We start from the raw sequence: 72,089 nt of genomic DNA, 5'->3' as shown, positions 1-72,089 counted from the left end.
GAATGAATATATGGTATAGGATGGAAATGAAACTTTTAGTTATGAATCCAATGTGATGTTCATACATGTTGATTTATATTGCTATGTAATTGAAACCTATATAATGTTCTAAACCAATGTCACTTCAATAAAATTTTTATACTTGATCTTAGCCAAAAGGCAGAGAAGTGATTCTTCAATAAAATTTTTAAAAAGACAAATCAATAGGGCCTCCCCTGGGGGCGCAGCGGTTGAGCCCTGGGCTGCAAAGCTGCCCACAGCCTCTGCAGCGCCGGTTCTATCCCTGGCCACTGGCGAGGGTCCCACAGGGTGCGCAGACCTCTCCTGCCGTGCCCGCTTCTCCCCTCAGCAGTGTATTTCGTCAGTCGGCCTGTTCTGTTCCCCGCTCTGGCTCAGGTGAATTCTCTCACCCTCCCGTGCTTCTGACTGTACCCAGTGCTTGTATAAATAAATAAATAAATAAATAAATAAATCTTACAAACAAACAAACAAAAAAGACAAATCAATAATAAAATTAAGTTACGGTTGTCTTAGATCACCTTTATTTGAACCGGAACCCAGTCCTGATATGATGATTATTGCTTGTTAATTTTTCATGCACTCCAGTAATCCCTTTAATTCATGTGCTCCAGCTTCTTAAATTTTAATGCTGGTATAAATCAATCACCTGGGTATCTAGTTAGAGGACAAATTCTGATACTGTGTGTCGGGGTAGGGCGATTCTAACAAACTCACATCACCATATGAATAGCCAGATATTTATGACACCACATTTATTGCTTTCTATTCTTGGGTGAGGAAGAGGTCTTTTGACGTAGTCTTTGGTATAAAGAAGTAGATCATCAACAGATTTCTTTAGGTCTTTGAGAAAGATATAATCGTTGTCTCTCCATACCAATTAGAAGCCTTTAGAGATTGTTTCTCAAAGTGTAATCTATTGTTACTTGAAGTGTCATCAAATCAAATGCAAACGAAACATAGAAAACATGACTGTTTGAAAGTGGAAATAAAGTAAAAATCAAAATCAACAAGCAGTTATAAACTAGAGACACACTGAGGGGGAAAGAGGGGAGGAGGGAGTAGGATCAAAACAAGGAGGGTGGGAATTGTATGGGGACTATAGCCAAGATGAAAATACATACATTGTGCAAAAAATGCAAAAATGATGTAAAAATATATAAATTAAAAAAAATAAATTAAAATAATGATTTAACCTCTTAAGACAGCTATCAAATCAGAGAACCTGAGGATCAGAGAAACTGAGGATCAGAGAACCTGAGGATCAGATCTGTAGCCTTTATGAAAATAATATTTATAATGAAATATAATTTTTATGCACAAAAATGTTAACTATTTTAAGAGGCATTAAAGCCAGGTAAACTAAGGGGCCTCCCTGATGGTGCAAGGGTTAAGATGCAATCTATGAAGCTATCTGCAGCCACTGCAAGAGTTTGATTCCCGGCCAGCCAGGGAGCAACCCATATGGCGCAGCAGACCTCTCTTGACTTGCCTGCTGCTCCCCTCAGCAGTGTACTTTGGTCAATCTGCCTGTTCTGTTCCCCACTCTATCTCTGGTGAATCCTTTCACTGCCCCCTCACCCGCCCCCCTGTGCCTCTGGCCTGTACCCCCAGCTCTTGTATGCATAAATAAATCAATCCTAAAAAAAAAAAAAGACAGGTAAACTAAGCTGTAAGAGGGTTTGCCAGCAAGACTTCTAGACACATCTTGCTTCAATGAATACGTGAAAAAAAGCTGGAGAATGGAAAATAAATGCAGGCTAGAGGTGAGAGAGATAATATGCACCTATGTAGCTCATTGATACAAAGTCATCATAGGCAAATCTCAAAGGAATTTTGACCTGTTGCTACTGTTGAAAGTAAAAGCTTTCAGAGAGAAACCATTATTTTGCCACTGAGGAAAGAGGAGACCATGGCTAGGCAGACATGTTTACTATATTTGACATCTTGGGAAAATGCAAGTTCAAATAAAAATGCTTGAACCGCAAATTTAAGTCTGAAGGGCAGATTTATTTTACAATTTGTAGTCAGGCATTTACTTAATTATATTTGAACAATTATTGCTGGAATGCTTAATGAATACACATTTCCCACAACTTCAATAAAAAGATCTTACAGAGCAGCATTAGAAAGAGGAAATATTTTGAGGGGGGTGGAGCAACATGGCGGCGAGGAGACGCTGCGAGTAAGATCTCCCATTAAAAAAAAGTTAATAGGGAGGAAAAGCGGCAGGTCCCAGTGAGAACTGGGACACGGAAGATAAACGGACGACTCCAGTAAACTGCCCAAAGAAGAAAGTGGCCATAAAAGAGGACCAGAAGGGAGGGAAGCGCAGAACCCTGCTCCCCTCCCCCGCCCACAGAGGCGGCACTCTCCGACCGGCAGAGAGGAGGGAAACAACAAACCAAAACGGCCAACAAGAAAAACGGACGCAGCAAGTGGGACTGTGAGTGGAAAGGAGCTATTTCAGCCACCACACCCCGTGAACGGGAGCTGTGGAGAACCCTGCAGGATCCACCGCGGAGGTGAGCTCCAGGCGCCATTAAAGAGAGCCCCACCCCCCAGGAGGAGACCAGCACCAGCACACAGCCCCGGCTGCCCGGTAAGCTTGCACAGAAAGATGCGCTCTGATCCAGATCGGATCGGATTGCAGCTGCCTGGTCCCCGCACCTGAGACCTAGGCTTGCGGGGAGACCACGGAGGCCCTCCCTGAGTGAGCAGGGACAAGGCGCCCAGGCAGGGAAGCGGGATTCAAAAGGCGCCATTCCCGCGCCACTGATCTGGGCTACAGCCCGTGTCCTGGAACTGAGGGCTTTGGAACTGAGACCCGGGGCACGAAATTAGGGGCGTGGGTTCCCCACGACAGTGGGGCACAAGGCAGACACAGCACCCCAAAGCCGTTGAGGTGTACCCTACCATCCCCGCTCTGCTCCCTGTCCCACGGGGTGGAAAATCAGCTCCCCAAGGGCTCTAGGAGAGATCTCTGGCGCCACCTAGCGACTTGAAGCCAGCAGAGGCTCCTGAAGGAGCTAGTGGCCAGCTGGGAGTTAGCCCACACCGGGCCCCTTCCGAACAAGTAGTCTGAGCCCACAGGGAGAGCGAGCACCCACAGCCGGGGCAGACCAGGCGCGCAGAAGAGTGTGCCTGAGACCAGACACGCAGGGAGTGTGTCCTACATCACCATTTTAGAACAGGGACACTTCTTTAGTAAAGACTACCTGCAGAAGGCTTCCTCAGGAGCCAGAGGTGAGCGGGGGAAGTTCGCCCACGCCAGACCCCCTCTGGCCTGCAGTCCAAGCCCAGAGGGGACCAGGAACCCACCGCTGGGGCAGACCAGGTGCACAGGGGAGTGTGTCCCCACATCGGCATTTTAGAACAGGGACCTTTCTCCAGTAAAGACTGCTTGAAACTGACAGATGACTCCTGGAGGAACCAGAGGGGTACAGAGAAGCCCACCCAAGATGCCGGCCAGTCCCATCAACACAGTGTCCCAATGCATACGGCAAATTAGAAAACAGACAGTAGGGAGGAGAAGAACCACACGCAACCTAGCAACTCTCCAGAGAAAAAGCACACCACAAAAAGAAAACCAGCCCCCAGATTGCAACGACAATAATTTGGAAGAATTTCTGAGCCTTCCAGAAAGAGAATTTAAAATTGCCGTGATTAAAAAACTGACAGAAGTCATAAAGGAAAACAATGATAAGGGAAAAATAATCAACGATCAGAAGAATGCAATTGAGTCCATAGAGAGGGAAAACAATGGTCAGAAGAAAGAAATTAAGTCCCTAAAGAGGGAAGTAAAAGAAATGCAGGAGATCAAAGAATTAATGGAAGAACTAAAGAATTCTGGGAAAAGCAATGAAAGCAGAATAGATGAAATGGAAGAACGAATAAGTAATCTTGAAGACACAGAAATAAAAAGAACCAAAACAGAAAAGGAAAGAGAAGTACGAAGGAAAAAGAACGAAGAAAGACTTCGGGAACTATCTGACTCCATGAGGAAAGGAAATATAAGAGTTATAGGAATACCAGAAGGAGAGGAGAGAGATGTAGGAACAGAGAAAATATTCAAAGAGATAATTGAAGAGAACTTCCCAAATGTGAAGAAGGAGCTGAAAATTGATATACAAGAACCAAGAAGAACACCAAACTTCCACGACGAAAGGAAAAATACAGCAAGACACATAATAGTAAAGCTCCCAAGAATCCAGGACAAGGAAAAAATAATGAAGCTGGCAAGAGGGAAGAAACAGATAACATTCAAAGGAAAACCAATCAGGCTGACATCAGACTTCTCCGAAGAAACACTACGGGCAAGGAGAGAGTGGAGGGACATAGTCAACAGACTCCAAGAAAACAGATGCCAACCAAGAATACTCTATCCCGCAAAGCTCTCCTTCCTCTTTGAAGAAAGAATATGGACCTTCCCAGACAAACAGAAACTCCGGAATTTCATTGCAACTAAACCCCCACTCCAAAAAATACTACAAGGAGTCCTAAAGCCAGAACCTCAGAGGGACGAATAACAATGAAAGAAGGCCAAAAAAAATAAAAAAGTTATTAAAAGAATAAATAAATAAAATCAAAGGAAAGACAAACACAATGGCAAATACAGATGTTAACATATCAATATTAACTCTAAATGTAAATGGACTAAACTCTTCAATAAAAAGACACAGAGTTGCAGCCTGGATTAAGAAACAAAACCCAACCTTTTGCTGTCTCCAGGAAACACATTTAGCTACAAAAGATAAAAATAGGTTCAAAGTTAAAGGATGGAAAACAATCCTACAAGCAAATGGACCAAAAAAGAAAGCAGGAACAGCTATACTTATATCAGATAAAACAGATTTCAAACTCGATAAAAAGAGACCCCAATGGTCACTACATTATGATCAAGGGGACAATACTTCAAGAAGAAATAACACTCATTAACATATACTTACCAAACGAAGGAGCACCAAAATATATCAGACAACTGTTGTCCTCTCTGAAAACAGACATCAGAGAAAACACATACGTAGTGGGAGACTTCAACACACCACTATCAACAATGGATAGATCAACAAGACAAAAAATAAGTAAAGAAACCAAAGCTCTAAATAAGGACCTAGAGCAATTGGGCTTAACAGACATCTATAGAACACTAAACCCCAAAAAAACGGAGTACACATTTTTCTCAAGCGCACACGGATCATTCTCCAGGATCGATCACATACTGGGGCACAAGACAAACATCAACAGATACACCAAGATTGAAATCATATCAACCATCTTTTCTGACCATGAAGGCATCAAACTAGAAATAAACCATAAAAAGAAGGCAAGGAACTTTCCTACCTCATGGAGATTAAAAACCACACTACTGGAAGACCATTGGACTAATGAGGAGATCAAAGAAGAAATTAAAAAAATTTTTGAATTGAACGACAAGGAGGACACCAATATCCTAAATGTATGGGATGCAGCAAAAGCAGTAATAAGAGGAAAATATATAGCAATAGAAGCTCACATCAAGAAACAAGAAAGAACGCAAAGAAACAACCTAATCTCGAAGCTCAAAGATCTAGAAAAAGAACAACAAAAAAAACCCAAAACCAGTAGAAGAAAAGAAATAATAAAAACCAAAGCAGAAATAAATGAAATTGAAACTAAAAAAATAATCCAAAAGATCAATGAAACCAAGAGCTGGTTCTTTGAAAAAATCAATAAAATAGACAAACCCCAAGCCAGGCTCACAAAGGAAAAAAGGGAGAAAGCACAAATAAACAGGATCATCAATGAAAGAGGAGAAATCACAACAGACACAGCAGAAATCAAAAGAATAATCAGTAACTACTATGAACAGTTATATGGAAACAAGTTTAACAATCTAGAGGAGATGGACAAATTCCTACAACTCTACAATCACCCAAAGCTAGATAAAGAAGAAATAGAACACCTAAACAGACCAATTACAATTAGCGAAATTGAAATGGTAATCAAAAACCTCCCCAAAAACAAAAGCCCAGGACCTGATGGATTTACAAATGAATTCTACCAAACATTCAGAGACGAATTAGTGCCTATCCTTCACAAACTCTTCCAAAAAATTGAGAAGGAAGGGACAATACCAAACATGTTTTATGAAGCCAACATTACATTAATACCAAAACCGAACAAGGACAACACAAAAAAGGAAAACTACAGGCCAATCTCCCTAATGAACACTGATGCAAAAATCCTCAATCAAATTTTAGCTATCAGAATCCAACAATGTATCCATAAGATAATTCACCACGACCAGGTAGGATTCATTCCAGGGACACAAGGATGGTTTAACATCCGAAAATCAATCAACGTTATCCAACACATCAACAAAAAGAAATATAAAAACCATATGATAATATCAATAGATGCTGAGAAAGCTTTCGACAAAGTGCATCACCATTCATGTTAAAAGCCCTTGGAATTCTTGGGATACAAGGAACATACCTCAACATCATAAAGGCCATCTATGACAAGCCAACAGCCAGTATCATTCTCAATGGTGAAAAGCTGAAAGCAATTCCATTAAGATCTGGAACAAGACAAGGATGTCCACTCTCACCACTGCTTTTCAATATAATACTGGAAGTCCTAGCCAGGGCAATAAGACAAGAGAAAGACATCCAAGGAATCCAAATAGGAAAAGAAGAAGTCAAACTATCACTATTTGCAGACGATATGATATTATACATAGAGAACCCCAAAAACTCCACAGAAAAGCTAATTCAACTCATCAATCAGTTCAGTAAAGTAGCAGGATACAAAATCAACACGCAAAAGTCAGTAGCATTCCTATACACAAAAAATAAATCTGAAGAAGAAGAAATCAAAAAAACCATCCCTTTTGTTATTGAAACAAAAAAATCAAATATTTGGGAATAAATCTAACAAAAGAGGTAAAGGACCTATACAAAGAAAACTATAAAACACTGTTAAAAGAAATAGAAGAAGACACAAAGAAATGGAGAGACATCCCCTGCTCATGGATTGGAAGAATAAACATTATTAAAATGGCCATCCTTCCAAAAGCAATATACAGATTCAATGCTATTCCAATCAAAATTTCAATGTCATTCTTCAAAGAAATAGAACAATTATTGATGAAATTCATATGGAATCACAAAAAACCCCGAATAGCCAAAGCTCTCCTAAAAAAAAAAGAAGGGAATGGAGGCATCACACTCCCAGACTTCAAACTATACTACAAAGCCATAATCATCAAAACTGCATGGTATTGGAACAAGAACAGACATACAGACCAATGGAATCGAATAGAAAATCCAGAAATAAACCCACAGATTTATGGTCAACTAATCTTTGACAAAGGAGCAAAGACTATGCATTGGAGCAAAGAAAGTTTGTTCAATAAATGGTGCTGGGAAAACTGGGTCGCTACATGCAAAAGAATGAAGCTTGACCACTACCTCACACCATGCACAAAAATCAACTCAAAATGGATTAAAGAACTAGACATAAGGCCTGAAACCATAAAATATATAGAAGGAAATATAGGCAAAACACTACGTGATTTGCACATCAAAGACATCTTTATAGACACATCACCCAAAGCAGTGATAGTGAAGGCAAAGATAAACAGCTGGGACTACATCAAATTAAAGATCTTTTGCACAGCGAAAGAGACAATAACAAAAACCTAGAGAAACCCCACCGACTGGGAGAACATTTTTGCACCCAACACTAATGATAAAGGACTGATCACAAAAATCTGCAAAGAGCTGATGAGACTCAACAACAACAAAGAAAATAATCCAGTCAAAAAATGGGCAGAAGAGCTAAAAAGAAACTTCTCTGAGGAGGAAATGCAAATGGCCAACAGGCATATGAAAAAATGTTCAACATCACTTGTCATCAGGGAAATGCAAATCAAAACTACCATGAGATACCATCTTACACCAGTGAGAATGGCACATATTAAAAACACTAGCAACAACAAATGTTGGCGAGGGTGTGGAGAAAAAGGAACTCTTCTGCACTGTTGGTGGGAGTGCAAACTGGTCCAACCACTGTGGAAAGCTGTGTGGAGATTTCTGGACCTACTAAACATAGAGCTTCCATATGATCCAGCAATTCCACTCCTAGGTATTTACCCAAAGGACACAGAAACATCAATTCCAAAGAACACCTGCACCCCTATGTTTATAGCAGCACTGTTTACAATAGCTAAGCTTTGGAAACAACCCAAATGCCCAAAAATAGATGACTGGATCAAGAAGATGTGGTACATATATACGATGGAATATTACTCAGCATTCAAAAAAGATAAACACATGCAATTTGCAGCAACATGGATGGCGCTGGAAGGGATCATGCTCATCGAAATAAGCCAGAAAGAAAAAGAAAAATACCGGATGGTCTCACTCATAGCAGGAATCTAGAAAACTTAAATAAGGGACCAGGAAAATGAATATAAGAAAATGAAAATCAAAATCAACATAAAAAATATGAACCAGAGACACTTTTAGGGGGGCGGGGGCGGGAGGGGAGGGATTGGGGTCATAATGGGGGGGCTGCAATTGTATGGGGAATATAACAATAAAATTTATAAAAAAAAAAATAAAAAAATAAAAAAAAATTCAAAATAAATAAATAAATAAATAATAAATAAATAGCAAAAAAAAAAAAAGAGGAAATATTTTAATTTTATTTTTGTTTAGATATTTTATTTCATTTTTATTTTCTTTTAAATTTGATTAAGGCACTTCATTTTACAACATTTTCTGTGATTCAAAGTTATATGATCACACCTCTTCAGAACTATGTCCACCAACAAGGCACTAGTGTAATCTAATGCAGTAAATTGAGCTCCCTCCAATATTGTTCTCTACCATTCCACAACTGTTAATTCTACAAACAGATTTCTAGGGTTTATTATTGGTTGGTTTTGAAAGACCCTTTGTTTCATTTCTCTACCCTAGCAGGTATGAGAGAAATCATCTGGTATTGTCTTCCTTCTTCAGGCTATTTTTCTTAACACTATCCCATCCAATTCCACCCACATTGTCACAAATGGCAAGAGTTAACTTTTCTGTAGCTGAGTAGTATTCAGTTTTTATATATATCACACCCTTTGTTTTGTTATTGAGGTAAACTTGGTTTATATTGCTGATGATATTTTGGAAGTATAAGCTCCCTGCCTTTATGTATATTTACTGTTGGACTCCCACCACCAAGATATCCATTGTCCACTACCATAGTGCATCGTGCTCTATCCCTGCTTTGTTTTCATCTCTTCCTTCCACTTCCCCTTTATATTTCTCAGTTTTCTCAACTTTGGAGAGTTAATTTTTAAGTTTGTATTTATCAGACACATTGATTGGTTTCACCATATTACATAGAAGTGACACTATCTCATATTTATCATTCTCTTTCTGACTTGCTTCACTTAGCGTAATCCCTTCCAACTCTATCCATGTTGCCGCAAGTGGCTTGAGTTTAGAATTTTTGGTTGCTGAGTAATGTTCCATTGTGTATATCACATCTTCTTAATCCACTCATTTGTTATGAGTCCCTTAGGTTGTTTATATAGCTTAAATATATTTCTGCTATAAACATGGGAATGCAGGTTTCCTTTTCAATTAGTGTTTGGGTATACTTTGTGTAGATACCTAGGCATGGAATTACAGAGTCTATTCCACTTTAGTCTTTTGAGAAACCTCCATAATGTTACCCACAGAAGCTGTCCAGCCTATTGTACCACTAGCAGTGTAGGTGCTTTTTCTCCACATCATTATCAGCAATTTTTGCCTGTAGTCTTTTTGATATAGGTAATTCTGGTGTGAGGTGGTATCCTTTTTGCTCTTGATTTCTATTTGCCTGAAAATAAGTGATGAACATTTTTTGCACAGTCCTGTTGGCCATCTCTTTGTCTTCTATGGAGGAGTTACTGTTTAGCTATTCTGCACATTTTTAATTGGGTTATTTGGTTTCTTTCTTTTTAAAGATTTATTTATATATGCATACAAAAGCTGGGGTACAGGTCAGAGATGCACAGGGTGAGAGGATCTACCAGAGACAGAGTGGGGGACAGAACAGGCAGACTGACTCAAATACACTGCTGAAGGGAGCAGTGGGTGAGTCAGGAGAGGTCTGTTGCACCATGTGGGTTGCTCCCTGACCCAGGATTGAACTCGTGATTCGGTGGCTGTGAATTGCTTCATAGGTTGCGTCTTAACCCCTTGTGCCACCAGGGAATCCCTAATTGTTTTTTTTTTTTTTTCAGCTGCATGAGTTATTTGTAAATCTTCCGTATCAGTCCCTTATCAGTTGTGTGGTATGGAAATATTTTCTTCCATTCAGTAAGGTGTCTTTTTGTTTTAATTATAGTTTTCTCTGCAGTGCAGAAGCTTTTAACTTGATATAATCCCATTTGCTTATATTATCTTTTGTTTTTCTTGCTGTTGGAGACAAAACCACGTATCACCGAAGTGATGTGTCATGAAGTTTTTTGCCTGTTTTCTTCTATGTATCTTATGGTTTCAGATCTTACATCCAAGTATTTATCCATTTTGAATTGAATTTTTTGGTGTGGTTGTAAATGAGTTTGTTTTCTTAGTTTCTTCCTCTTTATATTACTACTTGTATTTTTAAAGATTTATTCATTTATGCATACAAGAACTGGGGTACAGGTCAGAGGGGTGGGGAGGTGAGAGGATTCAGCAGAGACAGAGTGGGGAACGGAACAGGTAGAATGACTGAAATACACTGCTGAGGGGGGCAGCAGGCGAGGCAGGAGAGGTCTGCTGAACCATGTGGGTTGCTCCCTGGCCCAGGATCGAACTTGTGCTGCAGTGTCTGTGAATAGCTTCATAGGTTGTGCCTTAACCCCTTGTGCCACCAGGGAGGCCTTATCTTACTATTTTCATACAGGAAGGCAACTTATTTTTGTGTATTGATTTTATTTCCTGCCACTTTACTATACTGATTCATTATTTCAATTAATATTTCAGTGGATTTGTTCGGGTTTTCTATGTGTATTATCATGTCATTTGTACATAATGATAGCTTTAATTTGTAATTCTTTTATATCCTTATCTTGCTTAATTGCTGTAGTAATTATGGATTTTCAATATTATTTTGAATAGCAGTGGTGAAAGTGGACATCCTTGTCTTGTATCAAATCTTAGCTTACAGTTCTTCACCATAGAGAATGATATAGCTGTGGATTATTGTATATGGTTTGTATTATGATGAAATGTGTTCCCTTATCCCCATTTGTTCAGAGCTTTTCAGCATAAATGGGTGTTAAATCATATCAAATGCTTTTACAACTGTATTTGTACAATCTTTTTTTTTTTAATCTTTTTGTTGATGTGGTGAATTACACTGAAGGATTTTCAGATGGGGAACTACATTTGTTTCTCTAATATAAGTCCCACTTAGGCCTCATGTACAATCGTTTTAGTGTGTTGTTTTATTTGGATTGCCAAGATTTTATTTAATATTTTTACATCTGCTTTCATCTCAGAAATTGGTCTGTAGTTTTCTTTCTCAGTGTTGCCTTTGTTCGGTTTTAGTATTAGAATAATGTTAGTCTTATGAAATGGGATTGGAAGCATTCCATCTCCATATAGTTTGGGAAAGAATTTGAATAGGAGTGGTATTATTACATCTTTGAAGGTCTAATGGAACTCACGTGTGAAGCTATCAGGTTCTGGACTTTTATTTTTTGAGAGAGAATTGTTTCTTTTTTTTTTCCCCAATTTATTTGCTTTTGACTGGATTGTTCATAATATTCAATACTTCCCTATTCAGTCTCAGAAGATTGTGTAATTCTAATAATTTGTCCATTTCTTCTAGATTATTGAATCTGTTAACATATAAATGTTCATTGTGTTTCTAATTATCCTATGAAATTCAATGCTGTCTGCTGTAATTTCTCCTGTTGCATTTTTGTTTCAATTTATTTGCATTTTCTCCCTTTTATTCTCAGTGAGCTTAAATAGGGGTTTATCTATACAATTTCTTGTTTATTCCCTTTAGCTTCTTCTGAGAGAGCTATGATTCTCATGTTGTCTTTCCTAATGCAGTCAGAAAGATCTTAAAAATTTTCTTCGTTGTTTTCTCTTAATATTTTTCTTTTTGGCCTCTCTGGTAGTGCAAGGGGTTAAGTCCCAGCACTATAAGGGTATAGGCAGCCACTGTGGCCTGAGTTCGATGCCCCTGGCCAGGAGGCTAACCCACATAGTGCAGCAGACCTCGCCTTCTTGCTCACTGCTCCCTTCAGCAGTGTATTTCTGTAGCTTCTCCTTTTCTGTTCCTTGCTCCGGTGAATCCTCTCACTCCCCTCACCTCTGGCCTATAACCCAGCTATTATATGCATAAATAAATGAAATAAATCTTTAAAACATTATTTTTCTTTCTTCTTCCACCTGGGTCTTTGTGTTTTACCATCTTTGAGATCAGTAATTTAATCTTCCATTTTATCTATTTTTACATCCATAGCTCTCTCCAAAATTCTTTATCTTTATTGATGTATCTCCATTATTCTCTTATTTAAGGATTCAATTTCTATCTTCTTTTCATTAATTTTCTTTCTCAGGACATTCATTTGTATTTCTCTCTCTCTCTCTATATATATATTCTGCATTTGACCATCTTTTCTGTGTTTTCTTGCATTTCTTTGAATTTATTTACGATGGAAATTTTGATATTTCTACCTGACAGGACGATAAGCTCTTTCACATCTTTTTGGTTGGATTCTGAGGAGTTGTCCTCTGCTATGGCATCATGTCTCCTTGATATTTTATGTTGCTGTTTGTTTTGTCTTTTTGTTTTCTCACTTTAGATGTTTTCTGCAGAAATCCTGCACTCTGCAGCAGAAGCAAGTTGGGGGCTTCTCTGGAAGCCTGAGAGTACATGCTGAGAAGAGATGGGTACAACACTCCTGTCACCCCACACAGGGTATAAGTAACTAAGACATTCTTTGTTACACAGATTGTGCTCACTGTGGAAAGTAGCATTTTCTGGCTGTACTGGCTATGAGCTAGAGCTGATGCAATCACTCCAGGTGTCTCCTGCAGAGAAGGCTAAGAGTGATCTTCTCTAGGGTGCTCTACTCTCTAATTGCAACAGGGAAGAAACCAGAGACTGTGCCCTGTTCATGTGAGTACCTTTTAATCTTTTGCAAAGTATATAATGGAAAGCTGATTTTCCCCTGTGATTCTATTTTTTTTTTTTTACCAATAATGTGTGGAAATACAAATAACCTCTAAATAATACTTCTTTATGTGGCAGTAAGAATTTTGTTTCATATTACATGAGAGTAAAGTGATTTTCATTCATTAAAACACACACTATTCAAACCAGAACTATCATCCCTTTACCCAATTAACTTAGCTTTCTGGGTTATTGCAAATTAAAATCTCAGAGTTCAAAATACCTGAAACTAATTCACTTTCCAAGACTTGAATACAATCTATGGCATATGTGAAACTGTGCCATTCTAGTAATGGAGAGCTTATCCTCTGACATAGCAGTTCTCACCTCAGATTTATCTCCTCATACCATTTTCCCATTGTATTTTGAAATCCTGAGGGCTGCTTCTACATGACATGTCTTTAAATGTTTAAAAAGAACAATCAATCTATCTTTTTGAGGCTAAATATCACCAGTTTCATTTCCATTTAGGTTGTAAAGCACAGAGGAACATTTATCTCATTTATTATAACTACTGTATGTCTATTTACAACCCAAGTTCCTACTAGTTTTTTTTTTTTTGAGGAGTCACAGAGTGACATATTAAGCTTGTGATTGAGTAAAATATTTATGCCTTTTCCTAAATGGATCTGTGCTATCACTATCTCCCTGTCTTTTACTTGTGCAGTTTGGTTTTTGAATTGGTTGAATTTCATCTTCTTTGATTCTGTCCAATGTTCTGCCTTCCTTAGATATTTGTCTTCTATTTCTGAAATTCTCTGTTTGCTTTCCTTATCATCATTATCTATAAGAATGAGGGATATGAAAGTGATTTTTTTAAGATTTATTTATTTATGAATACAAGAGCTGGGGTGTAGGCCAGAGATGTGGGGAGGGAGAGGTCTGCTACACCATGTGTAGCATGTGTAGTTGGCCAGGTATCAAACGCATGCTGAAGTAGCTGCCATTAGCTTCATAGTGCTGAGATTTAACCTCTTGCACCATCAGGGAGGCCCTGAAAGTGATTTTTAAGCATGTTTTGGGACATGCAACATTCTGGGCTCCATCATCGGAAATCACCTATCAATTAGAGATTGGTGGTTTCATTTCCAGTTACACATCCTCCTAAGTGTCTTAGTTTCCACTTTACATTTCTCTAAGTTGACTATAAAATCTTATGGGAAATGTTGACAAATTCCCTTTCGCTAACTATATGCAGTATGTCTATAACATTTCCCTAAGTCACTTCTTTAACTATCAAAAAAAAAATTCCACTTCTAGGAATCTACCTAAAGGACACAAAACCATTAATTCATAAGGACACCTGCACTGCTATGCTTATTGCAGCACTATTTACAATGGGTAAGCTATGGAAGCAACCCAAATGCCCCAAAATATAGATGACTGGATCAAGAAGATGTGGTACGTATACACAATGGACTATTACCCAGCAATCAAAAAAATCAACTCATGTCATTCACAGCTACATGGATAGAGCTGGGAGGGATTGTGCTCAGTGAAATAAGCCAAAAAGAGAAAGAAAAATATCAGATGGTTTCACTTATAGAAGGAATGTAGAGGAAACAAATAAGGGATTAGGGGGTAAAAGTAAAATCAATAGGCAACTATAAATCAGAGACAGGGAGGAAGAGGGAGAAGGGTCAAAACAGGTGTGGGAAGAGCACAAGGGACTAAGGTGATGGGGCACAGGTGAATTGGTGGTGGGAATTCATGGGACTGCATCTGAGAGGAGAAAGCATACATTGTACAAGAATTATGTAAAATACATCTAAAATAATTTTTTTTCTGAAAAAAAAGAAAAAAAGAAAAAATCTTACCTACTTTACATCAAGTCTTATCCACGTGGGGTAGAGCAGTGTATTGATTGTGGTGAACAAATATGAAGGGTTCTGAAATTTATGCTAAGCGTTTGTTTGTAACTTTGTTTTGCAGATAGTACAATACTCATGTTCTTGAACAAAGGGACAATATAATTACATTTAAGGGGGATGAGCAGGAATGGTGGATGCCCAGATGCTGACAAAAGATGGCATTCGGAGCTTCTGAGAGACTGAGTGTATGAAGCAGTGGGACTGATGTGCACATCAAGGAGGGGATTCTACAGCTGAGGCCATCATTGTCAGGGCCAATCTTCCTAACAGAAATGATGGTATTTAGACAAGAGGGTAGTGACTTAAAAATCAGAATGGCTGCAGGACTTCTTCCTTATATTGAGTCAAAATCTTACTTCTTGCAACTGCCTTCTATTTATCCTGCTTCTCTTCTTATGAACAACTTTGAAAGTTTATGTATTTCTTTTCCTATATAACAATTTCTTAAAATTTTAAGATAGTGTACATGTTTATTTTATTCAAACCAAACATTTCCAACTTCTGTACTAGAAATGTTATTGACATAGCATTACCTGAAATAAGGGAAGGGCTCTCTTGTTATGCAATAGATTTTTCTGGAAAGGCGTAAATTCAACTTTTATGTTTTATTTTATTCCCTTTTATCCGATGGGGCTCAATATACAAAAAATATTCAAAATGTCTTTATTAAGATTTTTCAAAAAGGCTTTTTGAAATCATGTGAATGATATAGCAGAATTATCCTTGCTACCAAACCAAGATTTTCATGAAAGAAAATTTCTACTAATGGAGAAAAACTGACTAACTGAAAGGGTATTTTGCCTGAATATGTTTCTTTGTTTTACCCTATAATATTGATAATAGTTTCCTACTATAATATAGTAGGAGTACAGTTATTTCCAATTCTTAGAATTTTATGGTAGATTCTGCTACCATGCTGTTTATTTATGAAACAATTAAAAAACAATTTTATTTTTCAAAACTTAATATTTACCAAAACAGCAAAAGACAACTAGGAGACAGGTTAAATAGGTGAGGGAGATGAGAGAACAATCTCTTGATGTCTTAGCTGGATCAGGAACTAAGGTGAGTTTACTAAAGAGAAGGATTAGCCATTGGTAAAGAGCCTAGTGTCAGGATCAGGACATTAGCTTTAATATTGTAGACAATAGAGAAGCCATTCTAATTCTTTATTTGAGAAGTTAATTACAGTGTCTGAAAAAAAATAATCATCAGCTGTGTGCTACACTAAATAATGTAACAGGAGATTAGTTGGGAACTTGTAGTAAACAAGAAGTGAGATGATAAAGCATTCACTCTCCAAAACCTAGCCACTAGACCACCCAGAAACTATCAAAGCCTGCTTTCTGATTATGGTGAAGGTAATTGAAAGAAAAGAAAATTGTTGGACAGAGAAGAAATTCTGTTTGTGATAATGGTAAACAATGGGTTAGTGCCTTAGAATTTTTTTATATCTCCATCCACTTGATCAGGTATTCTCACCAGGCACTCTTGACACATAGGGGCTGAATAACTTCACTATGTGGGCCCATCGTGTTCATTGTATGATGTTTAGTCATAGTCTTGGCCTCTACACATGACAGTAGTACCTCACTCAATTGTAAAAAAAAAATCAAAATATCTCCTGATATTATTAATTGTCCCATGGGGCGCAAAACTACTCATACAAGAACCACTGGTCCTTGCCATATCCAGTCCCTGGGCAAGCTCTGAAAATATTCAACTAATTTTGGAAATTAGACCATTTTCTGATTTATTATGCTCAAATAATTTCTCCTATTCTGTAGCGTGTTTTTCTTAATTTTAATAATATGTTTCACCATACAGGAGCTTTTTTAAATTTGATGTAGTTCTGTTTGTTTGGTTGGTTTTCGTTCCATTGTCCTTGGAGTTGGGTCACCAAGGATCAATGAAGCAATTGTTGTTGATTGATATGCTTATATTTTTCTCCTATGATTTTTATGGTTTCAGATATTATAGTCAAGTCTTTAATACATATACTGTTAATTTTTCTGTATTTATGAGATAGTGGTCTAGTTTCTTTCTTTTGCATGTAACTGTCCAGGTTCCATAACATGATTTGTTGAAATCACTTTTTTTTCTCCATTGTATACTCTTGACTCCTTTGTCATAGATTATATATCCATGTTAATATGAGTTAATTTGTGACTCTCAAGTTTATTCCATTGATCTGTTTATTTTTATTTCAATGCCATTATACTTTGATTAATATAGCTTTGTAGTATTATTTGAAGTCTGGAATTGTGATCTCTCTTATTTCATTTTTATCAGATTATTTTTGTAAATTGGAGACTCTGTGGTTCCACATAAATTTCTGAACTATTTGTTCTATTTCTTTGAATAATGCTATTGAAAATTTGATTGGAATTTTGATAAATTTGTTTAATGCTTTGAGTAATAAGAAGGTAATAATTTTCAATTTTCTTGCATGTTCTTCAATTTCTTATAGTTTTTATTTTGTAGTTTTTTTTACCTCCTTTGTTAAGCTTATTCCTTGATAGTTAGTTATTCATTTATATGCAATTGCAAGTAGGATTGTTTCCTTGGTAATTCTTTCTCTCTCTCTCTCTTTTTTTTTTTTTTGTGAGTATAGGACTGCAACTGATTTTTGTATATGCATTTTGTACCCTGCCACTTTAAAGTATGATTTATTGTTTCAGTTAATTTTATACAGTGACATCTTTAGGGTTTTCTACATAAGTTATGTCATTTGCAAATAGTGAGACTTTTACTACTTACAGGGCACAGGTTTTCTACCTATTCAGGAGACAGGTCAAGGAGAGTTCTGGAGACCTCAATTACTTTTTCTGGCTTTTAATGATCTTCCTACACCATTTGTAGTGAGGCAAGCAGGTGCATGGCAGGCAGGGAGGCCTGGTGGCCAGGAGGCTGGCAGGTGTCCCAGCCCCTGGTAAATCTTTAGTCTTTCTGGGCTTGCTGGTGTTCTCTCATGGTCTCTTCGCTGGTCTCTACTGCACTCCACTGCATGGTCCTTTGCTGCCCCAATCCTCTGCTGCCTAACTCCCCATCCTCTGTGACATGGTCCTTATATGTTCATTCTCTTGGCTCAGGTGCACCCACTCACACATGCCCACACCATACTCCAAGTGTCCACCACCGGTCATGCGTACAAGACCACAGGTGTCAATTATAGATGCTAATGGCAGGAGGGTGGAAAAAACCCAGTAACTTCCATTTAACCTACAATCCACCACCTTAGGGTCTTCTTTCTTTCTTTCTTTCTTTCTTTCTTTCTTTCTTTCTTTCTTTCTTTCTTTCTTTCTTTCTTTCTTTCTTTCTTTCTTTCTTTCTTTCTTTCTTTCTTTCTTTCTTTCTTTCTTTCTTTCTTTCTTTCTTTCTTTCTTTCTTTCTTTCTTTCTTTCTTTCTTTCTTTCTTTCTTTCTTTCTTTCTTTCTTTCTTTCTTTCTTTCTTTCTTTCTTTCTTTCTTTCTTTCTTTCTTTCTTTCTTTCTTTCTTTCTTTCTTTCTTTCTTTCTTTCTCTCTCTCTCTCTCTCTCTCTTTCTCTCTCTCTCTCTCTCCTTCCTCTCTCTCTCTCTCTCCTTCCTTCCTTCCTTCCTTCCTTCCTTCCTTCCTTCCTTCCTTCCTTCCTTCCTTCCTTCCTTCCTTCCTTCCTTCCTTCCTTTCTTTCTTTCTTTCTTTCTTTCTTTCTTTCTTTCTTTCTTTCTTTCTTTCTTTCTTTCTTTCTTTCTTTCTTTCTTTCTTTCTTTCTTTCTTTCTTTCTTTCTTTCTTTCTTTCTTTCTTTCTTTCTTTCTTTCTTTCTTTCTTTCTTTCTTTCTTTCTTTCTTTCTTTCTTTCTTTCTTTCTTTCTTTCCTTCCTTCCTTCCTTCCTTCCTTCCTTCCTTCCTTCCTTCCTTCCTTCCTTCCTTCCTTCCTTCCTTCCTTCCTTCCCTTCCCTCCCCTCCCCCTCCCCTCCCCTCCCCTCCCTTCCCCTCCCCTCCCCTCCCCTCCCCTTCCCTCCCCTCCCCTCCCCTCCCCTTCCCTTCCCTTTCCTTCGTTTTGATTATTTTTAAAGATTTCTTTATGCATACAAGAACAGGGATACAGCCCAGAGGTTTGGAGGGTGAGAGGATTCACCAGAGACAGAGTGGGGGTGCAGAACAGGCAGAATATTGAAATACACTGCTGAGGGTAGCAGCGGGTGAGTCAGGAGAGGTCTGCTGTGCCATGTGGGTAGCTACCTGGCTGGGGATCGAACTTATGCTGCAATGGCTGTGGATTACTCTGTAGGTTGCGTCTTAATCCCTGGCACCACCAGGGAGGTCCTATAAATTTCTTTTTAGCTCACTTGTGTCTCCCAGAGAAAGTTGAAGAAAAATTGTGTTTTCTTTTGTTTATCCAACTTAAAAATCATTGTTTTTTGATTGGTGAGGTAATTTTATATATTTAGGTTGACTATTGGTATATGAGGATTTGTTATTGCCATTTTATCTTTTAGTTTTCTATTTTGTTGTTCAATTTTTGTGTGTGGATTTTCTGTTCTTTTATTTAGATAGTAAGATAGTAGAATTGATTTAAACATTTTTTGGGGGGGTAATATTTACAAACTCCTTCTGTTTGTGGGCCTCCCCTGGTGGCGCAGCGGTTGAGCGCTGGGTTACAAAGCTGTCTGCAGCCTCTGCAGTGCCGGTCCGATCCCCGGCCACTGGCAAGGGTCCCACATGGCGCGACAGGACAGACCTCTCCTGCCACACCCACTGCTCCCCTCAGCAATGTATTTCGTCAGTCTGCCTGTTCTGTTCTCCGCTCTTGCTTTGGTGAATCCTCTCACCTTCCCATGCTTCTGACTGTACCCAGTGCTTGTATAAATAATCAATCTTTAATAAACAAACAAAAAAACTCCTTCAGTTTCTGTTTGTGAGGAAAAGCTTCTCTCTCTCTCTCTCTCTTTCTCTCTTGTCTTCTAGGATATAGTGTTCTTGGTTGGCAATTTTTAGCAATAACTTATTCTTTCTTTGCTTGTGGGGTGTTTTTTTTCTGAGAAGTCTCATATAAACCTGATTGGAACATATTTACAGGTTACCTGGTTTTTGCCCATAGTGTCCTTGAAAAAAAATTTTTTTTTCTACTTGAACATGTGGTAGTTTCCCTACTATGTGTCTCATTACATTTAGAAAACCAAATGTTCTTTCAGTTTCGTGGATTTTTATATTAATTTCCTTCCCATTTTTTTGAAGTTTACCTCTATTGTTTCTTTCTATAAATACTGTTTTCTCTCTTCCCCTTGTAGGATACCTATCAATTTTATGTTGCCTTTCTTAATATTCATTTGGTTCATGTAGCGCTTCTTCATATTTTTGGTCTTTCTTCTTCCACCTGGTTCCTTCGTGTGTTATTATCATTATATACACTGACTTGATATTGATACTCTATTTTATCCTCTGCTTCCATAGCTTTCTGTAGAATTTTTTTATCTCATCTCTTCAGGTTTTCACATTTTGCTTCACTGTAATTTTCTTATTTATAGTTCAAGTTTCTTTTTTTGTGATCATTAATTTTACTTCTCAGGTCATTTTGTTCTTTTTTTAAATTTTATTGTTTCTCTCTAATTAGTCTTTCTTCATCACCTTTTATTACTTTGACTTGCTTTTCTGCATTTTCTTTCATCTCTGATTTTCTTCATTATGGAACATTTGAACTCTCCAGCTCATAGGAAAATAAAATCTTCCATGCTTTGTTTAAGATTGTGGAGATTTGCTCTCTTGTTATTATATTCCAATGATGTTACCAGGTGTCAGGTGTTGTATTTTTTCATCTGCCTATTCTTCTTTCAATTTCCTATTGTTTTTGAAGTACATAAAACTTCAACTTAAAAGGTTCAATTACTTCCATTGTTTTAGCAAGTGGCACTATGGCTTTATTTACTTTTAGCTTTTTGACCTTTGTTGATTCCATTGACCTTTGTTTCATACCTGCTAATGAGTCACTGGGTGGGAGAGACCTTTGGAAGGTTTTTTTCAACTGGTGTGACTGTGCTGGGGTGGGGACAGTTGGCTTGTGTTTCTGGCCCTGATGATATCCTTCATCTCTGGATTTCCAGACCAGAAACTGCAGTATGTGCTCCTTTAATGTACTTCAGAGGTCAGTGAAAGTTGCAAGGGATAGGATGGTGAGTGCAATCTAGAGCAACATCTCTGATCTCTTTTCCAGCATCCAGCCTTCTGGAGCCTCAACTTATCTCAAGTGTTTCCTCTCAGTCAAGGATATGTGTCTCCCCACAATTTTGTTTTCTTTCTTATGACCCAGGCCTGGTAATGTATTTGCAGCCCCTGATTGCAGCCTCCAGGCACTTACCGCCACCCACTTCCTGTTCAATGAAGTATGGCTCTTCTTTGCTTTCTCTATCATAGTCTGTGTTTCTATTCAATGCCCAAGTGGTTATCCCAGAACTTAATGATTTTTAAGGATAAAAACATAGAATTTAGGTCACCATTGGCATTTGTTTCCTTTTCAAACTTAAATCCAGTGGACTCTGATGGTTTAATGTGTGAAAACATGTGTCTTGAATGGGTATAATTTTGGTCCTGTTTAGTCCATATGATTAATGAGAAGCAGAGCTCCTATTATTCAAAGTTTGTCTGAGAACTAGGTCCTTAATTCTCGCCTAACTACCAGTGTTACTTAGAAAGGTCCTGTCACCTCTTGGTGATGACTCTTTACCTGTATACATATGACATCTAGGTTTATAGTTGAAAGTAGAAACCAACTTCTCAATGAAAATCTAAAATATGACTATGCAGGACTTTTGTGATGAGTGTTTATTGTCCACATTTTGTCATTAAAAAGCTTTTAAAAGTTGATAATATTGGAGATTATTTTGACTTATGAATTAATTTAAAATTTATTTCATATTCTTTACAAAATTGAATGCTTCATTTTTCATTATTTACATCTTTATAGTCTCTAACTGCTTGACAGTTTTATATGAAACTTACAAAACAAACTTTTAAAATATAGACATTTATTTCTTTTTTCAAATTAATGACTTTAATAGAGATTAGTATTAAAAAGAGAATGCCAATGGTTATCTTAAATTTATTTTCTCCATACACATTGATCTGTTAGTGCAATATTACATCTTAGTTTCCTTTTATAAATTGAAATAACATTAGTTAATAACATTATATAAGTCCAGGTGCACATTATTAGAAATCAAAATCTGTATATACTACATTAATTTCACCATTTAAAGTCCAAGTCTGGGCCTCCCTGGTGGCACAGGCAGTTGAGAGCAGTGCTGTTAAGCTGTCCACAGTCTCTGCAGTGCCAGTTTGATCCCCGCCGGCTTCAGAGCAATCCACATGGCGAGCAGATCTCTCCTGTCTCACCCGCTGCTCCCCTCAGTAGTGTATTTCGTTAGTCTGCCTGTTCTGTTCCCCATTCTGTCTCTGGTGAATCCTCTCACTCTCCTGTGCATTTGGCCTGTGCTCTGGCTCTTGTATAACTAAAAAATAAATCTAAAAAAAAATAAATAAAAATGAAGTCCAAGTCTATCCTTCAGCCTGCAGTTGACCCCTTAGACATCTATTTCTGAACTGTAAACTTAAATTTAGATTCAGAGTGAGCCAGTATTGAGTGTACATTCTATATCAGAATACTAGACTCATTCTACTATATATTTTTTGTCATAACCACTGCAGTTTGCTACTTTTAGTGGGCTTTAACCTTCACTATGCTTCGATTCTCCTCACTCTTGCTTATTTAGATCACTTAGTTGTACTGATGTGGTATCATGTTCAAATAAAGATGAAAATTTGGTCTCATCCCCTGAATTTTTATCACAGAGATGATGGATTTGCAATAATCCATCTAGCTATATTGCCTGCCCCTGTGACTAATGGCACACATTTTTAAAATTCCTAAGTGTGTGATTAAATCAAGCTAACCAACTTCTATGACTAAACCCCTCAACTTTAATTCAATGATTCTGTTAAATATTCAGTGAATGACTAGTTCATTGGTGACAGCAGGAAGGTTTTAGCCTGTGACTTTGATCACCTTGGAACAGCTTCAAGAAGTCAGATATCAGTGAAATTCTAAGGGAGGCAAATGGGGATAACACAGCTTCACCGAATTTTGGTTTTACTTTGTTCAAGTTTTATGGTACCACAGCAATGATTATGATTTATCATAATATATAATAGAATTATTTTTTCTATTAAGTTTATAAGGACAATCTTGGCATTTAAATTTATAAATTAATATCTTTAGTTTTGTGGAAAACTTGATGCTTTTATTTCTTCCTTTGGTTCAGTGAAGATAATGTCTTATACTTCCAGCTGCCCATGAACCAACATTTTGGTACTTTTCTACCAACCATTTTGTGATATCATATCATGGTGGGGGGGTGTGTGGCAAAGGTTACATTCAGTTAATTTAACAACCTGCTCATATCACACTGTCCGAAAAAAGTTGCCATCATGGTATACATTGAAAAATGGAATTGCTGAGTTGTGAGGTATATAAACTTTCAGATTTAATGGAAATGATGCTAAATGGCTCTCCAAAATATTCAAAATAGTTTATTATTCTACCAGTATTATATGAGAATGCAAATTTCCTCACTCCTTTTCTAACTCTGATCATTTTCAGGTCGTGAAATTTCTTGATAATTCTACAGGGAAAAATAATATGTTTTCTTGATTTTTGTGAGGTCTTAGAAATATACATGTATTTTTTATAGTAATTTTCCTTCTTTCTATTGCAAATACTCTCCAACATTGTGTTTGCATTTTTATCATGTTAAGATGATGTTTATTTTAAAATTTAAATTAAGTTTACTGGAAAAACCCAATAGACATTCAAAAAGTATAATCATCACCAAGATCAGAAGAAAGAACTCAGCTAGTACAGAGGAAACTCTCTTACATTCCTCTCCAATTATTATCCACCCAACCCCTCCTCAAAGGCAACCGCTACTCTGATTTCAATCACCATAGACTAGTTTGCCTGTTTAAAAATTTACATAAATAATTTATAAAGTACAAGTACATTTTGATGTTTAACTTTTATGTATTTTATTCAAAGATATTTACCTTTATGTCTTTTCTTAGTTACTTACATGAAAGCATTCTCTTTGTTGATTAACATAATATGGTAACATACCTCTGAAGAAGGATAATCTATACCCCTAAATAATATACAACGTTGTAAACCAATATTACCTCAATTAAAAATAGTACAATTTAAACATCTTCTATTTGAAGCTCAGGTTATCTTTTAATGGGTTTTGTAATTTTAATTTTCATTGGTTTAATTCCTATTTAAAAAATACTAAAATTTTCATTTTATTTTCATAATTAATTAATGTATTTGTAACTAAATTAGTATTGGGGTCACTCCATCAGGTATTACAACCATAGTTCACCCACCACCAACCCACCCATATTTCACCACCATATACCATTTTACTTCCTTCCCTCTTTGTTCAGTTTTTTTCACTATTTTTTAAATTTTAACATTTATCATTTTTTAAAAATGATATTTTCTTCCCCCCAACCCCTCAGATTGAGTCCCCATAGAATTTCCTTCCCCAAGGCACCCATGTACCATCACCACAGTCCCCTGTGCTCCTCCTTCCCTCCCTCTCACTTCTCTCCCTCCTCCTCCCCTGCAGTATGTCTCTGATTTATAATTGTCTGTTTTTGCTTTGTTGTACTTTGTACTGTTATTATATTTTTTTACACTGATGTCTTATTTGGTTCCCCTATATTCCTGTTATAAGTGAAACCATCCGATATTTTTCTTTTTCCTTCTGGCTTATTTCACTGAGCATAATTCCTTCTAGCTCCATACCCATTGCTGCGTATGGCATGAGTTTATCTTTTTTGGTTGCTGAATAATATTCCATTGTGTATATATACCACATCTTCTTGATCCAGTCATCTATTTTTGGGCATTTGGGTTGTTTCCAGTTTACAAAATAAACAATCCAGTCAAGAAATGGACAGAACTCAAAAGACATTTCTCAAAAGTGGAAATGCAAATGGCCAACAGGCATATGAAAAAATGTTCAACATCTCTTATAATCAGGGAAATGCAAATCAAAACCACACTGAGATACCACCTTACACCAGTAAGAATGGCACATATCAAAAAAAAAAAAAACAAGCAACAACAAATGTTGGCGAGGTTGTAGAGAAAAAGGAACTCTCCTACATTGCTGGTGGGAGTGCAAACTGGTCGAACCGCAGTGGAAAGCTGTTTGGATGTTCTTTAGTTTACTAAAAATGGAGCTACCATAGGATCCGGCAGTTCCACTACTAGGGATCTACCCAAAGGACACAAAAACAGTGATTCAAAAGAGTGCCTGTGGCCTCCCCTGGTGGCACAGCGGTTGAGCACTGGGCTGTGGAGACGCCTGCAGCCTCCACAGCACCAGTTTATCCCTGGCCCCCGGCGAGGGTCCCACATGGCATGCAAACTTCTCCTGTCTCACCCGCTGGTCCCCTCAGCAGTGTATTTCGTCAGTCTGCCTGTTCTGTTCCCCGGTCTGGCTCTGGTGAATTTTCTCACCCTTCCTCGCTTCTGACTGTACCCAGTGCTTGCATAAATAAATAAATAAATCTTAAAAAAAAAAAACAGACCAAAAAAAAGCAAACAAAAGCGCACCTGTATACCTATGTTTATTGCAGCACTATTTGCAATAGATAAAACCTCTTTGTTCTTTTCCCTTATTCTTCCCTTCCCCTTGGTGTTTCTGACAGTCAGCTAACAAGGACTAGTTTTTCAGCTTGTCTTTACCTGATTATTAATTTAGTTAATTTATATACTACATATAATAACAACATCTAGTATATATCTTTCTCCTTCTGAGAACATTAGCTTTTCAAGCTCCATCCATGTTGCCACAAATGGCATGAATTTATATTTTTTATCACTGAGTAGTATTCCATTGTGTATGTAGACCACTTTTTTATCTACATATCTATTCTGGGGCACTTAAGCTATTTCCATATTCTAATAAGATCAATTTGTATGTATTTGTGCACATAAAACTGGGGTCTAGGTGCCTCCCTGGTGGCACAGGCAGTTGAGCACTGCACTGTGAAGATGTCTGCAGCCTCTGCAGTGCAGGTTCAATCCCGGCTGGCCAATTGCCAATCGTGGAGATATCCACATGGTGTGGCAGACCTCTCCTGCCTCGCCCGCTGCTCCCCTCAGCAGTGTTTTTCAGTCAGTCTGCCCATTCTGTTCCCTCTCTATCTCTGGTGAATCCTCTCACCCCCCTGCACATCTGGCCTGTGCCCCAGATCTTGTATGCATAAATAAATAAATCTTAAAAAAAACCTTGGGATCTAGGCAAGAAATGAGGTGGGGGGTAAGAGGATTCACCAGAGATAGAGTGAGGAGCAGAACAGGCAGATCCACTGAGATACACTGCTGAAGGGAGCAGCAGGCGAGACAGAAGAGGTCTGCTGCACTATATGGGTTAGCTCCCTGGCTGGGTATCAAACTCATGCCTTGGCTGGTAATAGCTTGATAGTGCTGAGACTTTAACCCCTGTGTCACCAGGGAGGCCCATGTTTCCATAGTTTAGATATAATAAATATTGGTGCAATAAACATGGAAGTACAGGTTTCCTTTTTAATTAATGCTTTTGTGTTTCAGGAGGTAGATTCCTAGGAATGGAATAGCTGCATCTTATGGCAGATCCATTTTTAGTGTTTTAAGGAACCTCCACACAGCTGTACATAGTGGCTACACCAGTTACATTCCCACCAGCAATGTCATAAAATGTTTTGCCCTTTCTTCATATCCCAATCAGCACTTGTTGTTTCTGGTCTTTTCAATAAGGGGCATTCTTACAGGTGTGAGGTGGTATCCCATTGTGGTCTTGATTTGCATTTATCTAATAAATGGTAGTTAACATTTTTCATGTGCCTGCTGGACATACTAATGTCTTCTTTGGAAAGGTGTATTTTGCCCAATTTTTGATTGAGTTACTTATTTTGTTTTTGTAGAGTTTTATGAGTTCTTTGTATATCTTTGACATCAGTCTTTTGTCAGATGTATGGTAAGCAAGTATTTTCTCCAATTCAGTAGGGTGTCTCTTAATTTTTGCTATAGTTTCTTTCATTGTATAGAAGCTTTTAGTCTAATATAGTTTAGAAGCTTTTTAGTCTAATATAGTTTCAGTTGTAGTTCTCTTTTGTTTCCCTAGCTGTTGTGGATGAATTATTAAATACTTTACTAAAGCAAATGTCATAAAATATTTTGCCTATTTTTCTGCAGGTTTTGCATCCAAATCATTGATCCATTTTGAGTTGATTTTTGTGTACGGTGTGAGATCATGGTCTAGCTTCCTTCTTTTGCATGTTGTTGCCCAGTTTTCCCAAAACAATTTATTGAAGAGGCTATCCTTTTCCCAGTGTATGTTTTCCATCAATTGTCATAGATTAACTGTCCATAAATATTGGATTTATTTCTGGACTCTTAATTCTATTCCCTTGGTCTGTGTGTCTGTTTTTGTTATAGTACCAGGCTGTTTAAATTATTGCAGCTTTATAATGCAACATAAAATATGGAAGCATGATACCTCCATTTTCTTTCTTTGCCAAGATTGTTTTTGCTATTTGGGTCTTTTGTGATTCCATATGAATTTCAGTAATATTTGCTTTAGTGCTTTGAAATATGCCATTAATAATTTTATTGGGATTGTGTTGAGTCTGTATATTGCTTTGAGTATTAAGGCCATTTTAAGAATGCTGATTCTTCCAATCCATGAGCAGGGAATACTTTTCCAGTTCTTTGTATCCTCTATTTCTTTTAACAATATCTTATCATTTTCTTTGTATACATACGTTATCTCTTTTTTATGTTTACTCCTAGGTATTTTTTTATTGGGGTGATGGTAAACAGAACTGTGTTCTTAGTTTCTTTCTCTCTATCTTATTTTTATTATATGGAAGGCAACTTATTTTTGTTTATTGATTTTTTTACCCTGATACTTTCTAAACTTGTTTTAATTAGTTCTGCTGTGAATTCTTCAGAATTCTCTGTGTATATTATTATGTCATCTGCAAATAATGATAGCTTTATTTCTTCTTTCAAAATTCAGATTTCTTTTATAAACTTGTCTTGTCTAGAGATTAGAATTTCTGGTAATATATTGAATGGTAGTGGTGAGGGTAGACATCCTTGTCTTGTATGTTATGTCTTAGTGGAAAAATTTTCAGTTTTTCAACTTTTAGAGTGATATTAAATGCGATTTTGTTATAAATAGTTTTTATTATGTTAAGAGATGTTGTGTTTGTCCCCACTTATTTTTAAATATTTATTTACTTATATATACAAGAGCTGGGGTACAGGCCAGAGATGCGGGAGTGATAGGATTCACCAAGACAGAGTGGGGAACAGAGCAGGCAGACAACCAAAATATACTGCTGAGGGGAGCAGCAGGCAAGTCAGGAGAGGTCTGCTGTACCATGTGGGCTGTTCCCTGGATAGCCGGGGATCGAACTCATGCTGCAGAGGCTGCAGACAACTTCATATGTTGTGTCTTAAACCCTTGTGCCACCAGGGAGACCCTATTCTCAGTTTTTCAAGGATTTTAATCATAAATGGAAGTTAGTTTTTATAAAATGCTTTCTCAGCATCTATTGATACAATCATTTTTTTTTATCTTTCTATTTGTTGATGTGATGAATTATGTTCACTGGTTTTTAGAAGCTGAACCACCCTTATATCCCTGGTATGGATTCCTTTTTTTTTTTTTTAAGATTTATTTATTTATTTATACAAGTACTGGGTACAGTCAGAAGCACGGGAGGGTGAGAGAATTCACCTGAGCCAGAGCAGAAAACAGAACAGGCAGATTGATGAAATACACTGCTGAGGGGAGAAGCGGGCACGGCAGGAGAGGGCTGCGTGCCATGTTTTCCCTCGCCCGGTGGCCGGGGATAGAACCGGCACTGCAGAGGCTGAGGGCAGCTTCATAGCCCAGCACTCAACCACTGCGCCACCAGGGGAGGCCCTCCCTAGTCTGGATTCCTCTTGAGCATGGTGTAGGATTCATTTTATACATTGTTGGATTGTGTTTGCTAGGAATTTATGAGTGACTTTTATGCATGTGAAGTTGTGTTTCTTACCTCAAATCCCAAAACTAAATGTGCTTTCTCTGTATTTTCTATTAGATAGTTCTTGGTAAAATTTGTTGTCACTTCTAGCAACCATAGATTCAAAGTCCTGCATGGCTTTAATTTATGTGAGTTTTTTCTCATTCTCTCAACCAGTAATGTTTCATTTCTTCATTGTACAAATTTCATAAAATTTCTCAATTTTTGTTGAATGAGGTGACATATAAATATTAAAGTTCTATTAATTAATATCTATTAATTAATTCTATTCTATTAGTTAATATCTATTAATTAAATTTATTAATATCTGTTAGCCAAGATAAATTGTGACCTCAAGATGTATAAGAACTATCTTCTTCTTTGACTAATATAGACTGATATTCCATACATTGCAACTATTATTCAATAAATTCCATTGTAATAAAGGAATAAAGCACTTGGAAAATGATTATCACCATAACATTTACTTAATCTTCATTTTTACCTCTATATTTCAGGTGGACAGTTTGCTTGTAGGGAATACCAATGCATATGGAAATGTATTATCCTTTTTAGAGCAAACAGAAAAGTTCAGACTCACTGTCAAATTCATTTCACCTTGTTCTTCATGTATTTTCTTTGGAAACTTGATTTATTCTTTGTCATTTTTCAAAAAACAATTTTTTCAGAAAATTATTAAGTGCTCAAAGTGCTCTATTTTTGGCCTTGACTACAAAATTATGAATAAGACACAGTCCTTGTCTCAAGGACCTTCCTGTTTTGTGGGTGAAAGAATACTTGCTGAAAGATTGTTTATGCACAATTGAGAATTTAGACTGGCAAATATGCCCCATTTAGATGCCTGAGGACAGACAAACACTGATGAGTGGGAGGAGAAAGACAAACACATTTATGTCACTGTATAGGAAAGGGTAAAACCAGGACAAGTGAAGAGAGTTCAAGGGGATGATGTCTTTATGTTAGAAACTGGATGTTACCAGCTCCAATAGAGTTGAATTACAAGGCAGGAGTTGAAAAGTTCAATCCAGTTTTAAATCCAATAAATACAGTACATTGACAAGTGCTAAATAGCAAAGGTAGATGAAAGAGGTCAGCAAGATGCCACAGGGTATTGCCAAACAAAGACTGAGTGACTTTTTTTGAGCATTAATGCAGACATTACTATCTTTTGACTCAGTCTATCTCTCTATGCATTATATTCCATTAAGGGCTGAATTGTGTTCCCTCACAAAATTGTATGTTGAAACCACAATCCCAAAAGTGACTTTAATTGTAGATGGGACCTTAAAAAGAGGTAATTAAGGTCTAATGAAGCCATAAGAGCAAGTCCCTAATAAAATTTGACTGGTACCTTAAAATGAAGAGGAAGACAAACCAGGGCTGTGTGCACAGAGGAAAGGCCAAATGAGGATAAATGTGTGAAACTGACAATGTAAAAGCCAAGGAGAGAGAAAAGAAAACAATCCTTTGACAACTTGATCTTGGTATGTGAGAAATGTGAAGAAATGAATCTGTGTTGTTTAAATTACTCAGTATGTGATATTTTATTACAGCAACATCAGGGGTCTAATATAATAGTCTCTCCTTTTTTCTTTTTAAAAGAATCATTATCAGTTTATCCTTATATCACTAACAACATTATACACTTGGTCTATCTTTCCTATTATTTACCAATATTCATTAGAATATATTTTTTTAAAAGGTAGCATGCACCTTATTTTTAGCTTCATTCTGCTACTGGCAGGATGTGAATACAACATGGTCTAAGTTAAGGCCCTAGAGAATCCAGAGACCCAGCTTCTAAATCTATGCAAAGAACAAAATGACTTAACTACTTTTGCCCTTTTGTATTCATTGTAAAATGAAGGTCACTTTCCATTTTGTGTATTTATTATTATATGTCTGTATTCCAGTTCTCTACCTTTATTTAACTTTCATTTCCCCCTTTCCTTTGACTTTATTTACATATATATAAAGAACATATATATATATAAAGAATATATGTGTGTGTGTGTGTGTGTGTATCTCCCTAGTTGTACTAGTCCAGGATGTGGGAGGTGGTACAAGAAACAGCCAAAGCTGCAAGGCCCCACTTGGAATCAGCAAATCCCACTTCTTCCAGTAAGGACTCTGAACCTCAGGCTTAGAAAGTTGTAGGCAGTGTAAGCCCCCAGCTAAGGATTTCTGGACACCAGAAATCCCAGACCCGTAAATATGAACCCTGATCCAATGTGGGGATGGAGCCATGCCCAACAAAATCCTCACCCACAGCAATATGGCCATGAAAGCAAAGAATGAAAGATAGGAAAGCACAACAAACAGACACATAAACCCTCAATGGAATATTAAACTAAAGAAAGAGAACAAATCTCCAGAATCCAATCACAAAGATATGGGAGATCTGTTCTTCCTAGTGGGTACCGAATTCAAACTTGCCATGATTAAGAAATCCATATCACACAGAGAAAACGTGGAGATACAAATCAAACATATACAAGAAAATTTAGAAAAACAAATGAATGTCCTGAGAAACAAAATCAGTGACCAGAAGATAGAAAAAGATACTCTAAATAAGAAAATAACTGTTGCAACCCGGCATTTGTAAAATGAGTTTCTTGACCACTTTCTGCCACCAGCAGACATCCCAGTGCTGCCAACATTGCCTTTGGATTCACACATGGAGCAGGATAAGCTGTTAATAAACCAGTAGCAATGTCCACATAAGTGACCGCATACTGCTATCCATCAGAGTAAGGTAGTGGTTTAATGATGTCAATCTGCCAATGTGTCCCTGCAGCACCTGGCTTGTGGAAGGAAAATGCCAACAAGAGTGGAACACACCACACACTGTTCACAGACAGTCTGAATCTCCTCTAAAGTAACAGGTAGACCCCAGATGCACGCAGTGGCCCACATTGTCTTTTGTGCTGCACGGAGCAAGTGTCTGTGCAGCCCTATGCAAAATACTGTCCCCCGCCCCCCAGAGCTTTTTCAAGCCATCTAACATGGGCTAGGGTGTCTGTTTTGTCATTGCCTGCTGGAGGCCAGTGGGATATGTCCTGTGACATGGTAAATGGTTACCTGCTTCTGATGTCCTAAGTCCCATAGATCTTTCCAGGGCCAGGCCTCAGAGTGGCCAATGCATGACTCATCCTATTCACAAGTGAACAAGACCTCCCCTTGGGCTGGGGTCCACAGCAAATGGTCTTCCATGTACAGGTCCTCCAGGGCACATGCCTGGAGCATGGAGCTCCCAGATTTTCCCTTTGCAGCAGCTGAATTTCCTATGGAAGTGAACCTCTGGTCCTCTTGCAATTGTCTCCATAACTCTAACAAATGCACACTGGGCTGTGCATCTATTTTGGTGAGGTCTACACCTGCTTTCAGTAGATGTGTTCACAAGTGGGTATGGGTAAACTTGAACAGGCTTACTGCTATTTGTGGCATTCTTTCTGATTTTCAACAACTACCCGTATTCCCTGCTGAGAGTACTGGCTCAGTCTCACCTAAGCTGGCAACAATTGTGGTGACATCATTTATTTGGTGTTCTACATAGGGTGCTAGAATTACCATAAGGGACCCAAATGATGACGAAGGGGCATTTCACAATACGAAATCCCTCATCCCAGTAGTAAAACGCTCGTCATCAGGGCCATTGGTGTCCACACTAAACATGGCCTGCCACATTCCCAGTTCATGAAGTACTTGCAAAAGCTCAACATATGCTTGCCATTTACTCATGGTTTCTGGCACATCTCCCACATCAGCCAGTACAGTTCACATAGTAGCCATTAGCCATTCCAGCAGAATGTGATCACCTTGACCATACCACCAGCCATTCTGCAGCCTCCATCTGAACGATGGGTGCAGGGCCACTGAAGCCATTTTCTCTATCTCTGGTGCCATGCAAATGACTCCGTCCACCCCCAGATCCCACAAACACAGCAGCCAAGCTTCCAGGGGCTCTCCTGGTTTCTGACAGAACTGTTTACCCAAGTCCATCAGCTGTGTTTGAGTGTACGGGCAATAGGTGGTGAACTCTGTTATCTGTGGCAGCCTGGCAGCCTGACCCCCTGAGGCCATGTGCTGCTGGTGCTTCATCTTCTTTGTCACTACTGGGCAAGGCTGAGGCATGAGGCCAGTTTTCTCCCCCTCCTCTGTGAAGGAAAAATCTGGCTTCTCTGGAAAGGTGGGTTGGTCTCTGTGGATCTCTTCCTCCAGAAACCTCTGACATTTTCACAGGGCCTATGTCTCATCCAGCAGTTGCCAGACTTTGAGTTCTTTCTGCATACTCTTGTAGAGTTGTGAGAAACACCTACCTCACAGCTCCTCCTGTCTTGTGGGCACTATATCTGTCCAAGGTCTCTTCTATTCTGCACAGGGCCTGTTCTAACTGCCACAGGCATCTGTCTACCTCTGGCCATTCCTGGGGGAGGTGCCCACTGGGTGAGGAGCCTGGTTACAGGGTACCGCATGCTGTAGTACACAATCTCACCAGGTCTCAGAGAGTTGCATATCCATCTGTGTGGCACTATCCTGCCATCTACACCACTTGTGCAACCATCCCAGGCCAGGTACGTTCATTGTCAGTTCTCACAGATGAAAAGAGGAGCCTTTGGTAGATTTTGCATCCCTTTAATGCTGAGACACATGACCATATACACAGGCAAGCAGGAAGAATGAGAGAAACTCCAACCCTGAGATAGGCAGAACAGCAACTCCCCTGCCTGGCGCCCTTTACACTGTTAAGTGACCATACCACCAAAACGGTATGTGACCATAATGCCAAAACAGATCTACTGAAAGCAGGTGTAGACCTCGCCACACAACCAATATATTTGTGCAAATGAAAGTTCCCTCTGTTAGATATCAAAGTTCCCTTTGCTAGATATCAAAATGATGAAAACAGCATTTCAAGGTAAGGGCTGTCTGTTGTGTGGAAGGCAAAAAATAGGCTGATTTTAACTCATTTTCCTTACAAGTACCTCTTCACACAATGGATCCTGCCTAATAATTGTCCTTCTAGGGAAGGTCAAAATTGACAGGATTTGGGCTAGGCTACCTTAAGTCATTCACCCTCAGAGTGGAAGTTCTTAGCTCCCATTCTCTAAGTATCAGCATATGAGCTGGTGTGTCAACTTGTACTTCATTCTGGCTGGGATTAAGCTGTTAACTTAATGTATATTTACTAATAGTCTTCTTCAACTTCCATTCATGCTGGATTTGCTCTTTGATTTTTTTTCTTCCCTCATTTGTTTCCTTTTTGCCTTTTATCTCTCTTTCTTCCTTAAATTCACTTAGCCTTTACTGTAAAACTGAGCCATAACAGTATTTCTCATGGTATGCTCTAGTAACTGCCACATATGAAATTATTCTTGACTAATCCCTGCTGCCCCCTTTGCTTATTTACCTACCCATGTTATAGAAATATCCATGAGAAAGAGAATATCATAGTAGTAATTTAGACTCTGGGCCTTCCTGGTGGCATAGGGGTGAAGTCTCAGTCCTACCATCATAGTGGACACTGCAACAGCCTGAGTTTGATCCCCAGCCAGGGAGTTAACTCACATGGTACAGCAGACCTCTCCTGTTTTTCCCACTGCTCCTCTTAGCAGTGTATTTCAGTAAATCTGCCTGTTCTGCTCCCTACTCTGTCTCTGTTGAATCCTCTTACCCTTTGGGTAATCCTCTGGGTAATCCTCTTACCAATCTCTGACCTATACCACAGTTCTCCTACACAAAAATAAATACATAAAAAATTTAAAAGAAAATAGTAATCTAGACTCATGTAAATCAACACTTGTGTTCCTGAACAATATCATAGACCCTGGGAAGATACAGAAAAAATAAAATGATTTCCATCTATCATAAAGCATGATCAAAACCAGATCATTCTAGAGCTGCCTCAGCAGTGAGGATGTTCCTCATGAGAAACATGAATCCTCATGTTTTCCACCATATTCTGTGTTCTGACTAGCTAACCAGCCTCATGTGTATGTTGCAGAAACTGCCCATAAGTGATGCAATGTGGACACCAGGTGTCCCCACTGAAAATGGTAGGATTTCTCTCCTCTGCTTTCTTCTCTCTACTAAAGAAAAGCCTCTAGGACTATGATTAGGGATAAAGAAGGTGGAGGAAATTGTATTCAGGATGTAGAAAATTTAGAACTATAAAAGAACTTGGTACACATGATCCAGAGATCTACAGATTGTTAGAGATAGTATAGCTCAGGTGGAAGTGTCATGAAAGAATGGGATGTAGGCCTTGAGGAGGAAGAACTCTTGTTGAACCAAATAGGGAGGTCTCCTTTAGCACTTTTGTGTCTCACTCTGATGCTGGGATAGAGTTATACTGATACAGGGCAGCAAGTGGCACTAAATCTGGTCAAGGACACTGCCCAAATAGTTTACCGGTCACTCACTTGAGTTCTTCACCCATGAGGCCAATTGCAAGACTACTCAGGCTTGGAGAACAACAATAATGGAATTTATTTAACAAACCAGTGTAAACAAAGAGTTGCCAAGGCCAAAAATGGCTGTTTACCTCACCTGAAGCAGTGCCCAGTGTTTTTAAAGTCCTAAACACAAATGCTCCCAAGATGGTATCTACCCGCCACTAAACTTCCTGACAAATGGCCACATTCACACAGCTCAGCAAGGTGTCTGGCTCTGGGTCATTGCCTTCCCTGACAGACTGTAACAACAGTAAAACTGGGAACAGTTTCAGTCGCTGAACTACTTCAAAGCTTCCAAACTTTTCCTCTCTGAGGTTGGCTGCTGGAAGACTCCCCATATTCTTCAGAGGCAGCCTTCTGGAAAAATGGCATGGTGGGGGCTGAAATCGCTGACCCCAGAATCCCTGAATATCCAAAAACGCTGAAATTTGGAATGCTAAATTCCGAACACTGAATCCTGGGGGCTTCTTCTGCATTCCCTTATATTTTTTATCAGAGTTTCCACCCCCACTAATACTTTGTTCACATTTTCCCTGGGTTTATCTATCCTCACCAGCATCCCCCACATCCAGGGAGCACCACCTGTAACAGTCTTTGTCTTCAGCCACTGGTTACAATACCATTGTGCCACTCTTTTAATTATTACCTTGAAATACATGGCATACTACATGAGTATAGATATGAACTAGTATAGCCACTCCAGTATATTTAATCTTTTTAATACTCTTTTTTTAAAGATTTATTTATTTATTTATACAAGCACTGGGTACAGTCAGAAGCGTGGGAGGGTGAGAGAATTCACCAGAGCCAGAGCGGGGAACAGAACAGCCAGAGTGACGAAATACACTGCTGAGGGGAGCAGTGGGCGCGGCAGGAGAGGTCTGTCGCGACAGGTGGGACCCTCACCAGTGGCCGGGGATTGAACCAGCACTGCAGAGGCTGCAGGCAGCTTCGCAGCCCAGCGCTCAACTGCTGCGCCACCAGGGAAGGCCCTCCAATATATGTAATTTGAAGCCAGAAAGAAAAAGAAAAATATTGGATGGTCTCACTCATAGCAGGAATTTAGAAAACCTAAATAAGGGGCCAGGAAAAAGACTAATTATAATAAAGTAAAAATCAAAATCAGCAAGCAACTATACACCAGAGACACACTATGGGGGGTGGTGATAAAGGGATTAGGGGGATTGTATGGGGAATATAACCAAACTGAAAATGCATACATGGTGCAAAAATGAAAAATGATGTAAAAATATATAAAATAAATAAATAAATAAATAAAAGGAATGGAAACAATAAAAAAATAAATGGACACAGTTTGAAAAAATTGAAACTTAAAGTACTGGTGAGGTTGGGCAATAATGAATGTGGAGCATTTTTACATGATTGAATATACATACAATTGCATGTAAATATAAAGTGTAAATGAGTACAGCACTTTGAAAGCATTTGGCAACACTTGATACAACTTAATGTACATGTGGGCTTTGACCCCAAATTGTCACTACTTTGTTTATACCCTAAAGTGAACTTTGGCAACGTTTTTCTGTGAAAGACAGGATACTAAATATTTTCACTTTTACACACCTTACATCCTCTTTCACAACTATTCCACTTTGCCACTGTAGTATGAAAGCAGTCATAGATGATGCATAAACAATTAAGCATGGATAGTTTTAAATAAAACAGTACAAGTAAATGTGTTATTTCTTATTGCTCATGGTGGATTCACAAGTAGTGGGTGGATGAATGTTCCTTAAACTATATTCTAGATCTTTTGTATGTCTCAAATATTTTAAGATTAAAACAATTTACAGGGTTTTAACTTTGAATGTCTTTGCAGTGGACTTGGATTTTATTATTGTCAATACCTGAAATTACCTTGACTCTTACTGTCTCCTTGAACAGTGTGGTCCACATGCTCCATTCATGGGCCTATTGGTAGTATATTCATTGTGAGAGCATTTGTGCTAGGCAATGAGAATGCTTTCAACAACCCTGATTTTCCAGTGGCACTCTGTGATTGGAGTAAGTTGCCATAGAGAATTGCTGGTTGAAAGGAGAAAGGGTTTCAGTATTATGTTTTGTTTTATTTTTTTCATTTGTTTAACTTTAGATACTCCACCATTTGAAACAACCTAAATAGAGTGGTTACATAAATCACATATATGGGTAATGAAATGCCATCACAGAAGGATTAAACAAGAGCATCTATCTATAGCATCATGGATAATCTCACAAACGTATATTCAAGCAGGAAGGATGTAGAGAGTATGATGTAACTTATTTAAAATTTAAAAACATGAAATATCAATATAATTGCAAATATCATTTTGAGATGTGCACATGTTTATTAAAATTGTCTTGCCAAGATTCCATGGCTCTATTGTTTTTCTCTATGTTTTTCCTTTGAGCATACTAGTAAAAGATTCACTGGCAATCTTTGTCTTTTATTTCACATTTTAACTCAGTAAGATTGGTCACCAAGTCTCCTGGTTAGGGGAGTTTCTTGTTCTCCTAAGAGGATGAGAGAAATTGGAAATGTTTTCTACATGGGGAATTAATTAAGTTCAGATTTTTCCCACGCTAGAAAGATACTGATTTGGATATAGTCATGATATGAGTCAGCTGCAGCTGGGAACATATTGTCCACTTACAGTGAGCTATTCCATGTTTGGGAAAGGTGACAACTGACAGGGCAGGAGAGAGAAGTGTTTTATTTGTTTTAGTGCTTAGGAGTTTTTTCCATTAAGACATGTCCTGGACTACCACTCGCGGTTGCATGACAGGCACAGATGTCTGGAAAGGTATTGCGTTTTTTGTTGTTGTTGTTTTTTTTTTTTTTTTTCCTCCACTGAGAACATAAGGCAAATGGTCTTTGAACTTGATAGAAATGAAATAGCCAGCACAGATTCTAGTATACTGACTGTTGACATAGAAGCAAATACACCATGATAGTGCTCTCACATGCATCCTATATAGGCAGGCGTTAGTTACAACAAAGACTGAAGCATATAGTTTGCATGGTTGTTCTAGAATAGTGAGAACTCATTTCAGTGTGAATTGCTAGCATTTATCCAGCACACTGCATTCTATTTTTCCACAGCTGTTTACTGCCATACATTACTGATCCAAAATAAAAAATTTGTGGAACATGTTGTCCTGATCTTCTGACCAAATAAATAAATAAATAAATAAATAAATAGAATTTTAAGAAAGATGCAGGTATTAAAATAAAGTGGTTTTTTGTGGGAAATTTTGTATTTCTGAATTTGTAGGGAAGATTACTCCCTATATGGAGAAGAAATGCCCACTTCTTTCAGTAGCATTTCCTCTTCATATAACTTTTAGTTAGAGCAAATGCATTTTTGAACAAAGATAGTTTTGATATTCAAAGTTCTTGAAAAACTGAGGTGATAACAAATGCTGAGTTAGAAATTATGAATATGAAGGGCCTCCCCTGATGGCGCAGCGGTTGAGCACTGGGCTGTGAAGCTGCCTGCAGCCTCTGCAGCACTGGTTCGATCCCTGGCCACCGGTGAGGATTCGACATGGTGCACAGACTTCTCCTGCCATGCCCGCTGCTCCCCTCAGCAGTGTGTTTCGTCGGTCTGCCGGTTCTGTTCCCCGCTCTGGCTCTGGTGAATTCTCTCACCCTCTCGCGCTTCTGACTGTACCCAGTGCTTGTATAAATAAATAAATAAATCTTAAAAATAAAGAAATTATAAGTATGTAGTACAATAAGGAATAAAATGTGTGACCTGACTAATGGGTATAATTTTATGGTCTGTTGGGAAGGTTAGGAATCTCTCAATAACTCAGAAGACATTTATGGATATTAAGCAAGAAATGAGTTTATTACTTCCAAATGTATACCAATATAATATGTTATTAATATAATATGTTAGTTGTTAACATGCCTTACTTTAGGGTATGTAAAAATTATATTAAAATTTATCATATTAATGTATTCTTTCAAGAGTGGTCACCTCTTAAAAGGAAGAAGAATATAGTATATTGCTTGATATTCTAATCAATATTACTATTCTAAGATTGGGACCTAGGTTACAACCGCCCAATCAGCACTCAATAAGTGATATCTATTATGATCACATTATATAATTAATATGTAAATGACAAAATTAAAACTCTTTCAAAGTCGATAAATATCTTTCTATAATGCAATTCAATATTAATAATCATTCACCATGTGATTTTTCTTACAATAGTATTAAAGTAGGTCAATTCTTAATTGAAAGAGCATAGAACCTGAATTAAAGTGATCTGAATAAAAGAAATTTTTCTCTAGCATATTTGACATGAAGGATCTACAAAGAAGTTTTAATTAATTTTAAGAGAGAATTGAAAAGTAACTACTGTGTGTGGATAACTGACATATTATGAAGGTGAGAAGAACAAAAACAAGAATTTCCATAGGTATATATTATTTCTGTCAATTTACATCTTTTAAAGTATCAAAAATATTCTTGTTGAGTACATTTAAATTGTGAATTGTAGAAAAAATTTGAATAATAGTGAGAACAACTGTTATTTTCTTATTTTTCTTAGTTATGAGAAATTTTATGGCTATTGGTTTGTTGGTTTTGCTTTTGGTTTACCAATTGGTTCATTACAAAACCCTAGAAGATAATAAGTGGAAAGAGAAACAGAGATAATTTTGGAGGAAGTTGTGGCTATTCTTGGGGTAGAGGTGTAGGGCCAATAGGGATTCATATTTTATTGGGGAGAATAAAAATAAATAAAATACCATTGACAAGGGCAGGACAAAAGCACCTTCCCAGAAACACTGAGATTCAGAGAGGAGGAAATGAGGAACTCCACGTGGAATCTGAGACTTTTTCAGGGGGCAATCTTTTACTCTGACCTAAGAAGCAAACCCATTATGTGTAAAATGAAAAACTTCATATTTCCTCATATTATTAAGATAAAATACAACAACTTTTAAGTGCTGTAAAACTCAAAGCTCCACAAATGTATTTTTCTACCACTTCTAAGCTTGCAAATGTTTTCTCTGTCAGGAAACCTGATAAATATTCAATTTTGTTTCCCAGGTTTTCTATTAGTTTTTGTTTCATGTCTTTCCACTTCCACTTTATTTTGATAACATTTCAGTGAATTTTAATTTTAATTGTGAACACCTTTATTGTAAGGTCCATACTTTAAACATTTGTCATTTGTGATGTTGGCAGAGCTTTATCAAAGTTCATTTGAGGATTTCTTTTGGGTTGGGGGGTGGCGGCAGCTTGTATCATAAATTCTATGCCCATTTTGTTGTGAAAGAAAATAAAGTACAAAGGAAACTAAATTAACTTGCCAAAATTTCACCAATGGATGATTAGCAGAATTGGCAAATCCAGGTTAACAGAATATCTATTCACTAGCTCTCTCAAATTTATTTCTTATATGATTACTGTTATGTCATATTAAATTCTCTCTGAAGGGTCTCTTCTGACTCTTTATTTTTAATGTTCAGGTGGGGTTCCAGGGATAGAAATGTTTCCAAAATTTTCTTAGTGTGCCGTTTGTCCTTTATCACAGTGATTAATTCAGAATTACAAAGATGTTCCCAAGTGAATGAATCATAGATAATGATAGAAATCTGTTGATTTTATCTACATAGATTTACTATACTGGTTGAGCTCTTTTTCCATCTTTTTACATAGAAACCTTGACTGAGAGTGGAGCAGATACTGAGAAAAACAGGACTGTGGAATAGAGACACAGTGTCCTAATGATGTCATGTAAGACCCTGGATCCAAATATCCTGAAGTCAGATTCAACTCTTACATTCCTAGTCTTATGTGTCAACAGTTTCATTCTTGTGGTTTGAGATTGATGTTTGTCATTTCCAAAATTACCCATTTCCCCCCTTCCATCTTTCTCCATTTTTCCATTTCTTCTTTCCTCTTACATTTCCCTGCCTTTCCCTTTTTACTCTTTCTTCTCTTCCTTTCCCCCTTACTTTAAAGGTATTTATTACAAAATGACTGCAAAACAAGAATAACAGTGTTGGACATTATCACTAGTAATATAAGTTATTTTTTTCTTTTTTTCTTTTGTAAATAGCATGATAAACATTGCACTTTGGGATGATTATTCTGGTAGAAATATGTAATAAGCATCAAAGAATGAAGAGAGTGCATACATGAAGAGCAATCATGGTGTTGTTCAAACTTACAAGGAAGAATTCTTATTTATAGTGTCAATCTATTAGAACTGAGACATAGGGATAGACATAAAAAATGCAGCATGTCTTTATGGGAAACATGAAATAGAAATTGGTAAATAATCAAGTAAGAGGGTTAGAAGAATGTTGAAGACAATTCTAAAGTTTTGAGTATATATGACTAGTCCTTTCATAAAACCAAAAATTATTATCATTAGAGAAATGCAGGAGATGCTGACCAAGTTGAAGAGCACAGGGTTTTGTTTTAGCTGAGTTTTGCTTTAGTTTTGCTTTAGCTGAATTTGAGTAGGGGCTGGAAATAATTTTAGAACTTATATACATCATCAATGAGAATATAAATTTAGAAATCATCTTTATAAAAGTGATCTTTGATGTCATGGGCCAGAATTGAGTCGAGGGAAATAATCAAAATAAGAACAGATATCTAATAATTTAGTTTGGAAACAAATTCAATTTAAATGAGAAAGGATAAAGACACTTGAGAACATAGAAATGTCAAAGTTCAAAAGAGTAAGAAAAAATCTAAAATTTGTAATTATAAGCCAAGGAAAATCAAATTTCATGACCGAAAAATTGGTGGCCTAAAGCAAGAAAAATGCTCTCTAGGAATATACCATCCAACATATGAAGAAGAAGACTTTTAGACATTTTTCCATATGCCGTTCTGCCATGCTCAGTGCCTTGGATTTGTGCTCATGTTAACTCTTCACATAATTGCCAAATGACTGAGCAAGTACAGGCTATCATGTTCAGTCACAACAATACTCAGCAGGGCAAATGAATTGTTTGTTCTTTATAATATGAATTATGAATAAGGAAAATTTTCCTGGAAGACCTCATGGTTTCCTGTCTTCCTGACCAGACCTGCATAAAATATTAAAAACTAAACCAGTATCGGCAAGAGGAGTGGGGTTTTCATGAGTGATTTACTTAGACCAAGATGCATTCCTGAGCTAAGGATCAGAACACCCATCCTGAATTGGACAGTGAAACAAATTAGCATTCACTTTCCAAGGGAAAGGCAACATAACCACTAACAATTAGAGGAGACATTGGCAATGAGCAGAAAGCTAGCTCTGGCTCCTTGACCTCCCTCCAAAATGATCATCAAATAACCATTCCATGTGTACAGGATAATGTCACTTCTATTGCAGAATAAAAAACATATTTGGTAGATGATCAAGTTCGGGGAGCTCCTCAGTATCTCTTGATCTAAAATTTATTTTAGTTAAAGGATATAAAATAAGACTCAGAAAATACAATCTGAAATGCATTTTTACAATATTTGGTATTGTTGGAAAAGGATTAAGGAGTAAGCTAATGTTATCATTTATACCAGTGGGAGCCAGGTGGAGGAGATCACATTTCTTCTCATTTGTGGTAAGAGATTGAGGAAATTTGCCATTTGTCCTTGTCGGATACTAACATTTAGAGGGAGACTTTATCTGTGCATTAGGTGGTCTAATATCAAATTGGTTGTCTTATATTTAATTTCTGCCCAGTTTCAGCCTCTACCCACTTCAATTGCCAAATCATAGATCTGCATAAGGCTGGATTGATGGTCATAGGCCTCTCTGTTCTTGCCCTTTTATGCTCCTGTGACCTAAAGAACTATTCAGGGTGATTCCAGCACCGTTCACCCAAAGTTTATCTCCCCAATAGTTTGTTGCATATCAGCTTTATTCTGTTTTAGTCATTTCTTTTTCTTATTAAAAATTTTATTTTTATATTCTCCATATAATTGCAACACCTCATTTTGACCCCAATTCCTCCCCTCCCCGCTCTGCGCCCCCCATGGAGTGTCTCTGGTTCATAGTTGTTTGTTGATTTTGATTTTTACTTTCGTTTTTTTTTTTAATTTTTATTTTTTTTTATAGAGGCATGTTATTTATTTATTTGTTTGTTTGTTTGTTTTGTTTATACATGCACTGGGTACAGTCAGAAGCGCAGGGGGTGAGAGAATTCACCAGAGCCAGAGCGGGGAGCAGAGCAGGCAGAAGGACCGAAGTACACTGCTGAGGGGAGCAGCGGGCGGCAGGAGAGGTCTGCTCACCATGTGGGACCCTCCTCCGGTGGCCAGGGAGCAGCCGGGGATCAAACCGGCGCCTCAGAGGCTGCGGGCAGCTTTGCCACCCAGCGCTCAACTCCTGTGCCACCGGGGAGGCCCTGATTTTTACTTTCTTATAGTTATTCTTTCTCCTGGTCCCTTATTTAAGTTTTCTAGATTCCTGTTATGAGTGAGACCATCCGGTATTTTTCTTTTTCTTTCTGGCTTATTTCACTGAGCTTGATCCCTTCCAGTGCCATCCATGTTGCTGCAAATTCCATGTGTTTATCTTTTTTGAATGCTGAGTAATATTTCATGGTGTATATGTACCACATTTTCTTGATCTAGTCATCTATTCTGGGGCATTTGGGTTGTTTCCAAAGCTTAGCTATTGTAAACAGTGCTGCTATAAACATAGGGGTGCAGGTGCTCTTTGGAATTGATGTTTCTGTGTCCTTTGGGTAAATACCTAGGAGAGGAATTGCTGGATCATAGGGAAGCTCTATGTTTAGTAGGTCAAGAAATCTCCACACAGCTCTCCATAGTGGTTGGAAACCACTCCCACCAACAGTACAGGAGAGTTCCTTTTTCTCCACAATCTCGCCAACATTTCTTGTTGCTAGTTTTTTGAATATGTGCCATTCTTATTGGTGTGAGATAGTATTTTTGATTTGCATTTCCCTGATTACAAGTGATGTTGAACATTTTTTCATATGCCTGTTGGCCATTTGCATTTCCTCCTCAGAGAAGTTTCTTTTTAGCTCTTTTGCCCATTTTTTGACTAGATTATTTTCTTTGTTTTTGTTGAGTCTCATCAGCTCTTTGTAGATTTTTGTGATCAGTCCTTTATCATTAGTGTTATGTGCAAAAATGTTCTCCAGACTGTTGGATTTCTCTTTGTTTTTATTATTGTCTCTTTTTCTGTGCAGAAGCTCTTTAATTTGATGTAGTCCCAGCTGTTTATCTTGGCCTTCACTATCACTGCTTTGGTTGATGTGTCTGTAAAGATGTCTTTGAGGTGCATGTCATGTAGTGTTTCACCTATATTTCCTTCTATGTATTTTATGGTTTCAGGTCTTATGTCTAGTTCTTTAATCCATTTTGAGTTGGTTTTTATGTATGGTGTGAGGTAGTAGTCAAGCTTCATTCTTTTGCATGTAGCGACCCTGTTTTCCCAGCACCATTTATTGATCAAACTTTCTTTGCTCCAATGCATATTCTTTGCCTCTTTGTCAAAGATTAGTTGACCATAAATCTGTGGGTTTATTTCTGGACTTTCTATTCGATTCTGTTGGTCTGTGTGTCTGTTCTTGTTCCAATACCATGCAGTTTTGACGATTATGGCTTTGTAGAAGAGTTTGGTGTATCTGTTGATGTTTGTCTTGTGTCCCAGTACATGATCGATCCTGGAGAATGATCCATGTGCACTTGAGAAAAATGTGTACTAAGATTTTTTTGGGTTTAGTGTCTCTAGATGTCTGTTAAGCCCATGTGCTCTAGATCCTTATTTAGAGCTTCAGTGTCTTTACTTATTTTTTGTCTCGTTGATCTATCCATTGTTGATAGTGGTGTGTTGAAGTCTCCCACTACGTTTGTGTTTTCTCTGATGTCTCTTTTCAAAGATGACAATAGTTGTCTGATATATTTTGGTGCTGCTTCATTGGGTGAATATATGTTAATGAGTGTTATTTCTTCTTGAAGTATTGTCCCCTTGATCATAATGTAGTGACCGTTGGGGTCTCTTTTTATCTTTTTGAGTTTGAAATCTGTTTTATCTGATATAAGTACAGCTGTTCCTGCCTTCTTTTTTGGTCCATTTGAGTGTAGGATTGTTTTCCATCCTTTAACTTTGAGTCTAATTTTATCTTTTGTAGCTAAATGTGTTTCCTGGAGACAGTAAAAGGTTGGGTTTTGTTTCTTATCCAGGCTGAGACTCTGTGTCTTTTTATTGAAGAGTTTAGTCCATTTACATTTAGAGTTAATATTGATATGTTAGCATCTGTATTTGCCATTGTGTTTGTCTTTACTTTGATTTTATTTATTTATTCTTTTAATAACTTTTTTTTTTTTGGCCGTCTTTTGTTGTTATTCGTCCCTTGAGTTTCTGGCTTTAGGACTCCTGGTAGTATTTTATGGAGTGGGGGATTAGTCGTATTGAAATTCCAGAGTTTTGTTTGTCTGGGAAGGTCCATATTCTTTTTTCATAGAGCAAGGAGAGCTTTGTGGGATAGAGTATTCTTGGTTGGCATCTGTTTTCTTGGAGTCTGTTGACTATGTCCCTCCACTCTCTCCTTGCCCGTAGTGTTTCTTCAGAGAAGTCTGATGTCAGTCTGATTGGTTTCCCTTTGAATGTTATCTGTTTTTTCCCTCTTGTCAGCTTCATTATTTTTTCCTTGTCTTGGATTCTTGGGAGCTTTACTATTATGTGTCTTGCTGTATTTTTCCTTTCGTCATGGAAGTTTGTTGTTCTTCTTGCTTCTTGTATGTCTATTTTCAGCTCCTTCTTCATGTTTGGGAAGTTCTCTTCAATTATTTCCTTGAATATTTTCTCTGTTCCTACATCTCTCTCCTCTCCTTCTGGGATTCCTATAACTCTTATATTTCCTTTCCTCACGGAGTCAGATAGTTCCCGAAGTCTTTCTTCGGTCTTTGTCCTGCGTACTTCTCTTTCCTTTTCTGTTTTGGTTCTTTTTATTTCTGTGTCTTCAAGAGTACTTATTCATTCTTCCATTTCATCTATTTTGCTTTCATTGCTTTTCTCAGAGTTTTTTAGCACCTCCATTAATTCTTTGTTCTCCTGCATTTCTTTTACTTCCCTCTTTAGGGACTCAATTTCATTCTTCTGATCATTGATTATTTTTCCCTTATCATTGTTTTCCTTTATGACTTCTGTCAGTTTTTTAATGATGGCAATTTTAAATTCTCTTTCTGGAAGGCTCAGAAGTTCTTCCAAGTTACTGTCATTGCAATCTGGGGGGGTGCTTCTCTTTTTGTGGTGTGCTTTTTTCCTGAGAAGTTGCTGGGTTGAGTGTGATTTTTCTACTCCCTACTGTCTGTTTTCTAATTTGTCATATGCATTGGGACACTGTGTTGCTGGTACTGTCCGGCATCTTGGGTGAACTTCCCAGCTCACCTCTAGCTCTTCCAGGAGCCATCTGCTGGTTTCAAGCAGGCTTTACTGAAGAAAGGTCCCTGTTCTAAAAGGGCGATGTGGGTTCACACTCCTCTGCGTGCCCGTTCTGCCCCTTCAGTGGGTTCCCACTCTCCCTCTGGGCTGGGACTGCAGGCCAGAAGGGGCCTGGTGTGGGCGAACTTCCCAGCTCACCTCTGGCTCCTCTGGGAGCCTTCTGCGGGTTTCAAGCAGTCTTTACTGAAGAAATGTTCCTGTCCTAAAATGGCAATGCGGACACACTCTCTGCACGCTTGGTTGGTCCCGGCGGAGGGTTCCTGCTCCCCCTCTGCAGTCCTGTTGGACTGCAGGCCAGAAGGGGCCTGGCTTGGGCGAACTTCCCAGCTCACCTCTTGTTTTAGTCATTTCAAGGAAATTTTAAAATTGCTAAACAGCTGCCTGAGACAAATTCAGAAAAATAAAAGAAAGAGGAAAGGGTAAAAATAATCTGCCCCTCCTAGGAAGAAGGTTAAACTCACTCATTCCAAAGGAATTTGGTTAGAAGTTTTATATTCAATAGGTTTTCATTCATTTATTCATTTGTTCATTTATTCATTCATTTCTCACATAGTATTAAGTATATCTAAGGTTTATAGTTTCTTATTTTTCAGGGGATAAGCGAAAGATTAAGAGTGGGAAACATTGAGTAGCATTGGAATTTCAGTAGACAATTAATTATCCAATGATTTGTCAGCCATGAACATGTGTAAAAGTTATTTTGCAGATTTTACATGTGTTATAGAAAGCTGTATCAATCATGTACATGCCATGAAAAAGATATAAATATTTCTGTTTGAAACCAATTTGACAATGATATGAGAATCTAGCTTAAAATTATTTAAATATTTATGAAACTTAGAGTACGTATTGAGGGAAGGGTTACACAACCCTTGAAGGCCAGGTCGGAGGCCTTGAAGTTGACAGTGGAAAGTTAGGTGGAGTATAAGGACTCAGTGACTCCTCAGTCAATTGACCCTCCCCTTTAAAACAATGGCAATATTCCTTAGTATCTTGAAGTTTGTCCCTTTTTTATTATACATTTGATCTAAGTAGCATAGCATTTGATAAAATATTTGTATCATTTCATAGTTAAATGAAATATTTTGCCAAGATTAATATGGAATTAAAAAACATTGCAGGGTCCCTTTAGAAGTTAAGCTACTATGAAATACAGTGGAAATAAATGTGTCATCTAAAATATTAGCAACATTTGAGAAATGATCCTTTTCTTTTATTGTGGAAGAGACAGGGACAAGAATGATACCTACTGCAACACAATGGCCCCATGTGGCTCAAATTCTATACAAAGCATATATGTTTATGATATATATAACCTAATGGAAAATATGCATATAATGACTTGAAGAGAAGTGACTTACATATTTCTCTAGAATTGTGTGTTTTTTTAAACTGGTTCACATGTACTCCACAGAGTTGAGGAAACTCAAGCACAGACAAAAAGTAACTTGTTTATGATCACATAGCAGTAATTGGAAGAACCAAGTTCTGAATCCAAGGAATCTGACTAATTTAGAATCTAAGTTTTAAGTCATGCAAAGACACATGCTCAAATTGAAACAGTCAGATATAACCACTGTAGAATTTTATCAAGAGCCGGTGCATCAGAGAAACAATGATAGGAGAAGGCAAGACTGTGATGATCAGTGATGACAACTGGTATTCAGGGCTGGCTTGGGGTGCTAGCTATATTCAATCAAGTTTGTAGTACAAGCAGGGGCAAAATGGAACTCTCTAGGTGTGACTATGGCTGTGGCTCTGGGCTTTCAACTCTTCACCTGGTTTTCTCTTTCACCTCCCAATCTTGGGAAAGTTTATCTATTTATCTATCTATCTATCTATCTATCTATCTATCTATCTATCTATCAATTAGCTATCCTGCATTTATCCACATTATTTATGTAACTCTAAAACTCTAAAATACGGTTATATTTATAACTATAACTATAATATAATAATTAACATATTGTAATATAATATAATAAATATAATGCAATATATCTTTATGTTATATCAATTCCTGTTACTTGCAGCTAAGGAACTTGGTAGAGAACTTTTGAAGGAGAGCATTATGTTTTCTTATGTTTGTATCCTTCTTGGATCCCAGCAAAATGCCCCAACATGGAACAGGTTATCAAGATATATTTGTTACATGAATATTGAGCTGATAAACTACAAGTTATTAGTAGATGATATTGATTTATAGGAATAATACATCTAATAATATTAACACTTAGATGCAAATCCTTAATATCCAAAGGCACTGGATATAATCCATCACTTGACCCTGAAATCAATTTAGTTAGTTACTGCCAGCATTTAAAATAATGATATATATTTGATTATAATAGAAAATAGGGCATAACATAGGTAGGAAAAATAAGTGTGATTTCACAGGATTTTTGTTTTGATTGTACAATTGAGTTTTGCATGTATGTGTTCAGGTGGGTATACTTGTGGTATTACTATGGCTAACATTTTTTTTTTTGAAAATCATGGCTTTAGGTAGATGTGACTGATGGTCACTATGTCCTATCTCCAGGCAGAACAGCAAAGTTATGGTTTTGAAGATAAGATTCTGAATTGCCTCAATGATTGCAAACCCCGCGTAAGTCAGGTCCAAGAAACATATGAATGTCTACTACAGTAAGGAAAGGTAACCCTTACATTAACCATCTCACTCAATCTCCTACTACACACGTACCTTTATTAAGTAAAACAGATTCTCATACACCTATTCTAGAATAAAAGTAATTACACCTGATAAAAGCTAGTAAAATTTGTAAATTGCTGTGCTTAAATAGTTCTGCTGCTCTTCAATAAATTTTCCATATTATCTAATTGCTAGTGTATTTTAAGAATATAATATTTGTAGTATGTCTGCTATATTTCAGAATGAGAGAATTGTATATACCTGACTTTTTTTTCATACCATCCCTTACCCTATTCATAGGAACACCTTACAACTTGAACTGGTTGTGTGTGTGTTCATGTGCACATGCTCACATGCTTTCCAGTAATGAAAAGCACAACTGTGCTTCTGATATAAGTGTCCTTGGACATGACTATCTGAAAGGATCTGGGGTAGATGCAGAGGGAAACAAGATACCAAACCACATGTTAGTGACATGGAAATGCACTGGGAGATAGGCAACCTTTTCTGCAACCACTCTGGCCATTTATTGTGTTAGTGTCTTAGGGATGTTCCCTAAAGACTGACTCTGAGATGAGGATTCCTGTGCCAATAATTGATTAAGGATATATCTCTGGAGAGTATTTTCTCCACTTTCTAATGGAGAAAGCACTGTAAGAGAAGAAAGTAAAGTTTGATTTCAGGCAAAGTTTATGGATGATGGCTCCAGTTTTAGAGCTCTTTAGACCCCAGATTGAAAAGCTGGACTTACTTTTTCTTTTTATTCTTATTTTATTTATTTTTAATGAAGTACCATTATTTTATCCATGATAATTTTTTCACAATATAGGTTTTCTCCCCTTACGTGTGATCATCATAATTATCCCACCAACAAAGTACCCATACCCTTCCACCATAGTCAACTGTGCTCTCCACTCCCCCGGCTATTGCACCTACAATTTAAAGGACTTTCATTAATGTGTAGACATAGTTTAAGAGCATCAAAGAAAGAGAACAAGGTTTTTTTTTTACAAAAATGGAAAAGCTGCTCCCTTAGAGAATCCTTGAGGCACATTACTGAGTCCAGATCACAGAAATTACATATTTAACCTTTAGAAGCTTCTCCAATCACCTAAGATGGAGTGTTCCACTTTCAAAGTGTACTCTGTAAGGAGAGGGAGAGGCTTTGAACTCATTTTTGAAATCAGTACTTCAACTAAAGACCTACCAGGCCTACTTAGATGGCTCTTTATAGTGATTCTTGATCTGAAATGTGAATATATAACTTAGCCAGTACCCACTTTTGCACCCTACTGCTATTCTCATTTCAATTTTTTCTATCAATGGACTCAACTCTAAAAGTACCAATGACCACCAATTCTTACTTTTTGCTCTTAAGAATGGCTGCATTCCTATCTATCCCTTAATTCAAGCTTGGCCTGCTCCTCATTTTTAAAGTACATTTGTGGCTTGACTTGAATATAAGATGCCCTCATCCATCATTAGGTAACTTTAAAAGCTGATGTTATTGGAGTGTGGAAGTTCTTCTATTTCTCCTATCCTCTCCTACCCCATTAGTCTTTTGAAGTAATAGCACCATTTCTATAATCAGTTCCTCTTATGCCCTATCATATTCTCTTCTTTATTCCTTTTTTGGCTTCTAGGTCTATGTCTATTCTATTTATTTAGCATCCTTATCTTACTCATTGGTCACTTAGGACCTGGAGCTATGGATTTACCCCTATTTACCATTATTGTAAAGAGATGCTTATTTGAATTTTTTAAAACTTCCTTTTTTTAACATCAAAATTTATTATCCTGAGTTCTGTTTATTCAAGTTTATTCTTTCTACTAGGACATACCTTGACACCCTTGTTAAATCTGGTAATAGATTAAAATAATGTGCCAGTTCTTTATATTCTGGAAACATCTGCACATTTCAAGAGTGATTTTATTATGAAAATCTCACATTAATGAGTGTGTTATAGTAGAAATGAGTGTTTTATAGTAGAAATAGAAAAATCAATGATTTTGAATTAAAGTGACATTGAATAAATCTCTTTTTATGCCCTAAGAGATCATCCATAGTTACTTAACCTCTCTAAACCTGCTTAAACCTACCTTTACACAATTATGAAACGGGGATATTACCACTTATCTTTTGTGTTCATTATACTATTTAATTAAAAACTATAAAAATGTTCAGTTTTATGTCTTATAAACAGTAGATATTTTATATATTGTAGTTAATATCTTACGAATATTGTAAACCAAGTAGATGACTCCAAATAATGCTTGTTATTTTAATATTTTTTAGGCTATGTTCAGAAGAAATAAATATAAGCAGTGCATCTTAAGTCAGAGTGTACTTCATCTGTGTGTTATAGTATATTCACATACAATCCAAATATACGTTTATTTATTTATTAGCTTATTTATGTACGTGCAAAAATCTGGACTAGGATTATGAAGTATCCAAAGTTCTGTGGTTCATAATCCTATATTGACTTATAATTGACTGGGCCAAATAAAATCTCAAGGTTTTGGATATTGAAAAGGCAGTCCTGTTTTTGAAGATTGGCCTGACCGGGTAAGATGGAAAAGGGGTAGGAGTACACTGATCCAGGAATATTATTAGGTCTAAAGCTTGTCCTTCAAAGTTTAGAGCAAAACAAGAGAGACAAATCTATATATTTTAGGAAAGGTGAAGAAGAGATTATCTTTAGTTATCAATAATATATTATGAGTCAAGTTCTAATAGTGGGGTCAGTATATGGATACAGTAGATATGCAACACATCAGTAATCAGCACACCAAAAGGAAAAAAAGTGCTAAGTGAATGAAAAGAAGAGGTTTAATAAGTAACTCCATGTCTGTTCAAAATGTGGGCAGACTCTAGCTCATCTTGCCAAAGTGGATTCAATCACTATGGGAGCCACACCAGACTGGATAAGGGATTTAGATAAAAAGTACGATGAATGGAGAGTGGTAAGGAAGTGACAGGAGAGTGTTGCTATCGTGACTTGCACTAGTTCCTAAGATGGTAAGAAAATACAGGTGGTCCCAAAAAACACAAGGATTGCTCAAGTTTAAATATTGGATATTCTAACATAAAATTTATAATTGCAGAAAAACTAAGCATGTAAGATATAATTGCCTACAATATAAAGTATATGGCACAGTGTTTACAACCTGAACTCTAGAAGCAGACAGACAATTGCATTTTGTCCTTGCCACTTAACAACTATGACCTTTGTACATATTATTTACACTACAACTTAGTTTTACCATCTATAAAGTGTGGAAAACTGGAATTTGCTAATGGGGCACTAAATGAAAAACTGTGTATGTGGCTCAACACAATGCTTGGTACATGGTAGGTAGGGAATGAACGTAAGTAATTTTGGTTTTGGAGTCTATGTATCTTCCCAGAGCTTTTCTCAAGCTTATGCAACCAGTCATACGGTTGTGCCTATTTTTATTTCTCTAGCTGGTCATAAAAATAACTTTCAAACTCTATGACCAAAGCCAAAAAGAAATCAAGTAGAGCCTGAAGAAAAGTAGCATGCTTATGAGTTATTTAATCTCTTGGACATCTTCTTTTCTCTCACTTGTGGATTATTTATGGGATATGGACTTTTGGGAAGACGTCCAAACAAACTTCCTGCTTGTTCAACCTCCTGGAGGATCTCGTGCCTAGATGGACTTCTGCACATAATCAGAAGTACTTAAAGTACTTAAGAGATACATAGTCAGTTTTTATCCTGATGGATGGCGTGGGGAACGGAGATAGATAATACAAAAGCATTATTTGTTGGGTTGAACTAGGCATATAGATCATGTTTCCTATAAAATGTTTATGTATCAAATGTAAAAAATCCAAGCAATAGGTCATTCATCAGTTTACTCAGAAAACTTTCTGGGCAGCTACTGTGTGACACTGTTCTTTGCACTGAATATATTCAGAGCAGTGGGGCCAGAGTTACTTAAGCATTACTCAGAACTGACCCTGATGGTTGTGTGTGTGTGGGGAGCTCCTGTCACAGGAGGCCTCTGTGAAACATCCAGGACATGGGTGGTCAGAGGCCTTTTGAGGAACTCACAGTAGTAGCAATATTATTATATTGCTATAATAATATTGGAAATATTAATGATATTAATATATTATTAATGCTATTAATGTTGGAAATCTGTGTTTTAAATTTTTATTGGAGTAACTATGCATTAAAACATTAAACACGTCTCAGTTATGCAACATTTATGGTATCAGAGAACAGATTTCTTGGTAGAAGTTTGAGTCTCCTATGGCCACAGAGACCAAGTTCCTCAGCTCCACATTGAGAGCATTGATAGTGCCAACCAGGATAGTAACTAACTCATATTGGTCAACATTTTATCCTTAACACCTTTCATTGTTTTTGAGTCTTAAGTACAATTTATAACTAATTGTAAATTTATGGAGAAAACCGATTATGGTCAGAATGTTGATTCTTCTCAGTAGTTCAGTTCTTACAGTCTTTTGAGAGGTGATAGATAATATTCTGAAACCAGTTCCCCATAATAAAGATGGCAATCAATTAATTCCCACACATTGACTCTCTTTGATGTTCCCTCTGAAAACTCTCATTATAGAAAAAAGAAATATGCTTTAACTTAACCTTATGTAGAATTAGGTGGCAAATTACCTGTTCAAGCAATAGATATTTATAAATACACATAGTGCTTCAGCATCAGAGACTAAAATTAATGTTATTCTTTGGTATCCAGAATAAAAATCAAGATAGGTATATGGCCAATCTGGAAGGGTAGATATTTTGACAAGACTATTTGAATATCTGAGGATAACTGAATTTAAGGAAATGGAAAATATTCTAGTTTACAAAAAATCAGTAATTTATACTGTCTTGTAAATGTACACTGTATGATCATAGTAAATTATATTGTTTCTACCTGAAACTTACTAGTCAAGATAGTCTAACATATAAAAAGAAAAAAAAATCATAATTAGTGTTCCAGCACAAACATTTAATTATAACTGCCTATGTAAACACAGAAAAGGAGGAATTTGTGGTTAGAACTTCAAGATGATAAAGCAGTAATGACAGAGCAATCTGTATCCAGTGGTGCTTCACGTTTTCATCACAAAACTATCAAATGAATTGTTGCTGCAATATCTGTTATCTGACATGGATAGGAAAGACTTAGAGGAAACAATTTAGAGTTGAGACTGTGAAAATAATTTGTACTAGAAAATGAAAATGTTTCCTTAATTTATCTACCCATCTCCTCTAATCCCTTCTCTTAAAAGAAGTCAATGAAAAAGAAAACTGAAAAATTGGGACCACATGAAGAATAAGGAACCTACTGCTTAATTGCAACTGGATAAAAGAGGAAACCAAACCAGGAATTAAAAAAAAATTACTTTAGATGAATAAAAATGATGAAATAAATTGCCAGAATCTCTGGGATATAGCAAAAGTGGTCTTGATGAAGAAGATAACTACAATATAAGTGTGCATTAAAAAGCAACAAAAATCCCCCCAAAAAGTTTAATGTCAAACCTAAAGTAACTTGGAAAATAGGAGCAGACAAAATTTAACATTCATAAGAAAGGGAATAATAAAAATACAAGCATGAATAAATGAAATAAGGATCAAAAAGACTACAAAAAAATCACTGAAACTAAGCATTGATTCTTCAACAAGATAAATAAAACTCTAGCTAGGCTGAAAAAGAAAAAAAAATAATTAATAAAATCACAAATGAAATAGGAGAAATTACTATAGTTAGCACAGAAATGCAAAATATCATAAGAAATAACTATGAACAATTTTATGTCAATAAATTGGGTAATCTTGAAGACATGGATAAATTTGAACATCAGTATAATCTGCCAAGACTAAATCAGAAACAAACAGATGAATTTAACAAACCAATCACTAGAATGAGTATTGAAAAAACAAAAAAAGATTTCCTGAAAAATAAAAACCCAGGACCAGATGACTTTATAAATAAATTTTATCAAAAAATTAAAGAAAACTAATGTTCTCTTGCCCAAAATGCTTTTAAAAATACAATAAGAAGGAATAGTCCCTAATACATTCTATGATGCTCACTTTACCTGAATTCAGACCAAAGATAGCACAAGAAAATAAAATTAAAGGCAAATACTCCTGATAAACATTGATGCAAATATTTTCAACAAAATTCTAACCATGGAAATCAACAGTGTACCACAAGGGTTATATGCCATGATAAACTGATATTCATCCCAGGGATACAAGGATGGTTTAATATATGAAAATAAATTAGAGTAGTATATCATATCAACAAAAGTAAATATCATATAATAATATCAATAGATGCAGAGAAAGCATTTGATAGGATTCAGCACACATTTGTGGTAAAAACTAAAGAACATAAGAAAAAAAAACAACTAAATATCATGGGGACTACAGGAAATTACCTCTCTGTGATAAAGTTCATATATTACAAACCGACAGGCATTATAATAATTGAAAAACTGAAAGCTTTTTCCATAACATCCAGCACACAAAATGATGCTCATTGTCATCATTCCTATTTAGCTTAGTTTTAGAAGTTTTTGTTATAGCTATCAGTCAAACACAGGAAATAAAGGGAATTCAAATTGTAAAAGAAGTGAAATTATAACTATTTGCAGATGACATGAGATCATAAACACTTCATTAAAAATTTATTAGAGGGCCTCCATGGTGGCCCAGGCAGTTGAGCACAGCGCTGTGAAGCTGTCCACAGGCTCTGCAGTGCCAGTTCCATCCCCGCTGCTGGCTGCAGAGATACCCACATGGCGTGACAGACCTTTCCTGACTCACCTGCTGATCCCCTCAGCAGTGTGTTTCTGTCCATCTGCCTGTTCCATTCCCTCTAGTGAATCCCTCCAGTGACTCTCTCTCTAGTGAATCCTGTCACCCTCCCGCACATCTGGCCTATACCCTGGTTCTGTTTTTTTTTTTTTTTTAACATTTATTTATACAAGCACTGGGGTACAGTCAGAAGGGCGGGAGGGTGAGAGAATGCACCAGAGCCAGAGCAGGGAGCAGAATAGGCAGAATGACGAAGTACACTGCTAAGGGGAGCAGCAGGCGTGGCAGGAGAGGTCTGCGTGCCATGTGGGACCCTCCCCGGTGGCCAGGGATAGAACCGGTGCTGCAGAGGCTGTGGGCAGCTTTGCAGCCCAGCGCTCAACTGCTGCACCACCAGGGAGGCTCAAATAAATAAATCTTAAAAAAAAAAAATAGAAACAATATATAAATGCAGCAAAGGGAGAGGTTACATAATCAATATACAAAATCCCATAATCTTTTTACATACAGATGATAAGTAAAATAAATTAAGAAAATAGCATCATTATACCTGTAACAAAAATAATTAAATACTTTGGATCAACCTAACAATGGTGGTAAAAAACCTATTCAATGAAAACTATGTTATTAAAGGACTTAGATGGTAACATAAGGAGAATGCAGACTATCTCCCATGCTAATGGATGGGAGAATCAATATAGTCAAAATGACTATCCTGCCAAAATGACTGTTCTACACAAATTTAATCTAACCCCCACCAAAATTCCAGCAACATATTCCAAAGAAACCAAACAAAATATTGAAATATATATGGAACCATAAAAAGGTCTTGAGTTGTAAAAGGAATCCTAAGAATAAAAGAGAGAAATTGAGGTATCATATTACTTGTCTTCAAACTTTAGTATAAAGCAGGAGTATAAAAAATAATTCTGGCACAAAAAGAGAAACATGGATCAATGAAACAGAATTGAATATCCAGAAATAAATCCATGTGCATACTAGCACCCAATCTATAATAAAGTATACATGACCATACAGTGGGGTAACTGTAATACATGGTGTAATACATGGTGGTAAATCTGTAATACATGGTGGGGCAAAAATTAAAAAGTTACACTTAAAGAATGAAGGCAGTTTACTCACCAATATCATATACACAATCACCAAATGTATTAAATATTTAGACATAATACCAGCAACAATGAAATACATAGAGAAAAATCATTGGCAATACATTCCATGATATCAACAATAAAGAGATTTTTGGTGACTAAGCCCTTGCAGCGGGAAATTAAAAAGGAAAATAAACAATTGGGATGACTTTAAATTAAAAAAGCTTCTTTCTATACAGCAAAATAAAATATAAGATGATTAAATAGTCACTCTACTTAATAGGAGAAAATATTCATAAAAGATAACTGATAAGTAATTAATATCTAAAACATATATACAAAATCCATAATCATAATAAAACAATCCATTTAATAAATGGGTGGAAGAATATAATGTGTTTACAGAATAAAATGCTGTGCTGTGGTTATGTAAATTAATTAAGTAAAATTTAAGATTCAGTTTCTTAGTCACACTAGCCACTTTCAAGTACATACATGTAGCTGGTGGATACTATATTGGCGAGTACAGATATATCTCTTTTATCATAGAGAGTTCTATTCAGTCCATACATTTAGTAATAAAGTCAGTGTATTTCATCGCAGAGTGACACAGTAAATGCTATGCAGAGAATAAGCACACGCAAAGGAAACCTACATGAGAGACTTCTAGCCTGTGTGTGGTATAACTATGTGGTCACAGATGGATTTTTGAAGGACGGACTTCTAAACTGAGACATCAAGAATGCAGCCAAGAAGGACAAAAGATGGGGAGTATCTGAGTCAAAGGAAAAAGATGGAGGATAAGAGTCTAGAATAAGTTCCTTAATCTGGTTGGTGGATCCAATATTTTATTCTGAGGTCCTGATGTGAATAGATGGAATGTGTATGGAAGTAAGACACTTGCCAGCTATGCAAATGTTTTTGTCATAACAACTGCTGCTTATTCTTAGGCCTAGGCCCACCATCATCCTCAGCCTCCTAAGAGGCCTTCCTGCTTCAGATATGACTATTCCCCATTTCATCTCTACCCGTCTCCAAATCTGATCATATCATTCCTTTGCTGAAAATACCTCATTAACTCTCCATACCACTTAAAATAAAGTCCAGTGCTTTTTTTTTTTTTAAGATTTATTTATTTATGCATACAAGACCCTGGGTACAGGCCAGATGCGAGGGAGGGTGAGAGGATTCACCAGAGACAGAGCGGGGAACAGAACAGGCAGACTGACTGAAACACACTGCTGAGGGGAGCAGCGGGCGAGACAGGAGAGGTCTGCTGCACCATGTGGGATATCTTGCTGGCCAGGCCAGGATCGAACTCATGTTGCAGAGGCTGCAGACAGCTTCACAGTGTGGCCACTGTGCCACCAGGGGATGCCCTAAAATCCAGTGCTTTAGAGGCATTCCTTAACATGCCTATAAAGTTCTTTATTGTTAGACCCCTACTTACTCTTTCCAAAATATTTCTTTGTACTCTTCATCTCTCACACTCTGAACTACCTACACTGAGCAGCATCATTTCTCCAAATATCACATCTCTCTTGCCTCTAGGCCTTTGCATATACTGTTACCTCTGCATGGACAACTACTCCCCTACCTTCCCCGCTACATCTTTATTTCCATACTTGGTTTTCAGACCTCAGCTGACAGTATCTTTAGGACCCCCTAATGTTGAAATCAAATGAGATGATCCGACATGTGCCATGTCACATCCACATGTCTTGTTACAAGGTATATCACATTATCTCCTTTTGCTTGCTTAGAAGCTCTTGGACTCTCAGTTTTGGGACTGCAAAGTACCACTTCTGCCTTTTGTCATGTTTTTCTCCAAGTTGCTAGCAAAGTACTTACTAAATATTTGCTTAATGAATGAGGGAAGGAAGAAATGGATTTGATGATTCATGTCTGATTCCATGGTATAATTAATTACAAATGTGGTTCTGAAGTAAATCTGCTGCACATTAGAGTAAGTCCTAAAACTCACCCATTGGGAGAAAAAAAAATGAGCCAGTTCACAACAAAATCAAATCAATAAACTTTTTATTTTTATTTAATTTAAAGATTTGAAGTTTAATTTCATATACAACACATCCACTTGAAGTGTACTATCCAGTGAGTTTTGGTAAATGTATAGAGTTGTACAACTATGACTATATTACAGTATTAGGACACTTTTGTCTCCCCAGTAAGATTTTTCATGTACATTTATAGTGCATTCATGTTTCCTACTCTCAAGTTACAAGCAACCATTCTTCTCTTTTCTATCTCTATGAATTTGCCTCTTCTGGATATTTCATGCAAATAGAATTATACAGTCTATGGTCTTTAATGCCTGACTTCTTTCATTTAGTGGAAAAAAAGATTAATCCATGTTGTAGCAAGCATCAATGTTTTTATATTTGATAATATTCCCTTGTATGGATGTACTACATTTTATTTATCCTGTTATCACTTGATTGACACTTAGGTTGTTTCCACTTTTTATTATTATGAATAATGCTGCTGCGGACATTCACATACAAATCTTTCTGTGGCTATATGCTTTCATTTCTCCTAGGTAGATATCTAAGAGTGGGATTACTGGGTAAATTTATGTTTAGTTGTAAAATTAAAAAAAAAATTGTGGTGAAATGTACAGGACATAACGTTTACTATTGGAAATATTTTTTAAGGGTTAAATATATTCACATTGTTGTACAACCAACATAAAAATGAAAGAAAATAAGTGGGTAGCAGCAAGAATGAACAGACAATTCATGATATCTAGTGGGCCTACAGACACATGAAAAAATGTTCATCATTGCTCTTACTAAAACAGATGAAGATTAAAACTACAATGAGATACCGTATCACATCCATGAGAACAGCACAAATTAAAAAGAACCCAACATCCAGAGTTGGAGAGAATATGGAGTAAAAGAAACCCTGTTAGACTGTTGATGGAATGTGAACTGGTGCAACCATTATGCAAAACAATCTAGATTGACCTTAGAAAACTAAAACCCAAATACTGTACAACTTGGCAATCTCACTTTTGGGCATGTATCCACAGAATATGAAATCATCAATAATGAAATTTGGTATGTTCTACAATGTTCATAGAAGCATTTTTTACAAGAGCTAGGACATGGAAGCTGCTTAAATGTCCATTAAAGCATGATTGGATCAAGAAGATATGAGTTATACACACCATGGAATATTATACAGCTAGAAGATGCAATGCTGACATTTTCAACAAATGGAAGAAATTTGAGAGAATTATGTGTAACAAAGTAAATCAGAATTATAGAAACAAATACAGGATATTTACATAGCAGACAATTCAATATCATAAAACACTTTCAAAAACTAGTGGACACTAACAAATTTCCTGCAGGCTCTGAGGTTAAGAGGAATGGGGGATATAAAGGGCCATTGGGACACAAGTGATGGTGTTGGGGAAAATAATAAAAGCATAAAGCTGGCTTACAACAGGTTGTTATAAATAAGAAGCTTCAAAACATTCTTTTTTAATTTTTTTTTTTAATTTTATGTTTACATAGAAGAGCTTGGGTGTAGGCCAAATGTGCTGGGGGTGAGAGGATTCACCAGAGATAGAGTGGAGAAATACACTGCTAAGAGATGCAGCAGGCCAGACAGGAGAGGTCTGTGGTGCCATATGCGTTAGCACCCTGGCTGCATACTAAATTCGGGCCATCGGGGTGATAGCACTGAGATTTAACCTATAGGCCACCTCAAAACATCCTTAAAAGGCAGGTAATGCATGCTCAAGTTTAATGCCTAAGAATCACTGAACTATGAAATTCAGTGAAAGTATAGGCAAAACTTGATGACCATTGAAGTCACATGTGAACCAACCTTTCATGTTAACAAGAAATATTTCTTCTGGCAAGAACACATTACCAATTCCTTTGGGCTGCATTTCTTGAACATGTAGTCTTTGAAAAAAATTCCAAAAAAAAAGTATTATTTCTTATTGTATGTGCTATTAATATCATTTTTTAACATTTATTTATTTATGCATGTAAGAGCTGGGATGCAGGCCAGAGGAGCCGGGGGGTGAGAGAATCCACCAGAGACAGATTGGGAAACAGAACAGGTGGATGTACTGAAATACACTGCTGAAGGGATCAGTGGATGAAACAGGAGGGGTCAGCTGTTCCATGTGGGTCACCTCCCTGGCCTGCCATTGAACTGTGCTGCAGTGGCTGCATATAGCTTCATAGTGCTGCGATTTAACCCCTTGTGCCAGAAGGGAGGCCCTGTTATTAGTATCTTGACGTTTTCTTTAATGTATTATAAACCTATATACTTCCAATCAGGTTTTAAAAGACTGCATAGTTTATTTAACTGTTTTGGTATGCACCTTTAGATTATTATTATTATTATTATTTTGCACTGTGATGAACATCTTTGTGTGCAGTGCATTTATGATATGTTATTATTTCCATAGGCTATGTTACCCAAAGTGAAATTACTGGTCATTGGTACTAACAGATATAAAATATTCCAGTTACATATGTTGTCAAATTCCCTTTACAAAAGTTTGTACTAGTTTACATTAAGAAAAAAGGAGTCAACTTACGGTGAAGGATAGAATTGAACTTTCAGTGGCGAATTTAAGGTACATATGCAGATGTTTATTTATAATATGCACACATGAAATCTCTGTAATTTTATAATGTGGTGTCAGCTTAACAAAACAATTTTAAAAAGAAAATGAAACTTTGACATACAAATGGAATACAGTTCATGTGCAAGCCATTATGAAAGGATAAGAAGGAATTAACAAACACTATTCTCCTATAACCTCAATTCAAGTAATTCTGCTCTACTGTTGATGGGTTTAGATCATAATGACTTAGAAACCATTTGGACAGAAGTAGGTTTGCTTCACATGGGAAAAACAAATTAACCACTCCAGTTAATTTCCCAATATCTTGAGTTGCTAAATGCAGCAATGGAGAGAAGCTGATAACATTTCATTCTGTGAGTTCATAAAATAGCTCTCTTTAAAAGAGGCTAAATCTTTTTTGAATGCTGAGTAATATTCCATGGTATATATGTACCACATCTTCTTGATCCAGTCATCTATTTTTGGGCATTTGGGCTGTTTCCAAAGCTTAGCTATTGTAAATAGTGCTGCTAAAAACATAGGGGTGCAGGTGTTCTTTGGAATTGATGTTTCTGTGTCCTTTGGGTAAATACCTAGGAGTGGAATTGCTGGATCATATGGAAGCTCTATGTTTAGTAGGTCCAGAAATCTCCACACAGCTCTCCATAGTGGTTGGACCAGTTTGTACTCCCACCAACAGTGCAGAAGAGTTCCTTTTTCTCCACACCCTCGCCAACATTTGTTGTTGCTAGTGTTTTTAATATGTGCCATTCTCACTGGTGTAAGATGGTATCTCATGGTAGTTTTAATTTGCATTTCCCTGATTACAAGTGATGTTGAACATTTTTTCATATGCCTGTTGGCCATTTGCATTTCCTCTTCAGAGAAGTTTCTTTTTAGCTCTTCTGCCCATTTTTGGACTGGATTATTTTCTTTGTTGTTGTTGAGTCTCCTCAGCTCTTTGCAGATTTTTGTGATCAGTCCTTTATCATTAGTGTTGGGTGCAAAAATGTTTTCCCAGTTGGTGGGGTTTCTCTTTGTTTTTGTTATTGTCTCTTTTGCTGTGCAGAAGCTCTTTAATTTGATGTAGTCCCAGCTGTTGCAATTTGCAGCAACATGGATGGCGCTGGAAGGGATCATGCTCAGTGAAATAAGCCAAAAAGAAAAAGAAAAATACCGGATGGTCTCACTCATAGCAGGAATCTAGAAAACTTAAATAAGGGACCAGGAAAATGAATAACTATAAGAAAGTGAAAATCAAAATCAACAAAAAACTATGAACCAGAGACACTTTTTGGGGGATGGGGGGCGGGAGGGGAGGGATTGGTGTCAGAATGGGGGGGTTGCAATTGTATGGGGAATATAAAAATAAAATTTATTATTTTAATAAATAAATAAATAAATAAATAAATAAAAAGAAAATGAGACCTACACCAGACACATAGTAGTGAAACAATCAAGAGTTCAAGACAAAAGCAGAATATTGAAGTGGGCAAAGGAGATGAAGGTTACCTATAAAGTTACCCTGGTCAGGCTAACATAGGATTTCTCTGAAGAAGCACTATGGGCAAGGAAAGAATGGGATGATGTGATTCAAATACTTAAAGATAAAATCTGCCAGCCAAGAATACTCTATCCTGCAAGGCTCTTCTTCAGCTATGATGGAGAAATAAAAGCCTTCTTAGACAAAGAAGGACTGAATGAGAATGCAAATACTAGACCATCCCACTGAGGAATATTAAAAGGAAGCTCTCATATCTAAATTGAAAAGAGGCATGTATACAAAAAACTGAAAAGGAAATAGATTGAACCACAAAAATTAAGGACAAAATGGCAGCAACAGACTCTCATATATCAATAATCACTAAGTGTAAGTGAACTGAATTTACCACTTAAAGAGATTGAGGGTCTGGTTGGATTAGGAAAGAAAAACCATCCATTTATTGTCTCTAGCAAAAGCATATGAGCTCCAAAAATGAACATAGACTTAGATTAAAGGACTGGAAAGCAAAACTACAAACTACAAACAAATGGGGCCCAAAGGAAAGCTGAGAGAGCCATACCTGTATCGGATTTCCAGTTTAAAAAGTTAACAAGAGATAGCAATACTATATCATGATTAAAAGACTAATTATAATAAAGTGAAAATCAAAATCAACAAGCAACTATAAACCAGAGACACACTATGGGGTGGGGGGAGGAGGGATTAGGGTCAAAATAAGGGGTGTGGGAATTGTATGGGGACTATAACCAAAATGAAAATGCATACACTGTGCAAAAATGAAAAAAGATGTAAAAATTATATAAAATAAAATTTTTAAAAAATGAAAAAGGAATAATAAAAAATAAATAAATAAAAGAGGCTAAATCATATAATAAACTAATAAATATAAAAATTGATGTTTAGAATATTAATAATAAAACCAAGGACCACTTTATTTTTTTGTTCTGCATTGATGATAGGACAGAACTCATATCTATATTCATCTTCCTGTACCATCTTAATTTTTCATAGGGATTTGTCTTTCTGTACATGTGGCTTGAGGCTAGAAATCTGACTTTTTAAAAATACATGTTAATGAAAAGGCAGGGCAAGGAAATATTTGAAAGATAAGAATAGGTACTACAGCATTTTTAAGAAATAAAAGATCTCTCAGTTCTGTTTTTTAAATTTTATATATTCTCTAAATCTTAGATTATTTAATAGTTTTAATAGCCCAATTATTTATCCCAAGCTATATTTTTCCCTACTTGTGTAAGTATACTAAATGATTTTCCTTTCACCTTCTTCCCTTGTTTTCTCCCTCTCTTCATCACTTTCCTGTATCTCCAGTAAAATAACTGCAGGAGATATAATGCACAGTATCTTGATTGTAGTCAATAATATTCCATTGAAACTTGCTAAGAAAGCAGGTCTTAATAGTTCTCATCACAAGAAAAAAACTGCAGATGTGTGGTGACAGATATTATCTAGACTTACTGTGATTATTTCACATTTTATATATATATATATATATTGAATCCTTATGTTGTACACTTGAAACTAAGTTACAATTTCTATATCCATCTAATTCCTTTAGGTAGGAAAATTATAATTACTTATATCATATATTAACCAGCATAGTTCTATTGTGAATATGACTCTTCCATTCAAAATAAATTTTATTAATTGCCCCCCAATTTTAATTAGCCTGTCTTTTAATAATAATTTAAAAAGCACCTGACTTTTATATTTCTTGTTTTTGGTTACTGATATTTTATTCCAATAATGTTCTAGTATTTTTATGTAATTGATATGTCAGACATAGTTGATCACTCATTCCTCTTTATCTGTTATACAATTTCCTACCTTGGTTCTAGGATATTAAGTTTTCCTGACTTTTCTCCCTTATATTGGTTACTCCTTTTGAAAATCCTTTGCTGGTTCCCTTCTCTAACATCTCTTTAGTTTCTGCTCTTATTTATATGCATTTATTTAGCCAATCTGAGACATGTAAGTGTCATTTGTAAGCTAATGAGCATTCCTATGCAATCTAAGCTTCTCTTTTCAATTCCAGAGGACTATAGCCACTCACTCCTCTTTGCTGGGAGAAACATTAAACATTTCACAACAGCACATCTAAAATGTATAATGACATGCAAGAAATTGAAGTTAGACCACTATCTCACACCATATTCAAAAATTAATTAAAATGAGCGAAGACTTGGATATAAGACCCAAGACCATAAAACACAAATGAAAACATGGGCAAGACACTCTATGACACTGGATTCAATTATTCATTAAATCAAAACATTTCTTCATAGTTAGAGAAACTATTACTAAACAAGACACCTTACTAAGGGGTAAAAAATATTTGTACGTCATACATCTGACAAGGGGCTAATTGCCAATATCTACAATAACTCAAAGAATTCAACAAGAACACAGCCCATTTGAAAATGGGCAGGAGCTCTTAATAGACAGTTCTACAAAGAAGACAAAGCAATGAACAACAGGAACATGGAGAAAAAAGGTTCAATGTCATTTTCTATGAGGGAAATGCAAATGAAAACCTCAATGAGACACCACTTCACACCTGTAATAAAGGCTATATCAAAATAATCAGCAACAAGTGTTAATGAGGATGTGGAGGAAAGGAGTCCTCATATACTGCTTGTGAGAATATATAGTAGCTCAGCCCCTATGGAAAACATTATGGAAATTTTTCAAAACATTACATAAAAAGATCTAACTTACAATCCAGTGATCCCACTTGTAGGTATTGACATGAAGAACATAAAATACAAATTCCAAACCCTATATTCATTGCAGCACTATTTATAATTACCAAGTTACAGAAATAAACTAAATGCCCAAGGATAGATGAATGGATAGAGGAGGTGTGATTACATATATACACAATGGAATACTACTCAGTGATTAAAATGATTAATACTGCCATTTGTGATGACATCGACAGAACTGGAAGTTATTTAGCTAAACAAAATAAATCAGGAGAAAGGCAAATACTGAATGATTTCACTCATAGAATATAAAGAAACAAGACAAAGTAGCAGAAAAACTAAATCAAAACAAAGTTAGAAATTTGACTGCAGAATTTAGTCTACCAGAAGAAGAGGGTATGGGAAGCAAACAGAAGAAGGGTGCGATAGTGGAGGATTAAAGGTGTTTTGGTGATGACTGGTGTGGTAACATGTATCAGGACAGGTGAGAACCTATACTCTAAATCATACACAGTGTTGCAAATCAACATTACTTAAAAAAGATTTAATTTAATAAAAAACGAACTAATTTTCTCCCAACATGCTCTACTTTCAACTTTTCCCATTTCAGTTGATGGCAATTAGTCAGTTTAGGGACTCACTTTCTTTTTTCTTTTTCTTAAGTTCAACTTTATTGAGATGTAATAAACAAAATTGTAAGATTTTTAAAGTGTGCCTCAAGTGAAAGTCTTGATTGCTTTCTTTCTCTTACAACCCCTTAGCCAGTCCACCAGTAAATCTTTTTGGCTCTAATATTAAACTATAATCAGAATCTTATCAATTTCTAGTACCCCTCAAGTTACCATTCTGCTCCAAAACACCTTCATCTCTTACTTGAAGTACTGCATTGCCCTGTACCAAATATTTCTGCTTTTTAACTCATACTCTTATGCTGTTCCCAACACATCAACCAGGCTGACCCTTAAAGTTCCATAATGTCACTCGCTAATCTGCCTTAAACTCTCCAGTGGTGCTCTATTTCATTCCAGTGAAAGCTAAAGTGTTCATGATGACCCACAAGACTCTAAATGACCTTTCATGCTTTCACATTCTAAAAATTTTTTATAGTTATAGATTGTTATTAAAGTTGTAGTTTGAGTCAAATGCATACACCTGAATTTCTTCATTATTAATAAGATAAATTTTAAATTGTTTTTTTAAAGCATTTTTTTTATTTATTTATTTTGTTTTGTTTTTTGTTTATACATGCACTGGGTACAGTCAGAAGCACGGGAGGGTGAGAGAATTCACCAGAGCCAGAGCGGGGAGCAGAGCAGGCAGAAGGACCGAAGTACACTGCTGAGGGGAGCAGCGGGCAGCAGGAGAGGTCTTCGCGCCATGTGGGCCCCTCCTCCGGTGGCCGGGGAGCAGCCAGGAATCGAACCCGGGCCGCAGAGGCAGCAGGCAGCTTCGCAACCCAGCGCTCAACCGCTGCGCCACCGGGGAGGCCCCAAATTTAAAATTGTTAATTAAGCATTCATTTCAAGAAAAAAAAAAACAAATTTTATTGATCTTTGACTAGTGGATATTTGGAAATTTATATTTTCTACTTTGTACTTTTATGTCATTTTCCACATTTACACATATAGATTATAGATAGATAGATAGATTAGTTTTGAAATCAGTAAAAAAAATTGTTAGTGCAGAATATAAAATTTATTTCACAAAAAGGAAGAATTTATTAATGGAGAACAAATTAGAGAAAGCCCACTAAGCATGATGAAAAGAATTCAAGTTTTATAGGCTGTGTCATTTCTTCAGTCATAATAGGATTGATGAAATCATGGAAAAGTAGGGATACCAGCAAAAACTCCAGGATGATGTTATCTAAGAGAGAGACAAGCCAAGAAAGCTGAAAAGATAGCATGTCTAACAAAGAACGCAACTGCATGAATTTTATAATGCATGGAAAAAGTAGAGTATAGGGAAGAAATATAGAAAAATATGCTTGACTTGAAAACCAGCTCAGATCATCTTCAGAAAAATGTCAAATGATTTCATTTGGTGTCACATTGTGACAATGCAGAATGTACTGGCAGAATAATTTCTACTCTTTCAGCACAGCATTGGTTGTCAAAACACTCATGTTCCCATTATTTTCCTAGTATTTACCAGCTGTAGGACTAGGGACAAGTCATTTAATCTAGATGAATAATAATTTCCTTATTTTAAAATAGGTATACAAATATGTGCCTTTTCTATGTCACAAAATTGTGGTTGACAGGAGTCTCTCTATTTGATTAAAATTTCATTCTACCAGATATGAACATATACTATGGCTATAAACAATTTATGCTCATATCTGGTAGAATGAAATTTTAATCAAATAGAGAGACACCTGTCAACCACAATTTATTGTTTACTAGCCATAGTATATGCTCATATCTGGTATTGTTTACTAGCCATAGTATATGCTCATATCTGGCAGAATGAAATTTTAATCAAATAGAGAGTCACCTGTCCTTTAAAACCAATATTATAATCAGGAATATAACTATATTAACTAAAAGTTATGATGATGGAATGTTTTGAATATTGAAAGAATTGATGGTATTTGTGGGATAAGAATATGAAATCATTTTTGTAACTCAAAAATATTCTATGAGTTCTCTACCTGCTCTAGTGCCTAATAGATTTGCATTTAATTTTATATAATCAGGAAAATCTTGAAAAATGCACAAGGATATTAGCTCAAGATCTTTTAGTAGAACATAAAGTACAATGATTAAGCTATTTTTAAACTGAAATTGAATTGTGGCTTATTTTTGTGAAATGTAAGGAGGTAATCAGAGGCTATGGGAGGTGGACCATGAAATACATAAGTTATTCCTCAGAAAATGAGCAGATATTCTGCTTTAAATGGTCATCTCCCCGAGGTGGTTTACTGATGTAACAGACTTCTGGATATTAGTTGTTTCCACATTGTATATGTTGGCGATTATCACATTTATACAGATTTTTAGACTCAAATACACAACTGATACTGGTAACTTTTGATAGCTTCAGTTAGATATTTCACAGTTATCTGCAACTTAACATACCTAAAACAAAATTCTCGATTATCCCTCTAAAATAGGTTCTTCCTTGTTCTTTCCCATCTTAGTAAATAATCACCATTTACTCAATTGTTAAACTAAATTATACTTATGATCCTTGGTCTTCAGTTTCTTTACATCCAGAATTTATTATAATCGATTTGATTTATTTCCATTACAGTGACTCTGAACCAGTCTGTGAATATTTTGCCAACTGATTTTTTCAATAGTCTTCCTCCATGCTCCCTCCCCAAATCTGTTTTCTGCCTTGTAGCTGAGGTGGTATTTATAAAAACTCTCCTTCTTAAAACACTACTATGGAGAATAGGGACCACCCCTTCAATAACAACTGCTTGGGTGAAGTCTCCCCGTGCAGCCAGAGGTGAGCTAGGAAGCACTCCTATGCCAGGCCCCATCTGGACAGCAGTCAGAGCCCAGAAGGGGAGCAGGATTCCACAGCAGTGGCAAACCGCAGGTACAGGAAAGTGCATAGCTGACCCGTCATTTTAGAATAGGGAACTTCCCTTCAATAAAGACTGCTTGAAACTGGGAGAAGGCTCCCAGTGCAGCCAGAGGTGAGCTGTGAAGTACCCCCACACCAGGACCCATCTGGCCAGCAGTCCAAGTCCAGAGGGGGAGCGGGCATCTACCTCCCGGGCAGACCGTGGGTGCAGGAAAGTGTGCTTCCCACTTGCCATTTTAGAATAGGGGCCTTTGCTTCAACCAAGGCTGCATGGAAATGGGAGAGGATTGCCCCCACAGCCAGAGGTGAGCTGAAGGCCCCCACAAGTCAGGTCCCGCCTGGCAGGAAGTTGGAGCCCAGAGTGGGATACAGCGATTTGGAGTCCAGAGTGCAATCCAGCTGCCTTACCTCCAGGAAGTCTGTGGGATTTCAAGACACACCTTTGGAATTAAACACAGAAGGAGGAGATATTCTGTGACAACGACCATTAACATACTCATAGTACCACTACCTCACTGGACTTCTGGCATAACAGTATTTGACTCAATTGGACCACCAGTTTCCAAAATCTCAGAAAGAGCACACCAAAAAGATACTGGCCAGTACCAGTGGCACAGTGTCCCAATGCATAGGACAAATTAGAATACAAGCAGCAAGGAGAAGAAAAACTACATGCAACCTAGGAAGTCCTCAGGAAAGAGACACACCACAAAAAGAAAACTACCCACCAGATTGCAACAACAGTGACTTGGAAGAACTTCTGAGCCTTCCAGAAAGAGAATTTAAAATGCCGTGATTAAAAAACTGACAGAAGTCATAAAGGAAAACAATGCTCAGAAGAATGAAATTGAGTCGCGAAGAGGGAAGTGATAGAAATGCAGGAGATCAAAGGAGTAATGGAAGAGCTAAGGAACACTGGGAAAAGCAGTGATAACAAAATAGATAAAATGGAAGAACAAATAAGCACTCTCGAAGACACAGAAATAAAAAGAACCAAAACAGAAAAGGAAAGAGACGAATGAATGAAAAAGACTGAAGAAAGACTTCGGGAACTATCTGACTCCATGAGGAAAGGAAATATAAGAGATATTGGAATCCCAGAAGGAGAGGAGAGAGACCTAGGAACAGAGAAAATATTCAAGTAAATAATTGAAGAGAACTTCCCAAATTTGAAGAAGGAGCTGAAAATAGACATACAAGAAGAAAGAAGAACAACAAACTTCCATGATGAAAGGAAAAATACAGCAAGACACATAATAGTAAAGCTCCCAAGAATCCAAGACAAGGGAAAAATAATGAAGCTGACAAGAGGGAAGAAACAGAAAACATACAAAGGAAAACCAATCAGGCTGACATCAGACTTCTCTGAAGAAACACTACGGGCAAGGAGAGAGTGGAGGGACATAGTCAACAGACTCCATGACAACAAATGCCAACCAAGAATACACTATCCTGCAAAGCTTTCCTTCCTCTATGAAGAATAAGGACCTCCCCAGACAAACAGAAACTCCGGAATTTCATTACGACTAAACCCCCACTCCATAAAATACTACAAGGAGTCCTAAAGCCAGAACCAACAGAGAGATTAATAACAATGAAACACAACCAAAATACATATATATATATATATATATATATACATATATATATTTATTTACTAAAAATAAATAAATAAAACCTGAGAAAAGTCAAACACAATGGCAAAAACTGACGCTAACATATCAATATTAACCCTAAATGTAAATGGACTAAACTCTTCAATAAAAAGACACAGAGTCGCAGGCTGGATTAAGAAACAAAACCCAACCTTTTGCTGTCTCCAGGAAACACATTTAGCTACAAAAGATAAAAATAGGCTCAAAGTCAAAGGATGGAAAACAATCCTACAAGCAAATGGGCCAAAAAATAAGGCAGGAACAGCTATACTTATAGCAGATAAAACAGACTTCAAACTCAAAAAGATAAAAAGAGACCTACACAGTCACTACATAATGATCAAGGGGACACTTCTTCA

Source organism: Talpa europaea, assembly GCF_964194135.1.
Source record: "Talpa europaea genome assembly, chromosome: 5".
NCBI classification, from domain to species: Eukaryota; Metazoa; Chordata; class Mammalia; order Eulipotyphla; family Talpidae; genus Talpa; species Talpa europaea.
This window is presented reverse-complemented; position numbering follows the sequence as displayed.